The sequence below is a fragment of the Arachis stenosperma genome, chromosome 2, assembly GCF_014773155.1.
Source record: "Arachis stenosperma cultivar V10309 chromosome 2, arast.V10309.gnm1.PFL2, whole genome shotgun sequence".
Classification (NCBI taxonomy): Eukaryota; Viridiplantae; Streptophyta; class Magnoliopsida; order Fabales; family Fabaceae; genus Arachis; species Arachis stenosperma.
In genome coordinates, this window is record NC_080378.1 from 2,339,618 (window position 1) to 2,411,706 (window position 72,089).

At 32.6% G+C, this 72,089-nt stretch overlaps 4 protein-coding genes across 4 annotated transcripts; all 4 read right to left on the reverse strand.

Moving 5' to 3' along the window:
* Positions 1–4,475: 4,475 nt before the first annotated feature.
* LOC130961203 (protein MAIN-LIKE 1-like) lies at positions 4,476–5,333 on the reverse strand. The gene is made up of 3 exons (XM_057886947.1): positions 4,924–5,333; positions 4,601–4,688; positions 4,476–4,502 (listed from the first exon to the last, which is right to left on the reverse strand). The coding sequence occupies exons 1-3, from the start codon at positions 5,331–5,333 to the stop codon at positions 4,476–4,478; spliced, it is 525 nt and encodes a 174-aa protein (XP_057742930.1).
* A 29,199-nt stretch (positions 5,334–34,532) lies between these two features.
* LOC130961204 (uncharacterized) lies at positions 34,533–37,533 on the reverse strand. The gene is made up of 3 exons (XM_057886948.1): positions 36,245–37,533; positions 35,835–35,890; positions 34,533–34,660 (listed from the first exon to the last, which is right to left on the reverse strand). Exons 1-3 carry the CDS (start codon positions 37,531–37,533, stop codon positions 34,533–34,535), a joined length of 1,473 nt encoding a protein of 490 aa, XP_057742931.1.
* A 348-nt stretch (positions 37,534–37,881) lies between these two features.
* On the reverse strand, positions 37,882–39,251 carry LOC130961205 (glutathione S-transferase T2-like). The gene is made up of 2 exons (XM_057886950.1): positions 38,706–39,251; positions 37,882–38,622 (listed from the first exon to the last, which is right to left on the reverse strand). Exons 1-2 carry the CDS (start codon positions 39,249–39,251, stop codon positions 37,882–37,884), a joined length of 1,287 nt encoding a protein of 428 aa, XP_057742933.1.
* A 4,867-nt stretch (positions 39,252–44,118) lies between these two features.
* LOC130961206 (uncharacterized) lies at positions 44,119–45,489 on the reverse strand. Its single transcript, XM_057886951.1, has one exon. The coding sequence runs from the start codon at positions 45,487–45,489 to the stop codon at positions 44,119–44,121; it is 1,371 nt and encodes a 456-aa protein (XP_057742934.1).
* Positions 45,490–72,089: the final 26,600 nt, after the last annotated feature.

Below are 72,089 nucleotides of genomic sequence, written 5' to 3' on the forward strand. Positions count from 1 at the left end.
ATATAATATATTTATATTTATATATATATATATATATATATATATTATATATATATATATATATACACATATAAGATACGCATTGGTCGTATAGGACTGAGACTCAATCCGCACCCTACTCGACCCGCACGAAAACCCTACTCGCACCCTATCCTACCCCTTGCGAATCGAGTTGACAATTCTATCCGATCCAATTGGATCGAATTTGATATCTACGAATAGAATACATATTGCCACTCCTACGTATATATGACCCACATACAATTTTCTCAAGTTCTACACCTATCCAATAACCATATATATGGATTTTTTCGTAAATAAAATAAAATAATTAATTATTTCCCCGAAAAAGATTTTTCAACTTTATTTTCAAAGATGCAATTTTTCTTTTAGGGATAACAACAAGTTCGCTGCACCCCCGGCGAACTCTATAATTTATATAGAGTTCGCCTTACCCCCCGATAAACTCTATGATGAGTTCGGAAATAAAAGCAGGCCTATTGGAGAGAAGATCAAGGAGCCACAATTTTTCTGTTTACTTTCTTTCTCACTATTAACATTGTCGCTACGATGTCAGAAAATCCATTGTTATCCATTCATTACGATGGTGAAATAGTGTATGATGAAGAAGGTTCAATTGTTTTTAGATCAGGCCAACTGATAATTGCCTATATGACACCGGAAGTCAACAATTTAACAGCTTTGAAGAATGTGATATTGCATTCCGTCAGACAGTAAGAATCTAAAAGGTTGAAAAAAATTTACTACAAATATCCGACCGAAATAGATGGCAATTTGTTTTATAAAAGGTATATTATTGTCTTGTCTCTGTTACTAGTATATTTATCATACTATAGTTGTGAGCGATATTTCTATTGTTTTGAATTAGGTACTGGTTGTGCGACGACAAGGACATACGGCTTATAAGGTCGTGGCACAACCGATGGAACAATATTCATCTGTTGGAATTATACGTGTTTCTTGTTGACTTCGGTGGCCAAGGATCATCTGCAGATACTATCGATGATAGTCCGACGAGTGGAGTTGTGAAACGAACTATCAGAAGGACGATGGTGGATCTAAATATGCCACTTGAGGGTAGTTAATGAGCGGATAATTTATACGTTTTTTGGCATTATTTTTACATAGCTCTTAGTGTAATTTATTTAGTTTTTAGAATATTTTTATTAGTTTTTAAGAAAAATTCATATTTCTGGACTTTACTATAAGTTTGTGTATTTTTCTGTAATTTCAGGTATTTTCTGGCTGAAATTTAGGGACCTGAGCAAAAATCTGATTCAGAGGCTGAAAAAGGACTGCTGATGCTGTTGGATTCTGACCTCCTTGCACTCGAAATGAATTTTTTGGAGCTTTAGAAGTCCAAATGGCACGCTCTTAATTACGTTGGAAAGTAGACATCCAGGGCTTTCCAGCAATATATAATAGTCTATACTTTACCCGAATTTAGATGACATAAACTGGCGTTCAACGCCAGCTTTCTGCCCTATTCTGGCGTTAAACGCCAGAAACAAGTTGCAAGCTAGAGTCAAACGCCAGAAACAAGTCACAAACTGGTGTTTAACTCCAAGAGAAGTCTCTACACGTGAAAGCTTCAATGCTCAGCCCAAGCACACACCAAGTGGGCCCCGGAAGTGAATTTCTGTATCATTTACTTATTTCTGTAACCCTAGTAACTATTTTTAGTATAAATAGAACTTTTTACTATTGTACTCACATCTTTTGATCATTTTTTGGTCTCTTGATCACATTTTGAGGGCTGGCCATTCGGCCATGCCTGGACCTTCATCACTTATATATTTTCAACGGTGGAGTTTCTACACACCATAGATTAAGGTGTGGAGCTCCACTGTTCCTCGAGTATTAATGCAAAGTACTATTGTTCTTCTATTCAATTTATGCTTATTCTTATTCTAAGATATTCATTCGCACACAAGAACATGATGAATGTGATGATTATGTGACACTCATCACCATTCTCACTTATGAACGCGTGATTGACAACCACTTCCGTTCTATATGAAAACAAGCTTGAATGTATATCTCTTGGGTTTCTAATCAACGATTCACATCGACTCCCCTCTGACAATGGGGCATCTGAATCTGAGATTAGAATCTTTGTGGTATAGGCTAGAATTCATTGATAGCATTCCTGAGATCCGAAAAGTCTAAACCTTGTCTGTGGTATTTCGAGTAGGATCTGGGATGGGATGATTGTGACGAGCTTCAAACTCGCGACTATAGGGCGTGGTGACAGATGCAAAAGGATAGTAAATCCTATTCCTACACGATCGAGAATCAACAGCTGATTAACCATACGATATGTGTGCACGGTATTTTTCATCCGAGACGAAAAATTCGACAGTTGATTAGCCATACAGAAATCGTAGAGGACCATTTTTCTGAGAGGATGGGAAAGAGCCATTGACAACGGTGACACCCAACATACAACTTGTTATAGAAAGGAGTATGAAGGATTGGATGAAGGCAATAGGAAAGCAGAGATTCAGAAGGAACAACACATCTCCATACGCTTATCTGAAATTCCTACCAATGAATTACATAAGTATCTCTATCTTTATTTTATGCTTATTTATCTTTTAAATTATTAAAACTCCATAACCATTTGAATCCGCCTGACTGAGATTTATAAGATGACCATAGCTTGCTTCAAGCCGACAATCTCCGTGGGATCGACCATTACTCACGTAAGGTTTATTACTTTGACGACCCAGTGCACTTGCTGGTTAGTTGTGCGAAGTTATGAAAAAGAGTTGAGATTACAATTGTGCGTACCAAGTTGTTGGCGTCATTGAGATCATAATTTCGTGCACCAGTAGTAAGAAGGGGTCTGATGTTGAAGTTCGTAACTTTGACTTAATGGATGAAGGTCTTGAAAGTCATGATGGTTCTGCTATCAGAGATCCGATGATAGAGCAGTATGAAGTCAACCCCGATGATGGAGACAATGCTGATGAAGAACCACCCAATATCCCTGGTGATGGTGACGAGGAAGAGGAGATGAACTACTATGGTTACACACAGAGTACTCTGACACAGCCTGCCATTTCTCGACCATATGACCGGCCAGATCATTTCACGAGGTTGAATCTCGATGCAATGACTTTAAATTGGTCGTTTACCCACGGAGGTCTTGAAGAAAACCCAAGGAATGAGTTTGAGGTTGGACAACAATTTGGGAACAAGGAAGAAGTCATGTTGGCAGTTAAGCAGTACAGCATCAGAAGCGGAGGGCTGCGGAGTATAAAATAGTAGAGAGTGACTATTTGAGGTACAATGCACGATGTATCCAGTTCGAACCCAGTTGTAATTAGAGTATACTCATATCATATCACCGAAAGCAAGAAAGGTGGGAGGTTAGGAGATACACTGGTCCTCATACTTGCATGGAAACTTCGATGGGGCAAGATCATCGTAGGTTGGATTCGAAGGTTATTGCGCAACACACTTTCATGATGGTCAAGGCCGATCCAAGAATCAGCATCAGGGTTCTACAAGGAGGTGTGGAGAATCACTTTGGTTACAAGGCGTCCTATAGAAAGGTTTGGCTTGCAACACAGAGAGTCATCGCTAGAATATATGGCGATTGGGAGGAGTCATACAACGATCTTCCTCGTTGGTTATTCGCTATGCAGATGTACTTGCCAAGTAAGATTTATTTCAGGTTTAGTTATTCGCTATTAAATAATTCAGCCGTGTACAAGAAGCCCACTAATGTATGTCTATTTAGGTACGTGGGTGCAATTAGTTGATGGCCATAGCGCAAGACGGTAATGCAAACATTCTGCCCATTGCATTTGCAGTTGTTGAGGGTGAGACAAAGGAGGCGTGGTCGTTCTTTCTTTCGTACCTACGGCAGCACGTGACACCACAACCAGGGGTGTCAGTGATTTCAGACAGACACAAGTCCATTGATGGAACACAGAATGCTGAAGGGAGTTTATGGAAACCACCTCATGCCTTCCAAGCATTTTGTACAAGACACATTGCAGCCAACTTCATGACCCACTTTAAGAACAAAGACTTGAAGAAGATTCTTATTAATGAAGTGTACTCGAAGTCGCATCGTGAGTTCGCTCATTATTATGGCCGTCTGAGGGGTGAAAACGTAGCTATTACAAATTGGCTTGAAGAAATGCTACGGTCATAGTGGGCACAGTATGCTGATGAGGGTCGTTAATTTGGGCACATGACAACCAATATCTCAGAGTGCATTAATGCTATTATGAAGGGTTCCCGCAATTTGCCAATCATGGCTCTTTTTAAGTCAAGTTATTTTTGTTTGGGTGAACTTTTTGCAAAGAAGGGTTCCGAGGCACTGGCCCAACTTCAGGTCGGTGCTGAATTCTCATAGACATTGATGAAGGTCATAGAATTCAACTCGAAGCACGTGAACACCATGAATGTTTACCAGTTTGATCGATCGAGGAAAAATTTCACGGTTGAAGAGTTAGCGGCAGTTCCTGGATCCAGATACACGACGACATTCAAATAATCATATGCAACAGGTACAAAAGTAAACTAAACATAAATTTGTTAAAATTAAATAGTAATCACTTACATTTTGCATCCCAATCCCGTTCAGGGTACGCCTGTAATGCCTCAACCTGCTCTCGCCTGTGACATTGTTAGGCTGGTACTGAACCCACCTACACAACCAACAACAATATTATTTTATCCATTATTATTAACTAACAACTTAATAATGATATGAATAATTTTGGTAAGTGTTTATAATACCTCTCGACCAAGGAAAAGCGACGAGTATCAAAACCATCGGGCCATACTAACGGAATATGGTGTTAGGCCCAGGAAAGCATCAAGCTGACACATCCTTTCAAGTTGCGCTGACCATGCTCCGTGGCCCAGCACATCTAGCGATACAGCCATTCCAACACAGCCGAACTCCATGACAACCGGCCACATGTATCAAGGTCCTCCAGCAAAGGAAGCCACCTGATATGCACCCGAAAGTCAAATGCAACTGGGAAGATGATACCCCCTATCAACTGCATGATGTATCCTCTCGTGTACCTCATCAGGCGCTCTACAGTGGCGTCCTGCTCCAACTCTCCACAAACCATGTTGTGGAACCAAGTGAGCTTCACGGTCCACTTCGTCTGTGACTGTCTGTCCTCTGGGCCGAAAACAACACCCAGAATCTGCTCACATAACTCCTCAATGGTCCGTCCCTGATGATGCTGCTCCCACCCACCTATGCATCCACTCACAGGATAATAATCGTTAATCTTGAGTCTCAACTGATAGGCCATGTCCTGCAGGGTGATAGTCATCTCCCCGCATGGTAGATGAAAGGTATGGGACTCAAACCTCCACCTTTCTATCAATGCCGAGGCATGCGACCAATCGTACTCAAACTCGATCATATAGGCCACGTACTCAAACTGAGTCGTCTCAGATATGGCCTAATATGCTCCTGCGGCCATGTCATCAGATTGTGCCTATCAAACGAAAAAAATTAAGAAAAAAAAAGGGACGGTGAAGAAATATAATAGCAAGTTCACTGCTTATTAAATACAATAAAATAAAAAAAAAGTGAAAAAATTATACCACTCGATCAAGCCTCCCAGCAATGTGCTCAGCATGATCCAATCTATACATCTCATCCTCAGAACCCAATAATTGCGACTCCATCGAAACACAATCTATTAAAATAAAATCACACAATAAATTAAAAAATAAATTAAATGAAAAATAGCTTATAAAACTACTAATTTTAAGTTTACCCTATTTAACTGACGTCGTAATGTAACTAATTTTATAACTAACTCAACTCTAAATTTTATTGCTCACGTTTCTTTCTTATCTAAGTTAACCTAATTAATTATTCTACTAATTACCTTCTAATTCACAACGCAAGCTAATAACTCTGACTAAATTAACTAATAATATACTTTCTTATATTCATTAACATGTTTATAGACAATAAACAGTAACTATACTGAAAAACGGTAACATAAAACAATCTACCTAACATAACAACACTTAAAAGTATGTATAACTAACTAACATGTAAATAGTAAATCTGTTATTCTAACCAACAAAAAATCTATACCTAACAATTTTATCTAACATATAAACAGTAACTTTATATAAGCAAAAGAAATAATTCTAATTAAGATAAAAAATAGACTATTATTTACTAATCTAGAATTGATAATATCATCCACACCAAATTTTACGGATGTCGATAAGACAGAAAAGAGTAACAAAAAAAAATTTAGAAGAAAGAATAGAAGAAAAAAGGGACAAATAAAAATGGTCCCACAAAGTTTAAATAGTATGCCGAACTCATCATAGAGTTCGCTGGAAGTACGACGAATTCTATATAAATTATAGAGTTCGTCGAAAGTGTGGCGAACTTGCTGTTATTTCTAAAAAAAATCGTATCCTTAAAAATAAAGCTAAGATATTTTTTCTGAAAAAATAATTAATTATTTTATTTTATTTTATTTACAAAAAAAATCCCCATATATATAATACAGAAATGTGTATCCTGTAGCAATTAATACTGTTAGCCATTCAGTTTATAAAGTCTAGCACCACTGCTTTCGAATCCGTAGACAATTATTTATCATGACAAGGAGAAGCAAAAGCTGCAAATGAATGACGATGCATTCCGTGTCAAATAAACCACTCAATTTAACAAAATTAAGGTCCTATACTCTCTCTCTCTCTCTCCTATACTCTCTCTCTCTCATATTACTATACATATAATTACTATGATAATTATATTGTTAAAATTAAAATGATATTTTTTATATTTTAATAATATTTTTAATAATAAAAAATATATTATTTTAATTTTTATAATATTTTTTAAAATTTGATAACTATCAGATTTATTATAGTGTATATATATATTACACGTGTGTGTATATCCATTTTGAGAGACATAAGAGCAACTCCAATGGGCATAGTTTTAAGGCCCTGTTACTCACAAAAGCAAGTAAGAACCGTTGGAGGGAGAGAAAAACTGAGTTCCTTCACGGAATTCAATGTGAAGGGTCTCTCTTAACAGGGACTCAACTAAACCAATAATAACTTGCCACTTGGCAAGTTATTATAAAAATAAATAATTATATAAAATTTAAAATAATTAAATAATTATATTAAATAATTAAATAATAATTAAATTATTAATAATTATAATAAATAATTATATTAAATAATTAAATTATAATTAATTTATTAATAATTTTAATAATTAATTAGATTAAATAATTAAATTTTTATTTAATTAATAATTTATATTAATTATTTATATTATAATTAATATTAAATATTATTTATATTATTATATTAAATTATAATTAATTAAATTTACTTACATTAAAAAATAAATTTAATTTTTACATCTTATAAAATAATTTTTGGTTGGGTTGGTTATTTTTGTTTTTTAAATTTAAAATACTAACGACATTATTAAAATTAGCAGTTGTAAAACTAGCCGTTGCAAAATTAGTAGTTGGAAACTAACCATTATTATGTTACCGTTATTATTAATAAATTAATATTTTAATACTTTATATATATCACTTACATACATTTCTATTCTCACACTTTCCTCTACTTTTCTTCATCTTCTTCCAAGTTTACTTCTATCCCAAATTTTATATTGTGTATTGTTGTTATATATGAATTTATTTAATATTAATATCTTTTAATAATGAATTATTTTTAAATTTAAATATTTAAATTACATTATTTAAAAAAATTATTATATTAATTATAAGTATTTTAATTAATTAATTAAGTGGGACCATAATAGGGACTAAAGTTAGTTCCTCCTAATGGAGAAGAGAGAAATGCTTTGAGTTCCTATTTACTGTTTATGACGCAAAAACTGATGTGGAGTAACTTTTTATGACAGGTGGGCCATAAACAGGAACTGGAACGAGTTCCCTACTGAAGATGGTCTAAGAGCACCTCCAATGCAAAGTCCCTCTTCTACTTTTCTCTGACACACAAGCACTCCAACCATTGGAGGAAAGAATAGAGACGTCCTCGCACAAGTTCCAATGAAGAGGAGTTCCTCCTGAGAGGGACTCTAGCCCACCAATGATAACTTGCCATGTGGCAAGTTATCTTTAAAATAATAATTAATTAAATAATTAATATAATTATATTTAATTAATTATTATTTTAATAATTATATTAAATTATGATTAATATTATTAAAATAATTAAATTATAATTAATTATAATAAATAATTATATTATTATTTAATTAATAATTTATATTAATAATTTAAATTATAATTAAAATAATTATATTTAATTATAATTAATTAAATTTATTTATATAAAAAAATAAATTTAATTTTTTATACATTATAAAATAATTTTTTAGTGAGTTATTTTTTTATTTATAAAATTTAAAATGTTACCTACATTACAAAATAATAAAGTTTAACTATATTTTTTATATTAAATAATATTATAAATTAATATAATCTCGAATTATATATTATGTATTATTTTTATATAAAAATTTATTTAATATTAATATCTTTTAATAGTAACTTTTTTTTATTTATAAATTTATATTATATTATTAAAAAAATTAATTACATTAATTTTAAATATTTTAATTAATTAATTAAGTGGGACTACAACAGGAACTAAAGTTAGTTCCTCTTAATAGAGAAGAGAGAGATGTTTTGAGTTCCTATTTACTGTTTATGACGCAAAAGTTGATGTAGAGTTACTTTTTATGACAGGTGGACCATAAACAGGAATTGAGATGAGTTCCCTACTGGAAATGGTCTAAGTGCTCTTTAATAATGAACCAAGCACTCACGTCCTTTATCATTTCATTTTGTATTTTTGTTTTATTTAAATCATTAGATATTTAAAGTAGATCAGTATCATGTCGAGCATAAAAAAGTGTTTGTTATTAGTACACAAAATTTAAATATTAAATTAATTATTATATATTTGTATATATAAAAAATTTTATGTATACTAAAAATTAATAATAAATTAATCACTATATTTTTATCAATAATAATAAAAAATATTTATCAATATTTTTAAAAATGAAAAGAAGTTTAAGTTTATTTTTTTATTTTGTTAGAATATAATTAGAATCCATTAGTATTACTTAGTATTTAAATATTTATTATAAGAGATTACATCTTTATTATTATGATTGTTTTAATATTTATAAATACCTTTTTATATTATATCATTCCAAATAATTTAAATAAATAATTTGAATAGATAATTTAAATACACTCAATAATATATAAATATTCAAATATACTAAATAATATACTAATTAATTTTAATTATATTCTAATATATATTTTAATCCGAATCTGATTAGCTAGATAAAGACCCATGCGCATGCATGCCCCAAACTCTGCATCGCGTAGTAATTGCTCCCAAACTTGAGTACTCTTTATCATCATATCATCATGATCATGATAATGATCATCGATGACCTCCGTTTCTGAAGACATATAGAAAATCCGTTACGGTTTAATATATATTAACTAACTAAATTTCTATGTCGGTCTTTAAAATTAGTATTGTGCATTAAAATGGTTCTTGAATTTTGAATAGATCAAGAAAAATAAAAAAAAATCATGAAAGAATTATTTTGGTACATAATATTTAATTTTAGAAGTTAAAATAAATCCATTAATATAAATATAAAGTGAAAGATTAATTTAGTATATTATAATAATATTAGAATAGATTATTCGTAAACAAATAATATTATAATATGTGATATATACCGTCAGATTTATAAAAGTGATATAACTCTATCTCTAAATTATGTATTATTGATAGATTTGTAATCATACTATTATATGTGGTCAAATAATGTAACATATATCATTAAAAATTTATGTCATCAAATCACATTAACATATCATTAACAAAAAATAAATAAAAATTTAATATATTATATTTTTATTAATTTCAAAAATATAATTAATACAATTAAAATTTTAAAAACAATTATAATATACAACATCAATTCAGATACCATTTTAAAAATTTATTCATATTAAGTAACTTGGTTATGTAACCGTATTAAGAAAAGATAACTATTCTCATGAAGATGTCAAAAATATTTTTTTATGATAATTCTTATTTAAAAAGTATAATTTATTTATTTTGTAACACTTTAAATAAAATAACACTTTTACTTCAAATATAAGAGTAGAGAATTGAAAGAAATTGAGAATGTAAAAAAATGAATTTCTGAATTAGAGTTGCATTTAGCTAGAGTGGTGTTACTATTTATAGTAATTAGCTCAACAACTTCTAACTACTTGTTAGTTAGTTAACTAGATACAGAAATTAGTTGCTAACATTTCTTGATTCAATTCTTGATCTCTATTTTCATCACATATTCTTATTCTATCCTTCACAATTATAAATTCAATTTACTTGCAGTATTGTCATATGTTTAATGCTTCATAATATCAAAAAATTACAATGCCGATTTCAAATTCTACCCGCTCATAAACTTCATATTATAAAAACTCGACCGTTGCATGTGATCTACTCATTCTATGACTTGTATTGAGACTTATAAACACTGCTATCCAATCCATTTTGAGTGATGTCGAATTTCAAAGCGCAAAGAAGTACGAAATAGTTCCCAAATACTAAAGCGATGTTTATTTTTATATTTTTAATTTTATTTTAATTAATCATATTTTTTAACGATACACATTTTTTAAAATAAATATCAAAATTTGTTAATATATTTGTAAATAAGAAAAAAATATTTTTTATTAATCACAACATATTTTTTTATAATTATGTAATATTTATTAATAAATATAAATTAATTAATAAATTATTAAAATTTAAAAATAATAGTTAACTTAATAAAAAATAAAATTAAAAAACAGTCATTATATATAAAATAAAATTTTATTTAATTATTTAATACTCTAATTAATAAATTTAACGTAACAGGTCAATTATTGATTCAATATTGAGACATGAATATGGGTAGTATATGGGGGAGAGGGAGCCATAAATGAAGAGAGGGGAGTGGGGGAGAGGGAAAGAGACAAAACACAAATTAAACGTAGGAAGATGTATGGAGAAATGAATGAAAGAAAGAAAGAAAGGGAAGTGGGTCCCTACATGTTCCGTCTTTGAGGAGATATCCGCATATTAAATTGATTGATCTCTCTAATGCAAGCAGTCATCATCATCAATTCTTTCTCCTCTTCTCAGTTTGAGTTGTGCTGGAAATATAAGGAGCATGTACTGGTACCACTGTTTCCTTCAAGATTTTAGGTGGAGCCTTAACATTCAATTTTAATGCCATGGAATCTCTGATCCATGTGGCTAATAAGGGAGTATTATTTATGGTTTAATTATTTTATTGGTCTTATAAAATTTTAATTAGGTCTATATATATATATATATATATATATATATTTTAATTGAGTTTTTGTATTAATTTTTTTTAATTAAATCTCTATATTTTTTTTATTTGAGTTTTTGTACTAAATTTTTTTTATTTATGTCTCTGTACAATTAAATTAATTACTATCAAAAGGAACTTAATTAAAAAAGATTTGGTGTAAAAATTCAATTAAAAAAAATAAAAAAAACTTAATTAAAAATTTCGTAAAACTATAAAGATCAACCGAATAATTAAACCTTTATTTATCTATTTATTCTCTGTCTTTTAGTTTACTTGCTTTTAAGCTTTCACGCACATGTATGTATCCTATGCCTTTTCGGGCAAATGCAATGCAAGTGGACCATATTTTAGGCTAACCTAACTGCAAAGGTTTAATCCCCACCGCAGCAGAACAATATTTACAGTTATAAATATAGAAAAATATAGATAGATAATAAAAATATTAAATAATATAAATAATTATTTAAATATATATATATATATATATTTGTCTTATTAATTATCTGATTTTATTTTTAAAAAATCACTGTTTCTAATAAAAAAATTTTCGGCACTGATAATATTGATGAAAAAAATTATATAGATTTTTTATTCATTAAAATTTTGTTCTCTTTGATACTTTGAAGTAATAGTCAATTTTGAGCGCATCTCATTAATTAGATGCTATTTTTATATTAGGGGTGATAAAATAGTTTGATTCGTTCTAATTTATTCAGTTTTGTATAGGCTCGTTTTATAAATGGGGTAGACCTATTCACCAACTAAAATAGATTTAAAATATTAGCCCGCCTTATTTTATGGCAGATTAGCGAGTCGGTAGATTAGTCCGCTTGATTTTTTTTAAAAAAATTTATTAAAATTAATCAAAAAATAATAATTAAAAAATTAAATACAAATAAAAATAGTCTAATTATAATATAATTTTTTTGCTATCTGTTTTTTAATTTTTAACTTCAATAAAATTGTTCAAAATAATATTTATCAATAGAATTATCTTTATTTTAAAAAATAAGTCACATAATTTGAACAAATATACAAAATTGTAAACTAAAATAAATAAAGTTAATACCTACAAGAAGAATAAAAACAAAATAAAAAAAGTGTTTGAAAATTTTATAATTATTAATTTTATAATAGTAATCAGTCTTTTATTTAATAAAAAAATAAAAAATAAAAATTTCCGGTCCTGCAGATTGGCCCGCCCTGCTTAGCGAATTTTTTTTATTTGGGTTAAGTATGGTTTTAGTTCTAAAAGTTTTTTGCCAGAATTAAAACCGTCCCTCTTCTAAATTTTGATTTAAAATCATCCTTAACATTTTTAACCTTTTGATTTTCGAGAATCAGAAGATAAAACAAAAGAAAAATGTTAGGATTATATCCAACATTCTTTATTAATATATATTAGACAATACTTGATCAACATTTTATTTTTATACTGTTAAAATTTAGAATTTAAAAATTTAAATTTAAAATTTAATAATTAAAATTTAAAATTTTAATAACTAAATATTGATAAAAATAATAAATTTTATTAATTATATAATATTATTTAAATCAAAATGTCACAAAAAAAAATCAAAATAAAAAATATACAAAAGTAGGTGTTTGGTATCTCTGAGTTTATAAATGAAATTTTTTTCCAATAATAAGTTGCTAGATAATTATGAGAATTTTTTAACTGATCTTCTATATTTTTTTCAGTTATTAATTAATTTGGTGTTTTGCATGGCAGGGACAGACACTGTCACAAGTCTTCAATGGAAATGCTATGGTTTAGGGTTTAGGGGTGAGATTGCAGGGATATTATTGCCCGAAAGTCATATTGGTATGATTATTATTTCTAGAGAAAATTATTATAAAGGACCATTAAGGAGATTTAATTATTAAAAAAGATCTTTAATATTAAAATTAGTAAGAAGGACCAAATCTTTTTATAATATTTAAGAAGAAGAATCAAATTTTTTTATAAGGAAATAAATATATCCTTAATTATTTTTTATAATCTTTAATATATGCTGTTTGATTCTCAACGTTATATAAATATGTATGAATATTCACTTGAGATTAATTAATTAATTAATTAAAAAAATACTCTAAAAGAACGTTAGAAAGATTTAATTATTAAAATATTAATTTTTAACTATTTATTTATTTATTTTTTATAATTTTTATATTAACAATTTTTTTCTAAAATTTTAATAATTTTTATTATTTATTTATTTTTTACTTTTATGATCTTTTGTCTTTTTTTTCTCTTTAGCTAAAGATCACAAAAATAAAAAAATAAATAAGTAATTAATAAAAAATAATCAAATAATAAATGTCTACCATTCAATTATTAGCAAGAGTATAAATGAATATTCAAATATCTTAATATTTTTTGAATTAATTTTGTCCGAAATTGTTTCATGTATACGCTATTGTTGTGCAGTGCACCTATATATAAACATGTTTAATATGTGCAAGATTCACCTGAAACACAAATTGGAGCACCATCCAATTTTTTTTCTCACTAGAAAGGATCCATTCCCTAAGATTATATTGTCTAAATGGCTCTTAGATGGCTTGTTCACTCAACTTGTCATGTTTTAGGTACTACCTTATTGACAAAACTGTTGAAGAAGGATTGACCCAACAAGAGTATCCTACTACTTGTTCAAAATTTCATATGAAATCAAGGAGGAGTGGAAGGTAGATTTGCTTCTTCAGCAGTATGGGTTAAGCTTCAAGAGCACCTTTTATGATAAGAGAGTTTTTTATAAAAAAATTTATCTCTTTATTATAAAAAGATTTGGTTCGTCTTCTTAAATATTATAAAAAAATTTGATCCTTCTTACTAATTTTAGTATTAAAGGTCCTTTTTAATAATTAAATCTCTCTAACGCCTTCAAAATAATTTTCCCTTATTTCTATTTATAGGTGGTGTAGTAACGTAAGTTCATATCATACTCTCCCTTCCATTCCTATATGGGGAACAAAAAATAGTGCACTTCCTATATACAATGGGAAAATTTAGTTTGGTAACCAAACTTAAAGAACCAAAATCAGCCAAAATTTTTTATTTTTAACTTTATTTAATTAGATGAACAAAATTTAATTATTATGCTCTCACGCGCCTACTGTTTTTAATTATTACAATATTTATTGTATCAAACATTAATTGTATATATTAAATAGTATATTATAAATACATATCTTATTAATTTACATTCTTATTAAATGAATATACATAATTTATATTTATGGTTTTTAAAACACATTTTTTATTTATTATATAACATCTATAGATTTATACACATAATTTTCATAATTAATATATTTATACAATTCTAAACTATATTTTATTATATATTTTAAATTATTTTATATATGTACTAATAAATTATTATTCAAAATATTTTATTTTTTTTTAAGATATTATACATTTAAATTAACGTATAATTTTTTAAATCATTGATAATTTAAAAATTTGTTTCATATTTTTCAAAGTGAAATGATTTTATTTTGATTTACATATATTTTCAAATTTTACTATAATTAGATTTGAAAAAAGAATATCAAATACATACTTAAATTAATTTATTCAATTAGCGAATTTACTCATAATATCCATAAGTTCATACACATAACATCCATAATTTCATATTAATAACATCCATAATTTCATACTCATAACATTCATAATTTCATATATATTACTAAATTTTAAACTATGTGTCTTGTTATATATTTCAAATTATTTTATATATACACCAAAGAGTCATAATTTTAAAATTTTTTATTTACTATTTATTCGTATTCTTATTTATTAATTTTAATATGACAAGTTAATAATTATTTTTAAAATTTTATTTCTTAATTTTTATTTATATTTTATATTTTATTTTATATTTTATAATAGTCTATATGTAAAATATGAGTTGTATAATAGAAGTTGTTAAATTCTCTAATTTAATATCTATATTTTTATACGTATAATATTTATATTTTATATACATGATATTTATAATCAATAAATTGGTGCTAATTTATTATTATTTATTATTTTATTTTGCAGGTCATAAACTAACAATTTTAGATGTTTATAATTTTCAATAAATAGAAATCGGTCAAATTTAAGATGTTTTTATTTTTTTTTTAAATGTGTTGAGGTGATTTGAAATTTTTTAAAAATAAAAAATATAAGAATTTGAGATTTTTAGTTGGGAGAAAAAAATTATAGAATTATAAATGCATATATAGTAATAATGAGAGAGAAATTTTTGGAATTTGATTCACATTAAATTTAGAATTAATTTTTAATATAATTAAATGAGAAAAGATAATTAATTATAGAAAAAAATTAATTGTGTCAATTAAATTAAAAAAAGTGATTTACACTCTTTTATAAACGCAAATATTATTAATTATATATCTTTATTTATTATCTATAATATTTTAGCCACGTAGTATTACTCATATACAATATATGAAGAAGAGATTGATCAACATGGTTTTTTTTATCTCTAGAAACTCGTCACTCTTTTAAAAGATTGCATGCTTTTTTTTTCATATTGAAGAAATTTTTGTTTTCTTGAGTGTCTAGGATGTTGGAAGGCTTATTTTTTTTATCTTTAAAACGTAAGTTATTAAATTACTGATTATATATTTATTACAATTTTTCATTCGGAATCTACTAGCTATTATAGTAGATATTCCAAAGTTTCCACGACTATAGATCTGTCATTTTCTGCCCCTGCTCTCAAGTTACACTATTAAAGGTTACCCAACTTATTTATTACCAACCGTCATATAATACTACTAGCTAGGGAGAGAATTAAACATATAAGAAAATGACACTTTCTTCTCTTATAAAAAAGTAAATTACTAAAATAGTAGTATAGTATTCAAAAATTCATTTTAAAAGATATGAATAATAAATAAATCCTAAACTCTAAAGAAATTAAATGATATTACAAATTAAATATGTATATTTCATTTTTTTCAGTTATTTTAACTTTTTCTCATTTTGTTTTGTTGTGTAATATTGTCCACTTTCACTCTTTCTTGCTAATATGTGTGTTTTTGTTTTTGTTTTTGGATAATTATTTTGAAAATATAGAAACAAAATTATATTAGAAAAAATCTAGAGGGTCAGCAACTTTATTAAATTCTGCCCAACATGTAATCAGTAAAAAAAATAAGCCATAAGATAGAATTTCACACCATTAAAATCATCATTAATGACTATTTAATAGTTACAAATCACAAAAATTGCTGACCCTAGTGCTCTCCGTTATATTATATATGTGTGATGTATACTTAAATTGTTCCTTTTAAGTAGTAGTCACTTTAGTTTTATTATTTCCCTTTTTTACTTTATGGTATCTTCCACTCTTATTTTCATGCACTATTTGTATTTGTCATTGATTATGCATTATATCCTTAATCATTAATAAATCTATTTAGAATTACTTAACTACTCTCTTTCTCATTTTTAATTAAATTCTATTTAGTAATATTTTTTAGATTACTCCTTAATTATTTTAAGTTTCCTGATAAGCGTGCATTATTAGTCAAAGTAATAGATAAAAAAAGAACAAGTGGAATATATTTTTTGAAATCGAAAACATAATATATTTATATGTTCTTAATTATAAGTACATTTAATTCATGTTATTACAGCTATTTATTTTTAAATTTTTGTGCTACTTTTTTTTATATCATAAATTATAATAAGTGACTATATATAAATGTGATAAAAATAAAGATTAAAAATGCTAAAAGGGAGTAAAATTATTTTGTACTATTTTTTTCTACACTCAAATTTGTTGATTTTATTTAGTGATTTTACACTTTTTTTTCATATAATATATCCCACTCTCATTCTTCTATACATTATTTATCATTGAAGTATCAATTATATCCTTAACAATCAATAAATCTTTTTAGAAGTAGACAACTATTCTTATTTTATTTGGTAATCCTTTTAAATTACTATTAATTCAAGATTCATATGATAACTATGGATTTAGCTAGTGATTGATAAAAAGGAATGAGTTGAGTATATTTTTTTAAAAAAATATTGACAAAGATAATTTTTTTTCATATGTTTTTAACTAAAAGGACATTTAATTTATGTTATTTAAATTGTCATAAAATAATTCATATTAAAAACTTAAACTGATAAGAGAAGATAATATAATGGTTATATTTGTAATCTTTTCTCTCAAACAAGAAATTCTTGAGAGTTCTCAAAAAAATAAAATAAGATTTTTTAAGAGGAAGCTAAACTAAAATTTGTACAGAAAATACTTGATCAACACTTTATTTTTATATTATTAGAATTTAGAATTTAAAAGTTAAAATTTAAAATTCAATAATTAAGATTTAGAATGTTAACTAAATATTAATAAAAAATAATAAAATTTATTAATTATGTAATATTATTTAAATCAAAATAAAAATATATACAAAAATAGGTGTTTGTAATCTCTGAGTTTATAAATGAATTTTCTTTTAATAATTAGTTGCTAGATAATTATGAGAATTTGTTAACTGATCTTCTATATTTTTTTTTTTGTTTTTCAGTTATTAATTAATTTAGTGTTTTGAATTGCAGGGATAAAGACTGTCCCGAGTCCATACTGAAAATGCTATGATTTAGGGTTTCCGGGTGAGATTGCAGGAATATTATTGTCCGAGTTATATTGGTATGATTATTGTTCCTATTTATAGGTGGTGTATAGTAACTTAAGTTCCCATCATGATGCTCTCCCTTCCATTCCTTTGGGGAACAAAAAAATAGGGCACTTACTATATACAACATATGAAGAAGAGATTGATCACCGTTTTTTTTTTCTCATCTCTAGAAACTCGTCACTTTTTTAAAAGATTGCATGATTTTTCTTATATTGAGGAAAATTTTTGTTTATTTGACTGTTTAGGATGTTGGAAACCCTATTTTTTTTATCTTTAAAACTTAAGTTATTGAATTACTGATTATGTATGTATTTAATACATTTTCTCATTCGGAATCTACTAGCTATTATAGTAGATATTCTAAGGTTTCCATGACTATAGATCTGTCACTGTCTTCTGCCCCTGCTCTCAAGTTACATTATTAAAGATTACCTGCCTTATTTATTACCAATTAACCTTCAGATGATACTACTAGCTAGGGAGAGAATTAAACATATAAGAAAATAACACTTTCTTCTCTTATCAAAAAGTAAATTACTAAAATAGTAGTATAGTATTCAAAAATTCATTTTAAAGGATATAAATAATAAATAAATCCTAAACTCTAAAGAGATTAAATGATATTATAAATATGTATATTTTATTTTTCTTTTTATTATCAGTTATTTTATCTTTTTTTTTTTATGTTGTTTTGTTGTGTAATATTGTCCACTTTCACTCTTTCTTGCTAATATGTGTGCTTTTGTTTTTGTTTTTGGATAATTATTTTGAAAATAAAGAAATAAAATTATATTTTATATGTGTAATGTAATGTATACTTGAATTGTTCCTTTTAAGTAGTAGTCACTTAAGTTTTATCATTTCCCTTTTTATTTTATGGTATCTTCCACTCACTCTTATTTTCATGCACTATTTTTGTTTGTCAATGATTATGAATTATATTCTTAATTATTAATAAATTGAGTCAAACATTAAAGTGGTCTCTGAAATTGCACTTGAGGCTTAAAGTGGTCTCTAAAATTAATAGTTATTCAATTTCATCCTCAAAGTTACACTCCAAGACTCATAATAGTCCCTCAAATAGTTTCTATCATCAGAAAGCTGAAGTGGACTAATTCCTACCACATTAGCACGCCAACAATTGTTGACGTGGCAAACGAAACTTTTTTGTTTGCAAGGTGGTCCCTTTCCCCTTTTAAAACCCTAATCCACAATTTTTCCTAAATTCTCTTCCTCATCCTCTTCTTTTTCAACTCCATTCTCGACTCTCACTCTTTCAAATTCAATCATCAATTACCTCTATTATATAATCTGTATTCTAAGTCATCACCATCCTCATCTTCCTCATCGTCATCAAATTCATCATCACTCAGAATGTACCTCGATCCTTCAAGCCCCATCTCCCTGTCAGTCTCTTCCAACAAGTCCATCAGTGACATCATCACCGGCTACACCGCCTCGTCTTTCTCTCCCCCTCCAACAACTTTCCTTATGGCAACCACCTCAACCGCTTCCTGTGCTGCGACCGCCTCTCTTGCTAATAGTGTCCTACTGCTATCCGCACGTGACCCTTCATCGTCGTCCTGCTCCTCGTCGTCGAAGTTGTCCCGGAACGTCATTGTGGGTCCCTTCCGGAATAACTCTGACACCATGCTGGAGGAGTTCCATCGCGAAAGCTAAAGTTAGAGTAGCGCGCTAGCTATTGGCAGGGGCTAGCTCCATGGGGTCGCGGCAGTTAATGTCACCTCGGGCGGGGAGCTGTAACAGGTGAAACTCTTGTGGGAGAAGGTGGCCTTGGCTGTGAGTGAAGGGGGAGGGAAGGCTGGGGCTTCATCAACGTTATTGTTGTTGTTAGCCATGTGATGGTGGTGGTGGTGAGTTGAATTATCGTCGTTGGAGATGAATTGAAAGTGTTTTTTCTTAGAACATTGTGTGTGATAAAATGATTGGTAATTTACCAAATTATACAAAATTTATTGGATTTCTTTTTGTCTTAGTTATGAAATGATATTTTTTGTTTCGTATCTTTGGTACTGGTACTTTAGTACGCGTTGAAAAGTTTATACTATGATTTACTATGAATTTATTAATAAATAACTATTGATGTTTTACATTGTTGTTGCATTGATGATTGAATTTAGAAGAGTAAGACTAGAAAAAGGGGTTAAAGAAGAAGAGAATGAGGAAGAGAATTTATGAAACAAAAATTGGAGATTAGAAATTTAAAAGGAGAAATGGACCACATTGCAAACAAAAAAGTTTCATTTGCCACATCAGTAATCGTGGCATGCCAGCATAGCAGGAATCAATCCACCTTAATTTTTCGATGACGGAAATTGCTTGAGAGACTACTATGAGTCTCAGAGTGTAATTTTGAAGACGAAATTGAATAACTATTAATTTTAAGGACAACTTTAAGTTTCGAATACAATTTTATGAACCATTTTAAAGCTTAACTCTTAATAAATCTATTTAAAATTACTTGACTACTCTCTTTCTCATTTTTAATTAAATTCTATTTAGTAATATTTTTTAAATTACTCCTTGATTATTTTAAGTTTCCTGATAAGCGTGCATTATTAGTCAAAGTAATAGATAAAAAAAAGAACAAGTGAAATATATTTTTTGAAATTGAGAAACATAATATTTGTATATGTTCTTAATTATAAGTACATTTAATTCAAGTTATTATAGCTATTTTTTTTAATTTTTGTGCTATTTTTTATATCATAAATTATAATAAGTGACTATATATAAATGTGATAAAAATAAACATTAAAAATGTTAAAAAGGAGTAAAATTATTTTGTACTACTTTTTTCTACACTCAAATTTGTTGTTTTTATTTAATTTTACTTTTATTTTTCATATAATATATCCCGCTCCCATTCTTGTATGCATTATTTATCATTGAAGTATCAATTATATTCTTAATAATTAATAAATCTTTTTAGAAGTAGACAACTATTTTTTTTCTGTTGATTGTTAATCAAATTTTATTTGATAATCCTTTTAAATTATTATTAATTCCAATATTCATATGATAATTATGGATTCACTACAACAAATACGGAGGATGGCGGCAAAAAATTGACAGCCGTTTATAAACCCGCCGCAGATTGGTAGGATAGCGGCGGTTGTCGTAGCGATTTGACAACTGCACCAAAATTAAATAGTATAGCGGCGGTGACACGTCCCAACCGCTGGAAAGCAACACAGTGATATATATAACAAATTAACATAGCGCGTTCATGAAATCTTTTTTGCATGAAGTCAATTGTGCAGGGGTGCGAACCACTTCTCTGGGAGTCCTTGCCGCCGTGGTGCTCCCGGCCCGCAGTCAATTCCATTAGTCTCCTCCTTCCCATTATTGTGTCGTTCACTGAGCCATTTTCCCTCCCTTTAACACGAGTCCGAAACCTAGGTTTGCTAAACCCTCTTTCAATTTGGTTGAGCTTTCTTTTGGGTTTCACTTTTCAATTTGGCTTAGATTGATCTTATTCTTCTTGATTTGGATATATATTGTCAAGAATCAGATTCAGACTTTTCAATTTGGGTTAGATTGATCTTGCTTATAAAGAATTCATTTGATCTATATCTTACTTTCAAATTTTCAGATTAGGCAATAATACTTTGTTTTGATTTTCTCAGTTGTTCAAGTTTGGCAGTTTTCTCCACTTGATACACTTGGTTCCATTTATTCATTCCTTCATTACTGGAAACCAAAAGCTATTATACTGATGAAAAGTGAAATGTGGCCAAATCTTATCATGCATGCTTCCCAAAATGGTGTAAGTAGTTGTTATATTTGGTTCATGATATACTCTCGTCAACCACTTACGGTACAAAAGAATAGATTCATTCTTAATCCGCTAGAATTAGAACTAGATAACCTAGTTCGTAAATGGTAGTTTACGAATATGTGAGACCTACTTTTTTTTAAACAAAAGGAAAGGTCAAATAGCAATTAATTTCTTTGCACACATGCATGGTTCACTTATGCATTTTGCAAGTGCATCATATAACATGTTTTCACATATTATTTTACTCTCATCAGATAACACTAGCATTGTTAAATGCTCGGATGTCTGAAAAGTCCTTCGAAGTTTGGTCAAGACCAGTGCTTCTGCCCCTAATTTCACTGATGTTATCAAAATTTTCCTTGATTGCTCCATTGGTATGTAGCCCTAGATCTTTTGACACCACTATTTTTTATGTTATTGTTTCTTTGATAGCAGCATTTAAGATTTTGAATGTCATAGAGTACAGAGCAAGGCATCTGGTTCCAGCTATTGCAAGCTCCTCCTGCTATCATAAGCTTTTCTGGTGATTTAAAGTACGGTATGTCTTAAGTTTTTTATTCAATTGAAATTTGATATCAGTTTTTTGTTGTATGCTACACCATTGTGGTTACTATCATTAAAGCAGTGTTCTTCTTCTTTGTCCCCCTTTCAATTGTTGATTTATTGAATTGGTGAAGTGGCCTGTACTAAGCTTGTCTTATTTATCATTCTGTTCAGCAATAGAAGATTTTGGAGTCAATGGAAGAGGGGAAAAAAGTATAGATGATCTGAGATTACAGCTTGCTCACAAACAGGTTTGGATGGCTTCTTCCATTTATAGGAGAGAAGAAGAAAGTTAGTTTTTTTTCTATACCTTTGGCATTGTTCCATGATAACTTTTTCTGGTTTATTCAACAGGTTCAAAGAAACACTTAAACATTTTTCTTAGCATAAAAAACCAGAGAGGGGAATTATAACATAAATGTTGATTCAATTTTTCCATATGCTAGTACTAAACATATATGGTATACATATTCTCATTTTCTCCCTCATTTAACTATTCTATAATATTCTTTGCAATTGAAATATTTGAAATATTTTTATAGATTGTCCTGTTAGATTAATTCAGAATGAGCTTAATATGTTGACTGAATCTCATTCATTGCCTTCTGTATTTTGGTGATTATTCACTGTTCTTTCTTTATTGTAATGTATTAAGATTTGATTGCAGTAATATTAGGAGTTCACACTACCCTTATGCAACTGCAAAAGTAAGCTTTTGATCCCACCCTTTGACTTAAAAAATGTTTGCTATGGATGTCTTGATTCCCTCCTTGGCTTCATTCAATATTGATGCCATCATCTATGCATAAAATTCTCAGTTACTAAAAGTATGTTTCCACTGTCCTTTTCTCCTTGTTATTACTTGTTTAAACTCAAAATATGATTTCAGTTGTGTTCTTCTTAAATGATAAAAGTTCAACTCAATTATATTTGTAATCATGGTGCATGTGAACTGAATAGAAATTAACTTGTAACTCTTTTGCATAGTCATTCTCATACAACAGAAATGATGCTTATGCAAAAATTATAATGACATTTCGCCATTCTATTTCATAATTTTGTCATCTCCAAATTCATTATGCTTTTACATGATATAGTGCAAAAACTGGAGAAGGAAGGATAAAATGTAATTTTGAGGTCCCAACATAAGAAGCTTAAGCTGGAATGGGTGTGTTCATCTAGCCGTGTCTCAAATTTTGGTCTAATGAAGACAGACAATAAAGGAAGGGTGGTTTCATTCAGTGAGAAGTCTAAAGGAGAAGACCTGAAAGCAATGGTAAAAAGCACAACTCATGCTTGTTAATATCAAGTTTCAGGATATTGTTTCCCTGCTAATGTTGCTACATAATTTAGCAAGTAGATACGACACTCTTGGGACTTTCATAGTAAAAGGCTGAAAAGAAACCATACATTGCTTCCATGGGAGTGTATGTGTTCAAGAAGGACTTACTTCTTAATCTACTAAGGTACTGCTAATTTTAACTTATATCTTGTAATATGAAGTTCAATAATGACATATAACATGACAATAAGTTGCTTGTTTCAAAGATAGCAAGCTAACTAATTTCAACAAAATTTATTTCATTCAGATGGCGCTTTGCAACTGCAAATGACTTTGGATTAGAAGTCATTCCTGCTTGTGCTAGTGAGTTTTGCATTACGGTATGTCTGAAAATTCATTATTGCTTATGGTTTTACTATTAGTAATAAAGTATTATGCACATGGTTCTCCTGCTTCTCCATCTATGTACCATGAACCTAACTGATTTAATTATCTCCAAATAAAATACTCGTAATCTAATCATAGAAAATAACGAATGGATACCGAAACCAACCGTGAACCTAACTTTCTAGTAACTATGATTAGACAGCTCTTCATTGGACAGAGCCAAAATGTGCATGTCTCTATTCTAATGTTACAAATTCTTGGTAGTATTTTATAACTAAGTATCAAAAGTCATATATATCTCTGGCTTAAGTGTGTGTTCGATTGTTTAATTAGACTAAAACATTGTTATTTATCCTTATGCAGATTGTTGACTCAATAGTATCGCATGGATGAATTCCATGGAAGGACAGAGTGAAAAATAGAATCTTAGGGTTGAATTTATTTTGGTTTGAAGCAAATAATTTTTTTTAATTTGGCTATGCAATTCTTAACAAGAGATTTAATATGTTGATATTTTTATAAATATATTATTTTATTTTCCAGTTAATTTTGTTGTTTTTGACTTAAGTTTAGATTCAATAAATGAAAAATATTAAAATTTATAATATTAAAAAGTCCAAAAAAATGTATCATTAAAATTAAACAAAAAAAATCAGCGTTTTTTGAAAGGAAATTCTAATTTGTTTTAATTTGTATTGAAATTAGCGGCGGTTTTCTAACCGCCACAAACAGTCCTAAATAAAAAAACGTAATAACATTGATGCAATTCATAACCGCCGGTAAAAAAGGACTAAATCCTAATACTTGTATATTGAATTGCCGCTAAATTAGTTGCCGCAAAATATTGATTCAGCGGCGGTTATACCAGCGGTTGCTGAAAATTGCCGCAAAACCTAATCACCGTGCCCATAACCAGGGCAGTTCACTAAGCTGCCGGCCTTTGATTTTGCGGCGATTTAAAACCTCCACTAATCATGAAAAAAACCGCCGCAATGTAGCGCCTCTCTTGTTGTGATTTAGCTAGGGATTGATAAAAAGGAATGAGTTGAGTATATTTTATTTAAAAAAAATTGACAGATAATTTTTTTCATATCTTTTTAACTAACAGAACATTTAATTTATATTATTTAAATGGTCATAAAATCACTCATTAAAAAAATTTAAGCTAATAAAAGAAGATAACATAATGATTATATCTGTAATATTTTTTCTCAAATGAGAAACTCTTGAGAACTCCAATATTATGTCATAAAATCATTTATTCCAAAAATTTAAGCTGATGAAAAAAGATAACAATAATGGTTATATCTCTAACATAATCTATTTTTTTATGCGAAAGTTTTAAAAATTAAAATAAGTAGCTATAAATTACTAGCATTCACTACAAGAAAAGCACCAATTCAACGACACTTTTTTTAAGCTGCATTTGGAATAGGCTACGCTTTTCTTCGTGTTGCCTTTTTAGAGGAGAATAGGAAATACAGTTGTAGCATCACTTGAAAAGCGTCTCCCTAGATATTATAAAGAGCACTTATAAAGCGTAACCTTATCTTAATATCTATGAATACACTTTTTTTTTACAAAAGAATGCGTTTTTAAAAGAATAACCTGTTTGTTATGTTTTGGGTGCGCTTCAAAAGTGTTACCTAATATATCTAGGATCAAATATACACACCAACACTTAATAAAATTTTTCCCTTTTCACCAAATACACTTAAGCTTTTCCCCTTTGCGCCACTCATTTCACCAAATCAAAGAAAGCTACTCTTCCCCATGCCTTCACTCATCACCTTCGTTCGTCTCTCTCCTCTTCTTCTTCACCTTCGTCTATCTCTAACCATCGCTGCCACTCACCATTGCCATCTCGCTCACCATCGTCATCTAGTGAGCTCGCCATTGCTCACAATCGTCATCTCGGGTGCTCACCGTCGTAGCTCACAATCGTCGTCTCAGGTGCTCACCGTCGCTGCTCACCATCGTCGCAAGCCTCGTGCACTCATCATCGTTGCTTACCATCATGCACTCACTAGGTAATCATTTTCTGGCTCACTCTCTATTTGGATTGGGATGTTTTCTGCCTCATGTTACATTCTGCGATTTTGTATTAGGAATTATACCTTTCTTTTTGTTAAATCAATTTTCATCTTATATTTGTTGAAAATTTTATACACCTTATTCCTATATATCGTCAAATGTCTATTTATGTGCATAGCAACTGAAGGTGACTTGCTCTTAAAACTACTTTCTAGTTGTATTTTTCTTTAATCCAATACTTCTTCCTATTGCTCTATATGAAAATGCCAGATTTCATTTTATCATAAGTGGACTGTCGTGTTTCTTGAACATGTAGGCCTCGTTGCCTTTTAGTAAGCTTCTTAGAATTGGACCAACTATCAAACCGTTTTAGTCTTTGATTTATTGGTTTATTAGTCCAATCAATTCAACTAGTAATTCAACTAAAAAAAATCATTTTAAAATAAAATAATAAATAAATTATATAAAAGACCAAAGATGAGGGTATCCAAGAATTCCTATTAGATACAACAACATTCAACATTATCATATATTCTCATCACACACACAAATACAAAGCCTTAACTCAAAAAATAACCACAACAAGTAACTTGGAAAGAAAATGGAAATACCGAACAATCACAAGCATACACAATATGTGAATGTTATTATAGCAAACATAATAACAAAATAGCTCTTTTAATGCGTCTCCAAAAATATCCCAAATAAAAAAAGCTACATAATCTAATCCAGTTGATTCAGAAAATTACATATATTAGAAAAATTAAGAACCAACTAAAAGAAAAAGAAGAGGAAGGCCGGTTGATTTGATTCAATTCGCTGAGATGAAGAATCAAATAGAGCTGAAAAGATGAGAGTTGGGGTTTTGGTTTGGAGTTCTTGCCGATGATGATGACGAGAGGGATGAATCATAGTGGGTGATAACCTTGGCCTTCCTCATCGCACATGTCGACCACTCCTTCACGCTCTCACTTAAGGAACGATCCTCCGATCCCTTCGAACCCTTTGAGCTCTTTCCCTTCACCTTCAATCTTCAGAGACACACCCCTTAATGCCATTGATCTTTTCTTGCTTCTTGATTCTCTCTCTCAATGATTTTTTAATTGCTTGCTCGCTGGCAGCGTGCGGTGGAGGAGACCTTAAACCCTAATTATACATTTTGTGTTGTGTCGGTTTCATTGTGACTTGATTTTTACTACCCTTTGATTTTCATTTTTAGCATTCAGCAACAAACATTATAAAACAGCAACTACAGATTGAATGCCAGCATTCAATAACAAACATTCAATACCATATGTGAACTCAACAATCAGCATTCAGCAACAAACATTACGGAACATTAACCAATAATTACACTAAAAGGGTGACAAATTATAAAACAGCAATTACAAAACACTGCAAACAGCAAGAGTAGTACATTATAAAATATATCAAAACAGTGATGACACTAAATTAAATAGAGCATTAGCAAAGAAGAAGACGAACATTAGCAACATTATTTGAACAAAAATTTTAAAAATTAAAAAGAAGAAGAAGAACCGAGCATTCAGAAATTAAACAGAGCCATCAGGACCAAAGCAAAATTAAAAGGAAGAAGCAAAGCACGACCATTCACCTTCAACAGAGACACGGATGGCAACCGGCGAGACAACGGCGAGAGGTGAGACAACGACAAACGGCGAACCGCTCGAAGCCACGAATAGAAAAGCTAGCCAGTGGACGACGTGCCGAGCTACTGATAAACACCATTTTTTGGGTTTATCTTGTGCTTAATTTAGTGGGTTTTATCAATTATTCTCACACTTATGTATATAATTTGCATGTTTTACATTTTCCTTCCTAATTTTATACTATGAGTGAAAACATGCTCCTTTGACCCTAAATTAGCTAATTTTAATCCTCTTTTATTACCATTCGATGCCGTAATATGTTTGCTGAGTGTTTTCAGGGTTTATAGGGTAGGAATGGCTTAGAGGATGGAAAGGAAGCATGCAAAAGTGGAAGGAATACAAGAAATTGAGATTTTGGAAAGCTGGCAGCAACGCGCACGCGTGGTATGACGCGTACGCGTGACTGGTGCAGCATACAAGCGACGCGTACGCATGACCAAGTTTTTTATTCAGCGACGCGTAAGCGTGGCGAGGCGTACGTGTCACAAAGCGTCACATGCTGCAGATATCAGAAAACGCCGGGGACGATTTCTGGGCTGATTTTAGCCCAGTTTCAAGCCCGAAAACACAGATTAGAGGCTGCAGAGTGAGGGAATCAGGGATGACTTCTCACATACACTCTCATTCACATAATTTTAGGTTTTAGATGTAGTTTTCTAGAGAGAGAGAGGCTCTCTCCTCTCTCTTGTCAATTTCTTCTCAAATTCAAGTTCAATGTTCCTTTAATTTAGTTTTCCTTTACTCTTGTTTATTTTAGCATCTTACTTCTTTTTGTTTATTTGTTATTGCTTCCGTTTGTTTACTTCATTATTGATGCACACTTGCCCTCTTTGATTTAGATTAATGCAATTCATATTTTTATGTTATTGTTCTTTCTTTAATCATTGGTTATTGTTGTCTTGCAATAGGGTATCTTAGATTTTATGATCTCTTATTAATTTTCTATATTTTTATTATGTGCCTTCCAAGTGTTTGATAAAATTCTTGGGAGGATTTTAATTTAGATTTTTACGTTCTTAACTTGGATTGATTATTTAGAGACTCTTGAGTTATCAAAAATCTTTTGTTGATTGGTAATTGAGACTTGCTAATTGGCTTAGACTTCACTAAATCTAGTCTTAGATTAGGACTTGTGAACCTAAGTTGATTTTACTTACTTGACTTACCTTCATTGTTAGAGGTTAACTAAGTGAAAGCAAAAGGCAATTACCATCACAGTTGATGATGATAATGAGGATAGGAATTTCAATTCTCAATCCTTGTTAGGACATGGGGAAGAGGAAGAAGTGGAGGTGCCGAGAACCTGGGGATGACAGCAGCAAGGAACCTAGGGCTAGGGTTTTGCCGTTTTGATTTGGTACTTTCACTTTGCTTTAAAGGGGTTTGCACGAATGATTGAGGAAGGGAAGGGTTCACGAAAGGCTTCAACTTGGTTTTGGTTTTTCTTAAAAAAAAAAACATAAAATGGCATTGTTTTTTAGAACCAGCCAATTACTAGTCCAGCCCAACCAAATGATTCCCAGACGATTCAACAGTTTCTGAACGGTTCTCTAATCAGTGGTTATTGATAATGAATCGGAGCATTTTCATTGTCGGTTTCCAGTTGAATCGGTCTGATCGGCTAGTTCGGTCTGATTTTTAGAACCATACCTTTTAGTAATACTTGTGAATTTAAGTTATGCTTAATTTAACACAAAGATTGTAGGATCTTTGTCTGGTATACTTATGATGGCATTAGTTACTATTTGTCGTACTCATAAACATTACTTGTGTCAGGTGAGCTTACACACTCATCAGCTGAAACTATATGATTTTGGAAATGCTGAAGTATTGGCAAGATTTTGTGCTTAATACACAGATTGTTGATAGAGATTTTTTTTGTGTTTTACTCAAACTTCATCCATGTTTTAATTCATCAGGTGAAAGGAGAACCTAATGTTTCTTACATCTGTTCAAGATACTATATATCGTGCTCCAAAACTTATCTTTGGTGCCACTGAATATACAACCGTGATAGATATATGGTCAAGTGGTTGTGTAATAGCTGAATTACTTCTTGGACAGGTAATTTGATGCTTGAATAAATAGGTATCAATGTTTTTACTCATTTTTTCATTTCTTCCCTGAAGCTCAACTTATATTACAGCCTTTGTGTCTTGGAGAGAGTGGAGTTGATCAATTAGTTAAAATTATTAAGGTGAGGATTGCCCATGCATTTTATAAGGATAATTTGGATTTGTCTGTCATAGAATTTTGTAATCCTTGAATATTTAATGATTATGAAATATTTTGTTTATAATTTTTGTAAAGTTCAGGTCAGTTAATTCTGCTAGAAATTATATATGTTGTGGGTTTATTCCATGGATTTTGCTATATTGCAAATGGATTTTGCTATATTTGCTGTAATTCAGTTTTATGCTAATTGAATTTTTTGTAATTATATTTTCTACACTTCTGTTTTCTGCAATAATAACTGGTGGTGGAGGCGTTAGGAGATTTTGTGCACTTTTGTTTTATGTAATTATGTTTTTTGCCAATTTTTATTTTCTATTAATTCTGTCTTCTGTAATTTGATTTTTTGCTAATTCTATTTTATGTAATTATATGCTAAATTGTTATTCACTTATAGTCAATAAGTCAAAAGAACAATCAACATTAGAAACAACAGAAGTTTTCACATCACATGCGCCAATCAATTTCGTAAGAGTACGAGTGGCTCTAGTATAATTATTTAATATAGAAGAGCAAATTTATATTTATTAGGACTAATATTTGCATAAATTGAAAGAAGAAAGTGAAGTAAGACCTTGTTTTATAGCGAGCAACAAAAGAAACAAATGAAGAACCAAAAAGGTTTAAAATGTTCATTGCTACTCGAACAAGTTGGAAGAGGAAAGAAATTGATCAGAAAACACAAGATGTAATTATAAGAGTTCAATGAATCATTAATAATTATATTTTAAATTTAGGATACAGTAACTAATTCAATTTTAAATGTTTCTTTTAAGCAGGAAGACTTCCAAAATTGGCAAGCTGCTGGTGATACAGAAGAGGAAGCATTTGAGGCCTTATTTTGGAAAGAACAACCAGGTCAGATTAGGTGATATGAAAGATTTATTACACAAAGTGATTTAAAAAAATATGCTAAAATTTCTGAAATCGAAAAGTAGCACAAAGAGAAAGTGACAACTTTGAAGGATGAACTTAGAGACATGAAGGCCAAACAACAGCACCAAGAAAAATATATTCATAGATTACAAAATATGATTAAGTTAATACTGCAGTGATCTAAACATGGAATGAGGCCAGAAGAACATGAAGCTTTGTTACAAGACGTCCAACACTCTCCAATAGATGCGAATAATACTCATGGATCAATTCGATCAATTTTTGAACATAGATGTGGTATGCTCATTTTTTCTTGTTCTATCGTTTTTTGCTTGCATTTATTTTAATTGCTATGGCTGAAAATCATATGTTGCTGGCTTTATTAACACTTTAACACTTGAAGTTGTATTACTATGGCTGAAAATTGTTTGTGCAATTTTAATTGTAATTTTAATTTTGTGCACTTCTATTTGCTAGAATTCCCATTTTTGCACTTTTGAATTTGTACACTTCTACAATTTTAAATCTATGCACTTCTTTCTGTAATTTTCATTTTTGCAATTCTATATATCTTCTAATTTCAGTCATTGATAGTTTTGAAGTGTTGGTAATTATAATTTTCATTTTTGCAATTCTATATATCTTCTAATTTCAGTCATTGATAGTTTTGAAGTGTTGGTAATTATAAGTTGAAGCAGTTGAATGTGTAATAATGCATGTCCTTTGTAGCTATATATGCTTTTTTTTATCTATTAAATATTATTTTTCTGGATATCAGAAACTGAAGCAGCACCAAGAATTGTGCTAACTTTATTTTTTAAGCTAACATAGTTTTGATAATTTACCCAACTATTTTCAGTTTGATTTTTTAGTTTTTATAATTGCAAATGTCATTATAAATATTTTACTATATAATTATGCAGAGTAATATTGAGAATGAATAATGAAGATTAAGTTGTTTATTATTGTGGTTTATTGGCTAAGATGGAGTAATGTTAAAAATGAATACATATATGGTTGACTATTGACTTTTATTAGAAGATACTTATGTATATATAGGATATAATATTTTAGTTTTTCTTAGAGTATTAGTAGTAAATTGTAAGTGATCTCATGTTTATTTTGATATAACTATACTTAATTTAGTATGAGATTTCAGTACTTTAAGATCATTATAAATATATTGTTTACATATAATTTTTATTATTTAAAGAAATTATTTTGTATAATTATGTATTTATTTTTATTTTTTAATATTTAACTCATTTAATTAAAAATACAGAATAATATATGTAATCATGCTACTAAATATTATGTTGTACAAAAAATTATATATATATATATATATATATATATATATATATATATATATATATACAGAAAATAATAATAAAAAATAACGAGGGACCTAAGGCTATACTTATATAGAGTAGTTATGGTATACAATGTGGCTACGCTTTATAAGTGATACAGTAGCAAGGATAATTGTAGTCTATTCTGATAAGCAAGGAAGCTGAAAAACATAGCCTTTGATCTTGAACAACATCACTTGAAAAGCGCACCCTATTTTTAAATGCCAAAAATGTAGCTTTTGGTACAAAAAAGTATAGCTTTTGAAAATAGGCAACGGTTAAATAAGTATGATTGACTATTGACCAAGGTTGCGAGAATCGGACCGGTCATTGAACCGATCGAGTAACTGGTTCAATAGTTCAATAGTTCAACCGGAGTTGAACCGTGGTTGAACTGGTTTAATTAAATATAGAATAAAATTATAAAAAATTCAATATATAATTTTAAAAGTTTAAATTCAATAATTTCTAAACTAATAAAATTTAAATTTTAACAATTTCACAAAATAAATTAGCCATAATTTATCATTCAAAAGTCATAAACAACTTCAAATATCAAAGTTTATAACTAAAGAAAATCAAGACTCACATAAATGACAAACACAATATGTTTTGCAACCAAAAGAACATTGAACAAACAATACTTCAACAAAACAAAAAACACTACTCATCAGAAGTCATAATCATCATTAAGTGTTCCAATGTCTACGTCATAAATAGGTAATCCAAAGTCACCATCTTTAGAAATACCACCAAAAGAAGTATTTGAGGATTCAATTAAAATATCAGACATATCCACCTTAACTTCCATGTCTCCTCCATCTAATAAAATAGGAGGAAAATTCAATAAAAAATCAATATTAATGACATATATTTTACCATGTTTAGTTTGTTATTACCATGTTGGTCCTTGTGAGTTGCTACAATGACATTATATATAGATTTGGTTTTGTGCTGTCTTCACTACTTTACTGAATGGACTTGGAAATTTTGTTGGGTGCATTTTATGTCATCTATATTCTATCTATAATGCTACTAATTTAAGTTCTCTTATTTGAAAGATTTTGGAGTCTAGTTTTATTGACCTGTATAAAAGTTCTCTCAATGATAAACTACAAATAACTTTTCTACTTTTCTCAAGATTATTGATTATACAGGGGTTAAGCATCTTTTCTACCAATCATTTTGATTTTATTAGAAAACTATCAATTGCTGTGAATGTTAATCATTTTATGATTGTTCCATCTAAATTCAAAATGACAGCAATCTAAAATCTAGACGAATATATCAATTCATACGACAATCAACATCATTAAATTCAGCAATTCATCTGGTTAATTCACCAAAATTCAATATAGCCAAATTCAACAGAGCAGAATTAAATTTATTCAGCAAAATTCAAAATACCAAAATTCAAATAAAAATTCAACAGAATAGAATTTTAATTTATATAACAAAATTCTAAAACAGAACTTAGAAGAACTCAGAAGAACTCAACAGAACAAGAACTCAGAAGAACTCTGCATCTGAATTTGTGAACTCCAATCTCTCCTATATTTTTCATTGAATAAACATTTAATTGAAAAAACCAAAAACCCATGAACTCAAATCTGCCCAATTCATACAGCTTTATCACCAACACCAAATACACAAAATTAATTAAAAAACAAAAACAGTAAAGCACTCACCGCGGGAGAGGCGGAGAACACAGAAGGTCAGAGCCAGACGATGACTAACGGTTCGGTGATGATGACAAGCAGACGACAACCACGACAATGCTAAGCCGAGGACCAGACGATCCCAATGCTTCGGTGATGGTGATGCTTTGATCCTCGAGAGCTGCCTCGATTCGCGACGGTGAGCTTCGCTCCGGCGTTTGGTGGAGGTGATGGTGGCGTTTGTGGGGAAGAAGGTTGAGGAGAAATTTAGGGTTGGGGGTGACTACTTTTCGAAGAGGAAACTCAGGAGAGTGGCTCCAGCAACGTTATTTTTACCTCGGCCCCTTTTTTTCCTTTTTTTTTTACCCGGCGCCAAAACGACGCCGTTTTGTGGCTTAGGAAAAAATCGAAACTTGCTGAAACCTGGGTGGTTCGACCGGTTTGTTGGTTAACTGCCGGTTAGACCAATTTTTTCAAGGCAATTTTATAAGTGAATTGGATCGGTTTAGGGATGTCAATGGGGCGGGGCGGGGGCGGTGGATGCTTCCCTACTCCCCGTCCCCGCCCCCAGAATTAATCCCCGTCCCCGCCCCATTCCCCGTCATGGGAAATAATTGTCCCCATCCCCGTTCTCCGTATTTCCCGCGTTTCCCGCGGGGCCCCATTCCCCATCTCCCTATGTTTAACATTTATATGAAAATTATAGTAAAAAATATCAAAAAAACAAACTAAAAAATATTATTACAAACACACAAACATATCTTATCTAAGATTATAAGTCTAGAAATACAACATAGCAAATCATAGTCCATAAAATAAAATCTTAAAATGCAACTTCCATTATAAAGAAAGCAATAAAACAAAGTCTTTAACATCAAATATTCTTTCATTGTCGGCATAAAACTTCCAACAAACATCTCCATGTTCTTTGTTAAAACAATAGAGACAAATATGTTAACATACAGTGACGAGAATGGAAGCAAACACGCAGACACAGAAGTGGAGAGGAGAAGGACGCCGTGCCTGAGGAGAGAGAACGACGCGGTGAAGCTGCTAGGGTGACGGCGCAAGAGTGGCCGGTGGCTAGCTGTGAGGGTTTTGAAGTTTGAACAAAGTGGAGAGTGAGTGAGTGACTGGAGTCTGGAGAGTTGGGGTTTGGATGAGAATAGAGAGTTAGAGAGGGCGCAGCAACAAAGGTGAGAAGGGAATATAGGGTTAAGGTTTTTTAATGGGTGAAATTACTAAAATACCCCCTATGTTAGAAATAAAGTAAGAGTATTTAAGTAAGTTTAACAATTCGGGGAATTATCGGGGATGGGGCGGGGATCCCCGCTCAGGTCCCCGCGCCTGTCTCAGGGGAATTTTTCTCCCCATCCCCATCCCCACGGAAAAAATTCCCCACCATCGGGGCCCCATTTGGGACGGTCCCCGCGGGGATCCCCGCCTGCTGGGGATTTTTGACACCCCTAGATCGGTTATCTGATCGGTTTCTGATTAATCCGATTGAACCGATCGATCCGGTCCGATTTTAAAACCTTGCTATTGACTTTTATTAGAAAATACTTATGTATAGGTGACGGCTGAATAGACAATGACTGAATAGGTATTTCAATTAAAGTGTTTTCATAGTCTGAAAAGTGTAGTCTTTGTCTAAGACATTATTTTTTTATTTTTAACTACAATTTTTAAATATATCTAAATGGGTATTTTTTTGTAGTGATTTTTTATTTATTATTACAATAATACAATATTATAATTAGGGGTAGGTTAATTTCACTTCACATGTGCAGAAAGTAAGATCTCATCATCGCTATTCACAAATCACTCTACTAAATTCTTTTGCTACCAACAAGGCCTTAGACCATCTCCAGTAGGGAACTCATCCCAGTTCCTGTTTATGGCCCACCTGTCATAAAAAGTAACTCCACATCAGCTTTTGCGTCATAAACAGTAAATAGGAACTCATAGCATCTCTCTCTTCTCCATTAGGAGGAACTAACTTTAGTCCCTGTTGTGGTCCCACCTAATTAATTAATTAATTAAAATACTTGAGATTAATGTAATTCATTTTTTTTAATAATATAATTTAAATATTTAAATTTAAAAATAATTCACTATTAAAAGATATTAATATTAAATAAATTTATACATAACAACAATACACAATATATAATTCGGGATTACACAAATTTGTAAAATTACTTAATACAAAAAAAACATAATTAAATTCTACAGTTGACGACAAGCATTGTGAAATTGCCATATGTGTTCAATCAAGTCCTCTTTCAATTGTCTATGCTGCTGCCTATTTCGAAGTTGGGCATTTCTTTGGAGAAATTGATGGTATGGTGCAAAATCTTCTTCTCCCAGCTGAGGTTGTGATAATCCATTTTCAACATCATCATACTCTAAGCCTTGAGCAAAATTTCTTGCATAAGTGTCTCTTTCATCCTCAACAATCATATTATGCAATATAATACAAGCTCTCGTTATGTTGGCAAGCTTCTTCTTTTCCCAAAAACGAGCTGGACCACGTATAATTGCAAAGCGTGCTTGCAACACTCCGAATGCTCGTTCCACATCTTTTCTTTGCCCTTCTTGGTATTGTGCAAATAACTTGCATTTCTCCCCTTGTGGCTTTGAGATTGATTTGACAAATGTGGCCCATTCAGGATAAATACCATCTGCTACGTAGTATCCCATTGTATAATTATTACCATTAATAGTATAATTTACCTCCGGAGCACGATCATTTAGAATGTCATCAAATACTGGAGAACGATCTAACACGTTGATATCGTTGTTTGAACCAGAAACTCCAAAGAACGCATGCCATATCCAAAGGTCTGAAGATGCTACAACCTCAAGTACAATGGTTGCAACCCCACGATAACCACTCATGTACATACCTTTCCACGCCTTTGGACAATTTTTCCATTGCCAATGCATGCAGTCAATACTACCCAACATGCCAGGGAAGCCACGACCCTCCGCCATTTGTAGCAGGCGGTGTACGTCATTTGGATTGGGTTTTCGCAAGTATTCATCCTGGAACACAGAAATGACACCTTCAACAAATTTTTCCAAGCATTCAATTGTAGTGCTCTCGCCTATGCGCACATAATCATCAACAGCATCAGCTGCTACGCCGTATGCTAACATCCGTATCGCAGCGGTACATTTCTGAAGTGGCGACAAGCCTCTTCTTCCAGTTGCATCAACCCTCTGGTGGAAATACGGATAGACGTTTGAGAGAGCGTCTACTATCCGAAGGAACACATCTCTTCTCATTCGAAATCTCCGTCGAAAAATGTTAGCATTATACACCGGTTCATCTGCAAAGTAATCTTGAAAAAGGCGATCATGTCCTGCTTCTCGATCTCTGTTGATCCATCTACGAGTAATTGGGATAGGGCTTCTATCGATATCTTCTTCTTCTGAATCTTCGAGTAAATACTCATCGATCCAATTATCTATCAGTGTGTTATCTTGCCGTCTTCTTTTGCCATACAAAGCCTCATTAAACATATCATCAAAATTTTTAGCCATATGGAGAAATGTAATTTTTAGTTCTCTGTCGAGGTGAGAAAGAAGAGTTGAAGTGGAGTTGTGGAGTCATTGATAGTTGATATTTATAAGTGGAGAAACTAGTTTTGTAACGGCTAGTTTTGCAACGGCTACTTTTGCAACGGCTAGTTTTCCTTAACGGCTACTTTTGCAACGGCTACTTAACGGCTAGTTTTGCAACGGTCACTTTCATGAACAATAACGGCACAATAATATTGACTAATTTAAAAACTTACATCAGAAGTAAATAAAACAAACTACATCACATAGCAGTAATACGCAATAAATAAATAAGAACATACTACATAACACTACGAATACAAGGAACCATTAAGTAAACCACTTGGCCATTATTTTCTCACATGCAATCTCATGAAGAGCTCGTCGTTTCTCACTCATTGTAGACGTGTCAGCATTAAGTATTTGCATATCCATTTCCCTTTCTTTTGCTTTTATCTCCATTTCTTTTATATACCTCTGGGTTTGTAATTCTTGTTCTTTCATTGCCGCTTGAATTTGTATCTCCTTCTCTTTGATTGCCATCATCTTTGCTCTATGTTCCTTCTCCTCTTCTCTTTCTTTTTCCCTTTCCATTAGTTCCTTTTCTCTAACATTCTTAATATCTTCCATGAGAGATAATTTTTTGACAACCGATGATTTTCTTTCGCTAAAATCTTCAGACATCTGTGCTTTTCCCTTACCTCTTCGCTTGCTTTTCTTTGATCCTTGTGGGCGAACGGGAGAGTCCACATCGGGTTCGTCAGCCAACAGTGTTTCTGGGTTTGATGAGGATGAGTATGCTCCAATTGCACTAACTTTGGTTCTCTTTAAGCCGCCACTTTGTGTAGGTAGTTGGCTTCTCCATTTTTGCTCCAATCGAAGCATGTTCCAATGCCTCTCAAAAGTGAACTTTTGACCATAATTTGTGGAATAAAGTTTATAAGCCAACTCCTTTATATCATCAGCGTTCGAACCACTCCTTATGTTTCGACTAGCTTGATCGTAGCAACCAGCAAATTGTGCAACAGCCTTGTTGATCTTATACCATCGTTTCTTACATGCAACTACCCCCTTGTCATGTCGGTGCAAAATTCTACACAGTAGCTATGAATTCGACTCCAAAATATTTCTCCCTTTTGATCGGTACCAACTACAGGGTCAGTTGAAACATTTAACCACGCACTGATCAACATCTCATCCTCTTCCCAATGCCAGTGTTGAATACTATCTTGCCTCCGATCTTCAATATCATCATCATTGAGGTCGATAGCATCTAATCCACGAGGGTTGGCAAAATCGGAATATTGCGAATTTGGACTAGATTGTATAGGAGTCTGAGAAGATGGGTTAGAAGAGCCACCAACACCAGATGAGTTATGTCTTGATGCACTGAATTGAGTTGGAAACGGCAAGGAAGTTGGAGTAACATTTCCGATAGAAGGGTTAAATATGGATGAAAATGGAAAATGAGGTGTTTGTGAATTTTGATTTTGCGGTTGGAATATAGGAAATTGATTATTATAAGGAGCTTGAAAATTGAAATTAGAAAGATTTTGTGGATTTGGATTTTGAAATGTATTTGGTAGTGTGATGTTTTGATTTGGAACTTGAGTGTTTGAGGTTTGAGATTGTTGGGTATTTGGAATTTGAGGAAAGTTTTGTAAGTAATTGAAGAAAGAGTTGAGTTGGTTTGGATCCATTTTTTCGAAAAAAAAATAATAGTAGTAGAACTTTGATTTTGTAAACTTGGAAGAAGATGAGGAAGAGTAGTAGAGAGTGTGAGAATAGAAGTGTATCTAAGTGGTATATATAGAGTAACAAAATATTAATTTATTAATAATAACAGTAACATAGTAACGGCTAGTTTCCAACAGCTAATTTTACAACGGCTAATTTAATGTAATAATATAAATTATTAATTAAATAAAAATTTAATCATTTAATTAATTAATTATTATAATTATTAATAATTAAATATGATTTAATTATTATACTATATATATATATATATATATATATATATATATATATATATATATATATAAAGTTTTAAACTTTTAATTTTATTAATAAAATATCATTTTTTTTAGAGAAACCGAGTCCCTCTGAGCAGGGCTTCACCTGCTTTGAAATTTGTGAAGGTCCTCATTTGATATTTGTTCTAACGGTAAAACCTCCCTTTTTACTGACACACAGTAAATGAGGTTCATAATTTTTGAACGGTTGGAGTTGCTCTTAGGCTTTTGTGTGGTGCCAACTGCGTTCGTCCTGATTCTAATGATATCCCTAGATAATATTTGGACACTAATTTCTTTATTCACGTTCTAAATTTTAACATTCAGATTAATAAGTGAATAATAATAATAATAAAGTGATGAACTTTAAGGTATGGTTAAGCAGAAGATGTTTTTCATTATCTCTCAAGAATTCGGTCATTGTATTATTAAGAATAGAAAATTTTATATTTAAACCAGTAGCTCTACTATTAAGGTGCCAACATAGCGATAAATAATTAATAGTCATTATGTACTATAAAATAGAAACTCTAGTTGTAGAAGAAATTAAAAAGTAAAGCAACTTGTATACACATGAAATTTATATTCCCATCTAACCATTTAAAATAAGAAGCTGAAATTATGTTTTAATTTTCTCTTTTATTTCTAGTTTCTCCACAAATACATTACTGAAATTCTTCGCTAAAAGTTTTCGTACATTGAATACGTTAGATACAGAAATATTTAGTAGTAATTAAAATAAATTAATTAAAAATAGTTATAATTTATTTTAATAATTAATAAATATTAAATAAGATAAGTCCTAATAAGATAATATTAAATACTTAATATTATCTTATTAGATATATAATTTACGTTTCTTTTCTTAACAGTATAAATTTTGTAAAAAAAAAAAAATATGACAATATATAACTCTACTGTTATTTTAATTGTTTAATCCTTGGTAATAAAGTTAAACAATCACAATAATATCATGTTGATTCAATTAAGATAACCCTCTAAAAGACAAAAACTTTCACAAGTAGGTCCAAATAAGCGTCATATTTAGTCCCCCTTGATCTAAGTTTTAATGATATATATAAGTTGGTCCATATATAGACCACAGCTATCTTAGTAGTGGTGAGTGGCGTGGGGAACGGTGACATCGATACGAAAACTCGTAACGGCACGGCGGGAACATTATGCAGATAAATTAGTTTAATTAACTGACGTAGTATTTGCCTAATTTTCTTACTTTTGCCAAATTGGGATGTGCATATATATCCACTGGTAATAATATTTGGAAGAGAATAAAAAATCAATCAAATTAGTCTAAAGTTATTTTATTTAATATTTATTCATTTTTATCAGAATAATAATATAATTTTAAAATTTTATAAATATATAATTATAAATGTTATATAAAAGAGAAAGTATAGGAACCAATGACATGATACCATGTCACGATACCACTCATCCCAAAAATTTTAGTTGATGAGAAAATGTAATACTAATAGTTATATCTCTAATACTCTATAAACCTTTATTGTATATATTGTATAAATATTCCATTGGCTCCTCATACTTTTTCTTATTTTATTCATGGACCAAAGATTTATCCCATTGTACACATTGTACGCTTAGACCATTGGCTCCCTAACACTACTCTATATAAAAATATAGATGTTATATTATATAAGATAACTTTAAAAATTATCTCTCTAACATTATTGATATATATGTGATATCATTCTATAATAATCTAACGAAATTGTTTCTTTGGTTACAAAAAGCAAATTCTAACCGTGTCAACGATCAACTATTGCTATTTTAAAGAAAACATTTTTATGGTGTTTATAAATTTTAACATTTTTAAGGTGTCTATAAATTTTTTGTCTAATTTATTTAAATGTAAATGTTAAAAGATATAGTTATTATAGAACTTATTTTTTTATGGAATTAAAATATGTATAATTTAAGACACCATAAAATATACTTATTAAAAAAAATAAAAAGACAGATATTCAGAATATTTTCTGCTTATAATATAGAGGAAAGTTTCCGCATATACAACTGTAAACACTGTAACATTAATGTTCTATGTACGACTTGGTGATTGGTTTTGTTTAAAATGGCAAAATACTTGAATTGACAAAATTAAAATAACTGGTTTTGTAGGACAACATTACCCAAGCTAGAAGAAATAGACAAGCTATATTAAAGCCTTTGTATAACCATATTAATCAAAGCTATATGAAGACAAATTCTGATTTTTGTTTTATTTATCTTCCTACCATTACAATTTATTTTTTAGTCCCTCAAAAAAATATATCAATTGTTCAATAATATACATATAAATAAATAAAATCCATATTTCCCAGATTATTTAAATTGAAAACTAGTTACATATAAATGCCTTCTTTTATAATTTATATTAATCTATAGAATAATAAGGTTTACTCTATATTAAAAAAAAGGTACTACTTTAATACGATTTACTAATAAATATACACATAAATTGTGCTAAACTAATGAACTTTTAGAGTTCTATATAAAACCAATTAACCTTAACATTATTTTCTACAAAGAAACAAACATCTAATATTATGTTATAATTTATATAAAAATAACTAAATATCTAATACATTATACATCAGATGTTATTTGCAAAATCAAACGAAACATAAAAATATAAGTTATGTATAATATTCCTATAAAAAAAATAAAAAAATAGAATAGAAACCAAAAGTGCTCTAAGCATAGAGAAATGATAAGAAATGGCCGGTATGCATAACCAAAAGAAATTGCAACGATTTAGGGGAGGAAAATATATATATATATATATATATATATATATATATATATATATATATATTTGAAAACATATAAATATTTATTAGTAAAAAAGAATACTAAGAATTAATTAATGTTGACTCAAATTCAAAAAAAATATAAAAACAGAAATACTTCGTATAACAAAATTCAGTCATTAGTATAAAATATATATGTTAAAATATAAATACATATTGATAATAAATTAAACCATATATACTTATATATAAATATATTAAAGACTAATTTGTCGTGTACGAATAACATTTTTGATATAAAAAATAGGAGTTCCTCAAATAAAGACACTTAAAATGTCTTTTTTTAAGGATATTTTTTAATAATTAAAATTTGATATATATAATCGATTAAACGGTATTATTTCGGTTATAATTAGATTAGAGAAATCGATTTGGCCAAAAAATTGATAAACCAAAATTTAAACTGGTCTAAACTAATATTTTTTTTATAAAAAATAATTACAATACTCCTATGATATATATTAATTTTGAGAATTTTAAATCTTAACTTTATAAAATAGAGAGAGAAGAGAAGGGTAGGTAATAATTTAAGGTTCTCAATAAATAAATATATATATATATATATATATATATATATATATATATATAAAAGGATATCGTAATCATTTTTTATAAAAAATATTAATTTAGATTAGTTTAAGATTTGATTTATAAATTTTTTTACTGAATCAATTTATCTAATCTAATTTTAATAAAAATAATATGATTTAATCAATTATATGTATTAAATTTTAATTATAAAAAATATCTTTAAAAATAATATTTTAGATGTATTTATCATAAAAAATATTGGCCACCTGCCATTGATGGCTTGTATGCGACATATTCGAGTCTCCCAATCCGTGGACAGCATCACTCTTCTTCTCTCCAAACAAATATTATTATCAATTCAAGTATTATCTAATTTTAAAAATATTCACTATATTCTATCTAATATTAACATAGCATATTAATTCTATAATAGATTCTTTTAAATTTAAAACCGCAATGTCTAATATGTGTAGTATTATAAATCTAGAATACTAATACATAAGAAATATTAGATATTAATTTCATCCATTATCCATATATATATAGCAGGAGAGGTAGCAGAGTACAAATTAAAGTGAGTTCCCAAACTTAGCTACTACGAACAAAACAAATATAAGAAACCCTAAATAGAGATCAGATCAACGTAACTTTCTGAACAACAACCATACAACAATATATATAGCTTCCTTAATATAAGATAAATCGAAACAGAAGCAGGAGACACCACTAATTAAACTTTTAGATTTCCAGCGACCTAATACTAAAATAAAACAGACAAAGAAAAGCAAAACACAGAGAGTGCATATATAAAGAGCAATGTTAGGGGGCAGTAATTTTTGTGATTGTTAGCCATCAACTAGTCATGGATGATGATTTGATGGTGTGAGATTGGTGTGAAATTTTATCCAATGACTTACCTTCCTCTGCTGGTTACATGCTAGCCAAAATTCAATAAAACTGCTGGCCCCTAGACTTTTCCTATTATAAAAGTACGTAACCTAATCTAATTAAGAAAGGAAAAGTCTAGGAGGCCAGCAGTTTTATTGAATTTTGGCCAGCATGTAACCAGCAGAGGAAGGTGAGCCATTGGATGAAATCTCACACCAATTTCACACCATCAAATCATCATTGATGGCTAGTTGATGGCTAACAATCACAAAAATTACTGGTCCCTAGCATTGCTCATTAAGAAAATCATTAAGAAAGTCCGGGTACTGATTAAAAATGTCTTCCATGATAGGCCACTCTTCAAGATGATTACTGCTGTTGTTGTTGTCGTCTATCTTCTTCTCCTGAGTAAGAGGCATGCCAGAGGGAACTGCCGCATTGCTAGAGCCATTGAAATTAAAAACACCAAGTTGCTGCATGTGGAAACCATCTTGATACAAAGGAACATTAAAATCCTCGTCTTTCTTCATCATCTGGCCTGTGGAAACAGCGGAAAGAGGAGGAAATGACTCAGCCTTAAGGTGGGAAGAATCTTGTGATGGAGAAGTAGGAGCACCTAACAACAGACACTCACTTTTAGTGGGCTTTGGACTTTTCAAGAAACCGCTAACTATGTCTTCCAACAACTCCGATGATGAGTCTGAGTGATGAAAGAACTCTTGCGAGTATTCACTGCCACAACCGAGACTGTTTGTGTCTGTCAGGCAAGAGGAAGAAAAGGGTGCGGTGTAGTTAGGAGCATTGCTACCATGTGATGAGTTGACTAAATTGCCCTTGGGGTAGGATAACGAAGATGAAAGAGAAAGGTTATTAGCATTGCCACCATGTGATGAGTTGACTAAACTGCCCTTGGGGTATGATAAGTGGTGGCTAAAGGAAGAAGATGAAACAGAAGGGTTAGCACTGCCACCATGTGATGAGTTGACTAAATTGCCCTTGGGGTATGATAAAGGCTGTCTAAGGGAAGATGAAAGAGAAGGATTAGCATTGCCACCATGTGATGAGTTGATACTGCCTCTGGGGTAGGATGAATGGTGACTAAATGAAGATGAAGGAGAAGGGTTAACATGGCCACCATGTGATGAGTTGACCAAACTGCCCTTGGGGTTGGATAAATGCTGGCTAAAGGAAGATGAAACAGAAGGGGCTATGAAGTCACCGGGGAGGAGCATGTTTGTGGAGTTAAGCTGCTGGTTTCGCTGTTGCTGGAAGGTAGAAAATGAAGAAGGGGCGGAGTAGGAGGAGAAGGGGTCAGGCCAAAAACCACCCAAGTGGCGGTTACGGCAGTTGAAGAGTTGGTTAGGATGGATGGAGAAGCTGAACTGGCTTCCCAAGAGGTGGCTACTGCGGTTAAGGATGTCTTTATGGTTATTTTTGTTGGTGACGGAGATGGAAAAAGGTTGAGGGAAAGTATAGTACACAAAGTTGGTTCTCGCATTGGGGCCACGCAAGACTCTGGCGGCGGTGTCGTAGGCGCGGGCGGCTTCCTCCGCCGTGTCATATGTCCCCAGCCAACGCCGCTCCTTTGATTGAGGGTCCCTTATCTCAGCGGCATAACGTCCCCATGGCCTCCGCCTCACACCCCGGTACCTCATGGTTCTGGCGGGGTTGGGCCGTCCTTTTGAAGGATCCGCTTGGTGGTGAGTCTAGTGGCGGTGACGGCAAGAGCAGTGGAAATGTATTTGTCGCTGCGGTGGCGCTCGGGTTGGGGAAGCTGGTCCATGGCGTGGAGGCGCATATATGACGATGTGTGTGAATGTTTGCAGAAGTTGTGAGAGGAAGGTGGAAAAAGAGGGAAGAGAAGGGACTAAGCTTATAATGTGAGAATTGAGAAGGCATGCACCTTCAAGTGCTCTTGAAGTTTCTATGGGTGGCAAAACGGGCACGTCGTACTCCCGCACCGTGAAGGTCCGTCTAAAAACGGATTTAAAATGCTAGTTAGTCTAATTTTTTTAAAAAATAATAAAATTAATTAATATTAGATGAAAACTTAGGTGCAGTTGAAAATTATGTTAAATAATTTAATTGATTTGACTAAATTTTTATGTAATATTTTTCGGTTATTAATTTTATGTAAAGTTACTACACATAAGTTTCTACTTTAATATTAATCTAAAAAATAATAATTAAAAAATTAAATATAAATAAAAAATAATTAAATTACAATATAATTTTACATATTTTTTAATTTTAATTTTAATAAAATCTTTTATAATAATATTTGATACGTCACCACATACCTCGACCACCCGATAAACTCGGCACGTAATTAGATAAGATTGGGACCACTCCTCCAAAAAATAAAAAACATGTTTAAACAAAGCAGATCACCAAAACAGAATACGACAACCAACCCATAAACTCAGACTGATCTCTAGAAAACGGGTAAACCAACGCCTATAAAGCCGAGCTAGTATCCTCGGCTAAAGGCCGGTTCTATTCTCAGTCTTCGTATTTTACTTAATACACTCACTTGAGATTATTATTGACTTGAGCATCGGAGTATCTTTTGCAGGTATTTCCGACGCGGTGTTCGATCCTGGCCGACGCATAGCTCTTCCTCTCTGCTGACAACTTGCTCGAAAGCGCTAAAGCTCGGCCACCTCAGTACTCGGATGAATCACTGGCACCCATCGTGGGGCTCGGAATACACCTAATGCCACTATTCTCTTTGTTCAGTTTTCTTTTTTCCTCTTTTTCCTCTATTTTGCAGGATTTCTGATCCCCGAACATGGCTGACAAGGAGAATTCCCAACTCACACAAGCTGAGCTCTTAGCCCAATTCGCTGAACTTCAGGCGGAAGTGCAGAGGATAGTGATGCGGGAACTCTTGTTGATATAGAATTTTCCTCAAATAGATGAATTCTCGTTGCAAGTATAGTTCTACACCAACAAAGAGTCCTCACATGCAAAAATTTTAGTTGTCACTAGTACAACCCCCAAATAAGAATTAACCGGAGTATTTAGACTCCGTGTCGTCTCACAAGGAGTTGCAATGAAGTGCATGATTATTGGTTATGAGGTATTTTGGGATTTTTGGGATAAGAGGCATGGAATGTAAATAGGAATGAAAATAGCAACTAACAAAACTCTTAGCAAGATATGAAAATTAGAAGTCCTATCCTAGTTATCCTCCTTAATTATGATCACAAATTGTTTATTGCTACCACTTCGTTAACCTCTAACCAAGGAGAAAAGTCAAGTGGATGAATTAACTTGATTCCACAAGTCCTAGCCAATTCCCAAGGAGAAGACTAGCGTTAGTGGTATCCAAGTCAATTAGCAACTTCCAATTGTCAATCAACAAGGGAATTAGATAACTCAAGCGTCACTAATTACTCAACCAAAGCCAAGAGAAACAAAATCTATACTAAAATCCAACCAAGCATTTCATCAAACATTTGGAAGGCATAAAAGGAAAGCATAGTAAATCAACAACAAGAATTAAATCTAACAACAATCAAATGTAAAGAATTAACACAACAATTAAAGGAAACAAGATCTACATGAATTACCTCAAATTTCATTGAAGGAAAATAGAAGAAGAAAAAGTGCATCAACAAACAAGTAACAATTACAAGAATGAAATACAAAATTAGAGAGAGAAAGAGTAGATGAACAAGGAATTATAAAGGAAAAGTAAATCAAAGCATGAATTAAACCATAGATCCAAGAAGAATTAACTAAAACTACCCTAAAATCTAGAGAGAGGAGAGAGCCTCTCTCTCTAGAATTCTCCCTAAAACATGATGAAAAATAAACTATGACTACTTGGTTCATTCTCCCTTCAATCCTTGGGTTCAATAGCATCAGAAATGAGTTGGATTGGGCCCAAAATGAGCTAGAAATCGCTGGCCACGAGTTGCTCTTTGGTGAATCATGTGCTCCATCGGCGCGTCCGCACAAAGTGCGCGTGTGCGCCCCTATACGTCAGGCAACTATGATAAATTTTATATCATTTTGAAGCCCGGATGTTAGCTTTCTAACGCAACTGGAACCGTCTCATTTGGACCTCTGTAGCTCAAGATATTTTTCAACGGTGTTAACAATGAGCCCGTTCTATGCCGAGCTTTCCCACTAACCTTGATGGTGCTGCATTACTCTGGTTTTCCAAGTTGTCTGCAGGTTCTATTTCTTCCTTTGAGGACCTAGCAAGGTCGTTCATCAATTACTTTGCGGCGTCAAGAATATATGTACATGGATCAGATTACCTCGGCACCATCAAGCAAGGTCAGCATGAAAGGCTGAAGGATTACATGACTCGATTCGCGGAAGCAACCATGGAGATTCAAGAATTAGATCCCATGGTCCACCTGCACACCTTCAAAGCCGGCCTCAGACCTGGTAAATTCTGAGAAAGAATCGCAATTACAAAACCAAAAACGCTGGAGGAATTCTGAGAAAGGGCTGCAGGACAGATGGAAATCGAAGAGCTTCGTGAAGCCCAGAAAATAGACAAACAACCGCCCAGAAGGGATGAGAACAAAATATTCAGATCGCCGAACAATAAAGAGTCGAAGAAACCCTTCAAGCTCACACCACAATTCAATACTTACACCAGGTTCAACACCAAAAGAGAAAACATCATCAAAGGGATTCTAAATGCCAAAATCGTGAAACCACCAGCTCGAGCGGGGAGCTACAAAGACCAAAGGTTCGTGGATAGAAGCAAGCATTGCGCCTTCCACCAGAAGTTCGGCCACACCACGGACAACTGCATCGTCGCAAAAGACCTACTCGAAAGACTGGCACGCCAAGGGCTTTTAGACAAATATGTCGAAGGTCGGAAAGCCAGGGGAGCCAACTCGGACAGAGACGAACATAAACAAACATCAATAGATAAGAACAAAAAAGAACAGACAACTCCCGATCCGCTAAGAGGAATCATCAGCCACATATCAGGAGGCTATATAGGCGGAGGTGAAACAAACTCGGCCAGAAAACGAAGCTATAGGGCAATGCTGGCAATCGAGGGAACACTGCAGCCGAAGAAGGAGAAAGACCTAGATGTCACAATATCCTTCAATCAATCAGACTTCAAATCGGCAAGCCCTAACCTCGACGACCCAGTAGTAATCTCAATCCAAGTTGGAGAGCTGTTGGTAAGAAAAACACTGCTGGACCCAGGTAGTAGCACTGATGTTTTGTTTTATTCTACCTTTAAAAAGATGAAGTTGTCAGAAAAATAATACAGCCTTCCTCTAGAGAACTAATTGGGTTTTCCGGAGAAAGGGTCCCCATCATGGGACACATATGGCTAAAGACGACGATGGGAGAGATCCCTATGTCAAAATCCATTGACATCCAGTATTTAATAGTAGACTGTTATAGCCCTTACAATATTATCATTGGGAGGCCCGCCTTGAATATATTCAAGACGGTAGTGTCGATGTTACACCTGTGTGTTAAGTTGTCAGTACAGAAAAATAGAATAGCAACAGTATATGCCGATCACCAATAGGCTCGGCAGTGCTACAATGCCAGTCTAAAGCAAATCCAGACGAAACAGACAACTCGGCCGCAAGTCCAAGCAATACACAGTTCTGCCGAGACCCCAATGTTAGCCTACCTCGACCCGAGAGAAGACCTCGGCGAGAGACCCCAACCAATAGACAACCTTCACCAAGTAACACTAACAGCAAATGAAACGCAGTACACTCATATTGGAGAAGCACTAGAAGGGGAAGAACGAACAAGACTTATACATATACGCTGCCTGAATGCCGATCTATTCGCATGGACACCAGACGACATGCCTGGAATAAGCCCAGAAGTTATCTACCACAAATTAGCAATTGACAAAACAGTTCGACCAGTGGCACAAAAGAAAAGAAACCTTGGGGAAGAGAAAAAACAAGCAACACTTAAAGAAACCAAGAAACTCCTCAACGCAGGTTTCATCAGAGAGATCCGCTTCACCACATGGCTATCAAATGTGGTAGTGGTAAGGAAAAACTCAGGTAAATGGCGTATGTGCGTCGACTTTACAAATTTAAACAAAGCTTGCCCTAAAGACGCATATCCATTACCTTGCATTGATAAATAGTTGATAATGCTTCTGGTTTCAAAAGCTTGAGTTTTATGGATGCATACTCTGGTTACAACCAGATTTTAGTGCACCTAGAGGACCAAAGCAAAATCGCTTTTATAACAAAACATGGAAATTTTTGTTACAAAGTAATGCCTTTTGGCTTAAAGAACGCAGGGGCGACATATCAAAGACTAATGGACAAGGTATTCCGACAGCAAATAGGCCGAAATATGGAAGTCTACGTGGATTATATGGTAGCAAAAACACCTGCACAAGGATCACATTGTGACGACCTGGTAGAAGTCTTCAACGAAATCCGAGCATATAACATGAGGCTCAACCCAGACAAATGCGCCTTTGGAGTTCAAGGAGAGAAGTTCCTCGACTTTATGCTAACCTCACGAGGGATAGAAGCCAACCCAGAAAATGCCATGCTATACTCAACATGACAAGCCCAAAAATAGTAAAGGAAGTCCAACAGCTAGCAGGGAGGGTGGTGCGCGAAATTGTGAACAATACTTCTCACAACTCTCATAACCCCCGGTAATGAACCCCAAAAACTTGGTGTTCAATACCATGGCATAAACACAACTTCGCACAACTAACCAGCAAGTGCACTGGGTCGTCCAAGTAATAAACCTTACGCGAGTAAGGGTCGATCCCACGGAGATTGTTGGTATGAAGCAAGCTATGGTCATCTTGTAAATCTTAGTCAGGCAAAATCAAATGGATATGGTGATATACGAATAAAACATAAAGATAAAGATAGAGATACTTATGTAATTCATTGGTGGGAATTTCAGATAAGCTCATGAAGATGCTGTGTCCCTTCCGTCTCTCTGCTTTCCTACTGTCTTCATCCAATCCTTCTTACTCCTTTCCATGGCAAGCTTATGCAAGGGTTTCACCGTTGTTAGTGGCTACCTCCCATCCTCTCAGTGGAAATGTTCAACGCACCCTGTCACAGCACGGCTATCCATCTGTCGGTTCTCGATCAGGCCGGAATAGAATCCAGTGATTCTTTTGCGTCTGTCACTAACGCCCTGCCTTCAGGAGTTTGAAGCACGTCACAGTCATTCAATCATTGAATCCTACTCAGAATACCATAGACAAGGTTAGACCTTCCGGATTCTCTTGAATGTCGCCATCAGTTCTAGCCTATACCACGAAGACTCTGATCTCACGGAATGGCTGGCTCGGTTGTCAGGCGAGCACTCGGTTGTCAGGCGATCAACCATGCATCGTGTATCAGGAATCCAAGAGATATTCACCCAATCTAAGGTAGAACGGAGGTGGTTGTCAGGCACACGTTCATAGGTGAGAATGATGATGAGTGTCACGGATCATCACATTCATCAAGTTGAAGAACAAGTGATATCTTAGAACAAGAACAAGCGGAATTGAATAGAAGAACAATAGTAATTGCATTAATACTCGAGGTACAGCAGAGCTCCACACCTTAATCTATGGTGTGTAGAAACTCCACCGTTGAAAATACATAAGAATAAGGTCTAGGCATGGCCGTGAGGCCAGCCTCCCAATGATCTAAGATAGCATAAGAACAAAGATAGCTACCAAGATCTCTAAATACAATAGTAAAAGGTCTTACTTATAGAGAACTAGTAGCCTAAGGTTTACAGAGATGAGTAAATGACATAAAAATCCACTTCCGGGCCCACTTGGTGTGTGCTTGGGCTGAGCAATGAAGCATTTTCGTGTAGAGACTCTTCTTGGAGTTAAACGCCAGCTTTTGTGCCAGTTTGGGCGTTTAACTCCCATTTTGGTGCCAGTTCCGGCGTTTAACGCTGGAAATTCTGAAGGTGACTTTGAACGCCGGTTTGGGCCATCAAATCTTGGGCAAAGTATGGACTATCATATATTGCTGGAAAGCCCAGGATGTCTACTTTCCAACGCCGTTGCGAGCGCGCCAATTGGGCTTCTGTAGCTCCAGAAAATCCACTTCGAGTGCAGGGAGGTCAGAATCCAACAGCATCTGCAGTCCTTTTCAGTCTCTGAATCAGATTTTTGCTCAGGTCCCTCAATTTCAGCCAGAAAATACCTGAAATCACAGAAAAACACACAAACTCATAGTAAAGTCCAGAAAAGTGAACTTTAACTAAAAACTAATAAAAATATACTAAAAACTAAACCAAATATACTAAAAACATACTAAAAATAATGCCAAAAAGCGTACAAATTATCCGCTCATCAAAGGGTAGCTACCCTATCACGCTTCCTACCTGCAGTAGCAAACCGATCTTATCACTTCTTTCAAACATTCTCTAAAAGTAGAAAATTCACATGGACAGAGGAAACATGTAAACCTTTATATTTATATTTATCAGTATCTAACCACACTATAAGCTCGGTCTTAGTGATTGAAACATGAAAAAGCAAAACCCAGTGTACTTCACTAGCAGAGTGCTACAACCAGCAGAAACAATGTACCCAAAAATAGAACAGCTGGCGTTGGCACTAATCACCACAGCAAGGAGATTACGACACTACTTTCAGAGTCACACAATAATAGTGCGAACAGACCAATCCCTGAGACAGATATTAACCATACCAGAGCTCGCCAGACGACTGATAAAATGGTCAATCGAACTTTCCGAGTTTGATATTCAATATGAATCAAGAAAAACTCTGAAAGCACAAGTACTTGCCGAATTTGTATCAGAGATGACAAACGAAACACAACATACAGAGGCCAAATGAGTATACATGTAGACGGGGCATCAAACAGAGAGGGCAGCGGAGCAGGAATATTACTGAAGGAAGGAGAGAAAGTGATAGCCGAGCAATCACTACAATTCTGATTCAACGCAAGTAACAACCAGGTGAAATATGAGGCCCTGCTAGCAGGACTAAAACTCGTCCAACAACTAAGGATACCTCGGATAACTGTTTACAGTGATTCTTCACTAGTGGTACATCAAATCAAGGGAGAGTACCAGGTAAAAGATCCTTTCTTAGAGAAATAATGGCTCATAACAAAGGATTTCATCTCAAAATTCAGTAAATTCAATATTATCCATGTAAACCGAGAACAAATCACCAGAGCCGATGTGTTATCCAAACTAGCCACAACAAGGCAAATGGAAAACACATCGGCGCTGTCTCAACTAACACTCGATAAGCCGAGCTTTGAGCAGGACACAGTCTTAAGCATCATGCAGGTACAAGATTGGAGAACACCTTACATCGACTACATCAATACAGGTGCCGTACCAAACGAGGAGCCAAACCCGCACCTCTTTCGAAGAAGAGCAAGCTTCTACACAGTAGTAGAAAATACATTGTACAGACTCAGGAAACAACACCCTGACCTGAGACATAGCACGTTCAAAGCCTCGCGCAAAGGTCTCATAGACCTCGGTCTCCAACTCTTTAACTCTCGATCCTAAGGGATCGTTTTCAGCTTTAGCAGTCTTCACCTCTTCGGCAGAAGAAAGTTGAAGACGCCTTTCCTCAGCAAGCTCTGACTCCTTCAACCTCAGAGAAGAAAATAGCTCGACAATAGTCTTCTCCTTTTTTTTCCACAGCCGAGGACAGCTCGGCAACATCCAAGACAGTCTTACTTTCCTTTTCAAGAGCGAGCTCTTGAGCACGTCCAACAGCCACAATGCACACACCAATAACCTACAACAAAAATAAAGGAGTCAGAACAGTATGAAGCAAAAACAAGCAAAGCAAATTTAATTACTCACCTAAAGAAAATGGCTCACTCCAACATGCCCGACACCATCAATCATCTTCATATCCTCAGGAAAATAGAAAATCTCATCAGCCATAACAGAAAAAAGATATAATTTACCCCACAGAGACCGAGTATGCACGTCCTCCAAATAACCGTGCAATTTTTTCTGAGACTCATAAGCCATCTCCACCCTCTGTAGATCCACAGATGACTCTCCTTTCTCCAAAAAAGTTTCAGCAATCTTCCATTTCACATGACCCCTCTTCCGCTTCGGCTTGGGGGTCGGATCAGGCTGCAATACAGGACCCTTCTCAACATTGGTAGTCGAACATTCTTTCTCCACTTTCTTTCGCTGATTGAAGAATGACTTCAGCCCAGCAGTAGTAATTGTCGGTGCTTTCTCACCTGCACAGGCAATCAATAAAATAAGAACACACAAGGACAAAATAGCAACAAAACAATAACAACTAATTTACCTAGGCAATTCAGAACGGCTTGCCTATCAGTATCCCATTTTAACAACTCGAATACAGATAGTAATCCCTTCAGACCCAACATTTCAAACAAAAAATCCATCACAGTCTGATCATCAATAGACCTATCATCCACATCCAAGACTTGCATAGGATCAGGACACCACGACAAAGAAAATTTTTCCACAAGGTACTCGTTCAAGTAAAAAGGAAACTCTTCAGGCACACTCCTAACCTTAACAAACATAGTTTTGAAATCCTTAAAGGAAGACTTATAAATACCAAAGATAGCACGACGAAGATAACTACTCAGGTTAACCCAAAGACCTCAACCAACTCCTTTAGCTTGAAACAATGAAAAGAACAACCGAAGAGATGGAGACTGGTCAAGGAATTCCATCAACACCTCAAAAGCTCTAACAAACCCCCACGAATTCGGGTGAAGCTGACTAGGAGCGCAATTCAACCAGTAAAGAGCACCACACTCAAAATCGATGAAGGGTAGCCTAACACCTAACTTAGTAAATAAATAATTATACATGTAAAAAAAGGACCAATCATCACAACGATGAAAAACACGGTCACCATCCTTGCAAGGGAGTATTTCTATCCTAATACCACTCCCACCCCTACCCCAAACATTGGAACCCAGTAACTCAACCAATTCCCTATCACTAAACTGCGAAGCAAAACCTCTAACCCTAGTTAGCGTCAACCCAACCGTACAAATCACCCTCATTAGTACAAGCCTTCTCGCCTTCCATGGAGCAAAAATAGAAAAAGCAAGCAGGAAAAGAAGAGATAAAAAACACAGATTAGCACTCACCTTTTTTGCTCATTTTTTATCTGAAAACAAAGAAATGTCAAAAACAACAAAGAGCAAATGTAGGAGGCATGCTCATTACAGGAACATAATGCACAAAGGGCAGTTACATTCGAAACATCAACTCCCCATCCTAACCATTCAAAAACCCACGATCAAAACCCCCAATCACACGGTTAGGGGCTCCTTGGAAGACGCAACGCATCAATCACTCTTCAAAACACGAAGAACGAAGAAAGCATTTAATGCTATAAACGTTTCCAATACCATCCATAGAACTAAAAGGAGCTTGGGGGCTGAATGGCACAGACGCAAAAACAAAACCCTGGCCGAGGTATAAGACATTGGCAAGGAAAAAGCTCGCCTTCGTTCTGTCCAAACCATGGCAAGTTTGGGGGCTATGATACGTCACCACATACCTCGGCCACCCGATAAGCTCGGCCTGTAACCTGATAAGATTGGGACCACTCCTCCGAAAAATAAGAAACGTGCTTAAACAAAGCAGATCACCAAAACAGAATACGATAACCAACCCATAAACTCGGACTGATCTCTAGGAAACGGGTAAACCAACGCTTATAAAGCCGAGCTAGTATCCTCGGCTAAAGGCAAGTTCTATTCTCAGTCTTCGTATTTTACTTAATACACTCACTTGAGATTATTATTGACTTGAGCGTCGGAGTATTTTTTGCAGGTATTCCCGTCGTGGTGTTTGGTCCTGGCCGACGCATAGCTCTTCCTCTCTGCTGACAACTTGCTCGGAAGCACTAAAGCTCGACTACCTCAGTACTCGGACGAATCAATATTTATTAATAGAATTATTTTTATTAAACAAATCACATCATTTGAGTACATATACAAGAGTATAAAATAAAATAAATAAAATTAACAACAAAAACATCAAATACAAAAGTAAAAAGAGTATATTTAAAAATTATATAATTATTAAATTTTGTAGTACTAGTTACCTTGTTATTAAAAAAAATATTTGGTTTGATGGGTTGACTCGCTCTGTCAATATGTGAGTTTGACTATACAATTTTAACAAGATCAAAATCCTAATCTAGCCGTTTCTTTTGGTGAATTCGGCAAGTTGGCCTGACGAATACGATGAATTCAGCCCATTTTACCATTTCTATTTACTCATTATGATTCAGTGCCTATAGAATATAGATAAATACATAAAGTCGTAAATATCAAAATATTTGTGAGTATAAATTGTATTTGACAAAACTAACAGATAAGGAATGTAAATATTAAAAATAATAAAAAAATTATTATTTTTATCCACTAATATTTACAACACTAACAAAATTATTCACAAAAAATTAAAATTATATTTATAAAAAATGAGTTTTGTGTGACAAAAATACTAAAATTTAAATAAAATCATTTACAATAACATTCTTATGATTTTTGTATTTTTGTCATAAAACTCATTTTTTATGAATATAATGTTAGTTTTATCTTTTATAAATAATTTTGTCTTTATTCTTAACATTCATAACTAGAAATAATTATTTTTTTCAAACGAGAAAAAAAAAACTTTTATGATTGCTATGTTTAAGCTTGGTTCAAGCTAAGAGAAAACTAAGGCTCAACTCAAAATTTTTCTTCAATTATTAATCTCTTCTTCTTTTATTCCTCTTCGTTCTCATATAAACTTTTTTAAATTTATTGAAAAATAACATTTTTTTTCTTTATTTAAGGTTTGGCCTTATGTTTCAATGGAGGATGATCCATTTTTTTTATTCTCTTATTTAGAAAATCATATTTAAGAATCTCAAGCAGTAAAAAATTAAGCTCAAAAGACGAAGGATTTCTTTCTTTCTCCTCTCTTGGGATTCAACCATATGTGCATCATAAGAAAGATTCTTAGCTTGTTTGATTTCATCCTATTCATAAATTATGTTCTAGGTATTTCAAAGAATTCATAGCTACAAGTTTTAAGTTTTAAAGGTAAGAAAATTTCTCCTTTTTTTTTTCTCCATTAAAATTCAGCCAAGAAGGATTCATTGCCTTAAAATTTGTTTTTGATTGTAATATAGGAAAAAGTGGTGTTAGAGAATTCTCAAGCGATGTCTAAAAGTTTGAAATTAAGATAAGGGTTAGGTTAGCATAATTGGCCTTTTATATGTCAAGAAACTTAAATGATAGTTTTGATTGAAACTTAATGAAATTAAATGTTTAAATGTATATTTAATAATGTTTGAATATAATGATGTTTGATTGCTTAAAATGAATGTGAATGATTGGAATGTATATGGCTGAAAGTAAAGGTTTAGGAAAGTATTATTTTTTTTTTATAAGGTTTAGGAAAGTATTGTGCCTATATGCTTATACTATTAAGGATTAAGCTATAAATATGAAAAAATTAATGCAAGAGAGATAAATTTTAGATATTGCAAGAAAAACCTTTAAGAATATGTTAATAAAGTCAAAGATAAGAAAAAGATTAAAAGACATCAAAAGAGAAGGCATTGCAAAAGAAAGGCAAAATTATTATTATGAAAAAATATAAGAACATAAAGAATGAAGCTAAGATAAAAGGAAAACTAGGAAATAGAAGTGAGAAGAGTGTAAATGCCAAATAGAAAATATAGTGTAAAAGCAGGTAAAAATATAATTAAAGAAATTTTTGGAGTTCCTAATAAATATTGGAAGTTCAGAGATAAATATGTAATTTTATAAATAATTTGGAGTACAAATGTAATTAAAAGAAAGTACAGTAAGGTTGCGAGAATCGGACCGATCAATAAATCGGTGAGGTTACTGGTTTAATGGTTTACTGGTTCGATCAGAGTTCAACTGGGATTTAATTGGTTTAATTAAATATTAAATAAAATTATTAAAAAATCTATATATAATTTTGAATATATAAATTTAATAATTTCTAACTTAATAAAATTTAAAATTTCACAATTTTACATCATAAATTATTCATAATTTAATATTAAAAGTTCACAAACAACTTCAATCAATAAAGTTCATAACAAAAAACAACCATTTTCCCAAGCCATAACCTAAATTGCTTCCATTTACACAACAACATGCAATGATCATATCAATCAAAATTAAAATCAAAGTTTTATTACTCAACGAAAAGCATAGTTCACTTGAGCTGCAACTATTCATAATTAAATGTGCATTAACAAACATGTTGAATAATGTGAAACGCATGTGAAGAATCATCAAGAACAATAATAATAATAATAATCATAAGGAGCAGCATGTGAAGAGGATCAAGAAAGGGTTAGAGAGAACAAGGTCAACTATTATTAGAATTAGACCAATGATTAATGTTCCAATTTGCACCCAAGTCAAAGGCAGTTAGGGATGTCAATGGGGTAGGGCGGGGGCGGGGATGGCTCCCTGCTCCCCATCCCGGCCCCAGATTTACTCCTCGTCTCCGCCCCCGTTTTCCGCCGTGGGAGAATATTGCTCCCTATCCCTATTCCCCACAGGGTCCCATTCCCCGCGGGGACCCTATTCTCCATCTATCTGATAGTTCTAACTAATTATTAATTTCCATATGAATAGAGATGTAAGTATCCATTCTATACAAAAATAACAAGATTTTATACAAAAAGTCTAAACAACAAGATGGTGACTTCTTTCGAAATGACGCAATGGGGGGACGCAACGGCAAGCCAGAGGATAGAGAAGTAGACAAGGTGGGAGACACGGCAACAGAGAGGAGAATGGATACGACGACAAAGTTACGAAAAGTAACGCCGCAAATAGAGAGCACGATGTGGTGAGGATCATGGCACAATGAAGTGTGACAATGCGGTGAGAAGGGAGAGCTGCGAGAGGGTGGCTGCAGAGAGGTTGGATAGAGTATGGACAACGTTAGAGATTTCTGAATTGAAGAAGAGTTATGCAAATGAGGATTAGGAGTTTTGGGTTTCTATGTGTGTGTGTGTGTGTGTGTTTGTGAAATGACTAAAAAACATATATGAGAAATAAACTATTAAGGACAATTCAGTAAATTTATGAATTTCGGGGATTAGCGGGGATGGGACGGGGATCCCCGCTCGAGTCCCCGCATTTGCCTCGGGGAAATTTTGTCCCCCGTCCCCATCCCCACAGAGAAAATTCTCCACAGTCGGATCCACATTCAGGGCAGTCCCCGCAGGGATCCCCGCGTCTCGAAGAGTTTTGCCATCCCTAAAGGCAGTGCCTTGCCACCTCTTTTTCCACTCAAGAAAGGAAGATTAGAGAGGTAAAAAAAAAAAAAAAAGATTTTGGAGTATTCATAAGTTTGTTTAGTTTGATCCTCCTTATTAGTTCTCAGAGTTCTTCTCAAATAAATTTTCTTATTTGTTTTTATGATCAAACTAAGCTTTCATGCTTATTAGGCTAGTTGTTAATTTGGGTTGATCCGAGAGACTTAGAATGTAAATTCTAGCTTTTGTATAATCATATGGAATGTGCATTTCCTTGTGATGTCACTAGAGGTCAGAAATATTTGATGTTCTGCATGTGGGTAGCTAATTAGGAAAGAAGTGGGGTCATCTCACATGATGGATGCAAAATTTCTCAAATAAGTGAGTCCCACATGGCTGCTTGATCTATCAGCCTCAAAGATATGATCAATCGACACAATATTAATGAGTGAGTGCTGCAACAATTCAGTTTCAGGAAAAAAACATAGTTGAATAAAATTCAGCTCAGACTTACAGCAACACCCAAGTTCCATCTAGAAGCACGGGTTCCTCAACAAACAATAACCTCAGGAAAAAATCATGAACAAAAAATCAGATTCCAATATAAACAATACCAAAATAGATACCAAAATCATGAATCCAAAATAATCTCAAAAAATCATGAACAAATACCAAATTCATGAAGTCCAGTAAATCAGAAAATCATGAACAGATACCAAAATCATGAAGTCCAGCAAATCAGAAAATCAGAAGGCGACGAGGAGAAATAACAGAGTATTACTTACCGGCGGTGAGCAACGGCGTCGACAGAGGAGGCGAGGTCGGCGATGACAAAGACGCGGTGGAGGTTGCGATGGTCAAACTCGTTGCTGCTGTGGCTGCGGGACGCGGTGGTGATGAGCTACTTGATTGGTGGTGGTGGTTGCAGTGGTTCTCAGAGAAGAGAGGAGAGATGAGTGTGAATTGGTGATTAGGGTTCAGTCGTTCAGACTTCAGCACTTCAGCGTTTAGCCTTTCTTCTTTTCTTGTTTTTTTATAGGCTAAACGACGATGTTTCAGAGGGTGTATTTTCGAACTGGAAACCCTCTAAAAAATCGAACGATTCTACCAGTTTACCGATTAACTGCCGATTCAACCAATTTTTTACCGATTTTTTGCTAAATGATTTATAAACTTACCCAGACCGACTAAGTGACCGGTTTCTGGTTAACCTAGTTAAACCGGTCGGTCCAATTCGTTTTCAGAACCATGAATTACAGAGACAAAATTTTAATTTGGAATCACAGGAGTTAAACGGACATTGTATAAAAATTCAGAAGTAAAATAATAATTTAAAATCACAAGGATAAAATGATCATTTTATAAAAATGTAAGAATAAAATGATAATTATAAGCCATTAGAAATAATATAATCATTTCATCAAAAATCAAGAATAAAATGGTAATCTGAAACCATAAAAGGGTATAATGCCATATTCTTTTTTTAGAAAAAAGTAAGGTTGTGTATCTTGTTTTTATTCGAGTAATGTGGTTCTTGAATGATGAGGATGAATATTAGAGTTAATGCGATAATAAGGATTTGTTTGGTTGTCATCAAAATAATTATTTTAATTTCTTGTATTCACCTTTTGTGGCTATTTTTATACAATAACATACATATGTATATAATACTATCACATCACTTTTCACTTTTTTTTTTATAGGGTAAATACTCTTTCCGGCCCCTGAACATTTTAAAGTGGGACATATCGCACCTTTATCATCCAGAAACCTCAACCAGATCCTCAACCATCAATATAAGTGGACAAATCGACCCCTGTGACCGGTTGCCAACAGGTTGTCTGGATAACGTGTCAGGTGGAGGCTGAGTTGTCAACTCCAGATGCCACGTGTAAGTAGAAGTTGTTGCAGGGATTCAAAACCCCCTCCCTGCAATTGAAACGGCGTCGTTGCATTGAGTTAACTCAAATGCAACCTACTCCCTGACTCAATCTCTCTGTCTCTGAAAAAACAAAAATCAGCCTTCATGAGCTCCTCCGACCTCTCCTCTCTCTGGCTCCCTCCGCCACAATCCGCCGCCTCCACCTCCACCTCCGCAGCACCACCACCACAGCAACAACAACCACCTCCTCCGCCGCCGTTCAACCAGGAAACCCTTCAGCACCTCCTCCCTTCCATTTTTCCGGCTTCCTCCCTCTTCTCCGGCTCAACAGCCTCCTTCACCACAGAAGCTTCCAAATCCGAATAAATCCGAATGATCTGAATCTCCGCCTCCGCCACCACCGGACTTCACATTGGAAGCCGGCAAGATCACGTCGGAAGTAAAAGACAGTATTCCATCCTCAATGCTGCTCCGCGAAGTAGAAGGGTCGTTGAGCCACAACGAAGAAGGATCGTTCTCCCCTTGATCACAACGCAGCTTCATGCACTTGTGGTGAAGCTTGGGGTTTCTGGGTGTGTTAGAGTCTGCAATGCTTATATGGGGTTGAAGACTGTGGTGTCTTGGACTGTGGTCTTGGAAGGTGTGGTGAAAGGGGAGGGTTTGGAGAATGGGCGGAAGGTGTTCGATGAAATGCCAGAGAGGAATGAGGTTGCTTGGACTGTGATGATTGTGGGGTATGTTGAGAATGGGATGACTAGGGAGGCTTTTGAGCTTTTGAGGGAAATGATTTTTGGGTGTGGGTTTGTGTTGAATGATGTGAGCCTTTGTTCGATTCTTTCGGCTTGTTCGCAGTCTGGGGATGTGAGCTTGGGGAGGTGGGTTCATGGGTATGCTGTGAAGGAAATTGGGTGGGATGTGGGTGTCATGGTGGGGACTGGGTTGGTTGACATGTATGCAAAGTGTAGTGGCGTGGAATGCCATGATTGGTGGGTTGGCCATGCATGGGAAGGGAAAGGATGTGGTGGATATGTTTGATTCCATGATCGGAGAAGGAGTGAGCCCTGATGCAAATAGTTTGGGAAGGGAAAGGATTTGGTGGAGGAGTGCTGGGGAGGGGTGGTGAGTGGAGGGTGTTGCCGGTGGGGATGAGAACAGTTTGGGCAGGGAGGGGGTTTTTAGTCCCTGCAACAACTTCTTCTTACACGTGGCACCTGGAGTTGACAACTCAGCCTCCACCTGACACGTCATCCAAGCAACCTGTTGGCAACCGGTCACAGGGGTCGATTTGTCTACTTATGTTGATGGTTGAGGACCTGGTTGAGGTTTCTGGATGATAAAGGTGCGACATGTCCCAATTTAAAATGCTCAGGGGCCGGAAAGGGTATTTACCCTTTTTTATATTATCATTATTAATTCTCTTCTAACCTTTTACACTTTTCACTTTTTTTTTTATCAATATTAACTCTGTTATGCAAATAACTTCAATGGAGAATTAGTATAATCTATAATCTTAGTCTTAAACTCTTAAATGTGTTTACTACATACAAAAGTACCTTGAATTTGAGTTTGTGAATTTTAAAATTTCCCTCTTATGACCTAGTCAAAGAGAAGTGAGATCAATTTTATTGTATAATTGTGTATATATAAAAGATGTAGAGAAATTAAAGCATGCATGCAAGGCAGGAATATACAGAAGCTAGATTCTTTAGGACTCTATCTGAGTGTGCGAGCGAGACCCAGCCAATGCCAGTAACAAATTTTCTCTTGGTAGTGGACCTACAAGAAGAGTAAGTCATCTCTATTTAGCATTGACTTTGTATTCTATATATTATACATTATTTTTTTTATCTATCTTCTTCTAATTTGGTAGGCTAAAGATTAATCTATTGTATATTTGAATTCTATTTAAGGTTTGTCGCTTATCAATGAATTATTATATACACAAAACGATAGATCTAAAATTTTGTCTTTATTATTGTAGAAAAATTCATGTTCATTGAAAATAACGTTTCTTAAAATAAATTCTTTGCCATTTGGAGAGAGGCAAATGTATCCATTGTGATTAGGAGCACACCCAAAAAACTTTTGGGATCAGTGGTTGAATTTTGTTTGGTTGTATGATCTGAAAAATGGATAACAGATACGGCCAAAAGGTTTAAGAAAGGAATAATCTGGCTTGATTTTGGTAAGAGCTTCATGAGGTAAGATATTATTCAATTTTGGGTTTGGGAGTAGGTTGATAAGGTAGGTAGCCGAGAGGACTGCTTCATCCCAAAAGTTGAGGAAATGGTTGATTGGGCTAAGAGAGTTAGGGTAGTTTCGGTTATGTGTCTATGCTTTCTTTCTATTTTTTCATTTTGTTGGTGAGAATAGGAACATGTGAGTCTATGTTGTATGCCATTGATTTTAGGAAATTGGATGAATGCTGCTGAGAGATATTCTTTTCCATTGTCGGTTTGAAAGGCTTTTATTTTCAATCTAGTTTTGAGTTCAATTACTGCTTTGTATTTTTGAAAAGCAATAAAAGCTTTATCTTTTATTTGCAGCAAGTAGAAGCTAAAGTATCTTGTGCTCACATCAATGAGCATATATAGTACCTGCACCCAATTATACTGTACACAGGTGCAGGTCCTATAGGTCAGAGAAAATCATATCCAAAGGTGCATAGTTAGTTTGTGAATCAAAATGAGGTAATTGATGAATTTTACTAATGCAACAAATATGACACAATGAGGGTTCAAAATTATTTTTATTGATTGAATCATTGTCAATGACATTGCACTATTTCATTACAATAGAAGTAACTTTGTTAGATGAGTGACCTAATTTTCTATGCCATAGTTGTGCAATAGGATTCTTATTTTTACAAGCTATTAGCACATTTGCATTTGATATAACTGGCTTATTTACATTCTTACTAATAGATGGTAAGACACTAGTAGAACATGATTCTATTTTTTTGGTTGGCTACTGGATTGCTTGTGTATTGCTTGATGGCTTATTATGTGATTGTGTTGGTGTTGACATTAGCTGAGGTGTTGTGTTAATAGTGGAGACTTTATCTAGTTTTTCTGTAATAGGAGGTGCTACCATAGGTTGTGATGTGAGGTGTGTGGATTGGGTTTAGATTGGTGGTAGAGAGCTGTGTGAGGTTGGTGATTGTATGGTCTGGTTTAGTATTAGGGAGAGTGATTGTGCTGTAGCAGGTTGGTTTAGTTATATTATGTTTATTGAGGCTGAGAGTTCTTGGGACAATTTGAACTCCCTCAAATTTGTATAGTCTATCTTTAAGCAGTCCTTGAAGGAGGATTTTTTTGGAGATTTGGCATTTCACATTACACAAGTAAGGCCAGAAATTAAAATAGACACAGTTGTTTAATGCAAACTTAGCTACACTTACTAAGTTTTTTGAGATGGTAGGGACATGAAGCAGGTTTTGTAATTGAAAAGGTTTGTTTGATAATGATGCATGCATGAATGTACTTTCAATATACCTAATTTTCATACCTTGACCATTACCTCCAAAAACCTGCTCTATGCCTTCATAATCTGTTTCTATGGCTAGGTTCCTTGAGTCATAGGTGGTGTGATGTGAGGCTCCCGAATCGGGGTACCACGCAATGTTTGGTATTAATGAAGGCATAGTGAAGAGTGTTTGGGGATTGGGACGGTTAGATTGTAGTGTGTTTGGAGACTGTTGTTGTTGTGGAGAGGTTTTTGGACTTGAGTTATTGTGAAAAGCAAAAGACGGTGGCTGAGCTATGTTTAGAAGTTGGAGGTGGGGATTCATAAAATCTTGATCGAAGCAATGATAGCACTGAACAACTGTGTGCCCGATCTTGCCACAGAGTTGGCATTGTGGTCTGCTGCCTTGCCACCATGAGAAGCATCCACCCTCCACCTCTGAATTGTCCTCTGCCTCTGGAGCTTTTGAAGCCGCCTCTGCTATTGTAATTGTTGTAGCTTCTTCTTTGGGAACCTTCTTGAATTTCATCACTCTGAGCTATGTTCACTTGCATTGATCCCAACTATGTTTTTCAATACCTCTCAATCAACTCTTCTTGTGTCAAAAGCTGTGTTTCAAGCTCGCTTTCAATGGTGTGATCTATTTTTGCTGTTGCAACAGTGACAAAGGTGTTGTATTCTTCACCAAGACCTGCTAAGACTGCTTCAATGTATTCTTCTCTCGGGAGTGGCGCTCCCAGCGATTTCAATGGATTTTCCGCTTGATTAATCTTTGACATATACTCCATTACTATTGAACCGTTCTTAGTTGAGTCTTTGACTGTTTGATTCTTGTTTTCACTCTTGCTGCAAAATACTCTTCTAACGTGATCCAGATCTAATATGCATACTCACATTCAATTACTCAATTAATTACGAAACTTGGCTCCATAGATTCAATTAGCCAGGCAACCAGTCATTGATCTTAAACTTCCCATTCTGCATATTCTTGACTTTTAATCTTATTTCTGCGGTCCGATTCTGAGCTAAACTGTGTTGGAATCTTTGCAGGATTCAGGTGATTTTCTAACTTGTTGATCTTGATGCATGCAAGAGCTTGCTTCTTCCAAGCTTTTAAGTTGTTTTCGTTGAGTTTGTTTGCAGAAAACGTAGCAAATGCATTCTGGTTTGGTACATTGATTGATGCATTGGTGGTGAACTGAGGTGTATGCTCCATGGATCTGAATCTCTGATACCATGTAAGATATCAAGCTAAAGATGATGGTGATAAAGTGAAAGGCAGAGAGAGAACAGAGAGAAGGAGAAAAAGGATAGATCTGGATTATGAGAAAGATGAATTTTCCCTTATTAGTTTTACAAGTGTAACAAATGTATATATAATTCTAAGTGCAGTTGATTTAGCTAACAAAAAAATAACTAACTGCTTCTAGAATCTTTTTGTAGGTTCTAATTGTAACTAACTTCCTAACTGCCACTCAGTTACAGCTTGCCTTGTGTATTATTGCTAACAAAATTTAACATATGTAATCGATTAAACTGTATTATTTTTGTCATAATTAGATTAGACAAACCGATTTAGCTAAAGAATCGATGAATCAAATTTTAAATCGGTTAAAATTTGTTTTAAATGACTATAATATCCCTATTATAGAAAATGATTAAAATACTCATATATATATATATATATATATATATATATATATATATGAAATCCTAAATCTTAATCCCATGAACGGCAATAAGAGAACAGAAGGAATATGATTTAGGGTTCTCAAAATCAATATTAATATATATAAAACAAAACTATTTTAATTATTTTTTATAATAAAGATATTGTAGTTATTTTTTATAAAAAATAAATTTAGATAAATTTAATATTTAGTTCATCAATTTTTTTGTCAAATTAATTTGTATAATTTAATTTTAATAAAAATAATATAGTTTAATTAATTATATATATTAAATTTTAATTTTTAAAAAAATATTTAAAAAAAACGTATTAAATATTTTTATTTGAATAGTTCCATCAAACAATGCATAGAATCTGAGGTGTATTCATGGAAGAAGAGGGGAAAAAAAGTAAAAACAAATAAGGGACCTACATGTTTGTTTTTTTTCTCTCTCTTTAAGTATATTGCTACATTTACATTAAAATTTTGATTCATTATAAAACTAAGTAAATTCTAATAAATTAAAGCGGTATATTTAAATAAATTCCTAAAACTTATAAAGCTTACACACACAATTGTCTTTTAAAAAATAATCGTGGTTCATTTTATAAAATAAAAAATTAATTTCTTTACACAAATTTATATCGTTGTTTTTGTTACTCTCTAATCCATATATGTAATTCATATAAATAAACTACTATTTGTATTCATGAATTTTGTAAATACTGACAAAAGTATCCATCAAATAAGAAAACTAACGTTGTACTCATAAAAGATGGGTTCCGTATGAAAATAGTATCCAAACTATAATTTTTTGTTGACTTTTTAATAAAATTTTTAAATTATCCCTTTTATCTTCTTTCCCAAATTTCAAACATTCACCACCCTCACCCTACATCTTCCTCTACTGCTGCCAGCCACCAAAAAATTAAAAAGATTAAAAATTGTGGATTATTAATTATCCGAGGTTATTGTTCAAATATTATGAATTTGTAGATCTGGTGTAGAAAAAGAAAAAGAAGTTTGAAATTAAAAAAAACATATATTTTGGTTTCTTGGTGTCACTGTGGGAATAAGAGGGGCAAAACCAAGAGCCTTTGAGAACGGAAGGAAAGATAGGTCGGAGGTAGAAGATGTAATAGCCTCGGTCGCATTTGTTGCAGAGGAAAAGCTTCGCTTGGAACTCACCGGAGGAGCAGCACTTGCTGATGATGTCGTCATCGAAGGCGGGCTTGGGAGTGTGGGTCCTTCTTCACCCTGCATTCCCCTGGCCATGTCTTCGATCATACTTGGCATGTTCAGAAGCTCATCCTCATCAATGTACTCCGCCACCATCATCCCTGCTTGTTCTCCAGTTACTCAAAGTGAAACAAGATCCTTCAAGAATAACGTCACTACTACCACAACCTTCTTGAGGGTTCTGTGGTGGTCTCGAAAGCCTAGCCTGAATAGCAGCGACGGCTATGGTGCGAATATCAGTCCACCAAATGACATGAAGATACTCTAACAGTAGCCCCTTTTTTTACAGATCGACGGTGCTGAGCAGTGTTTGGAGTCACTATTGGAAAGAAACTGTGGCCACCGGCCTCTTGTTGCCTCTGGTTGTTGAATTCTGCTACTTATTACTTTGGAATAAGAAGAACAACAATATTCAGGTTGAAGAGGTTGAAGAGGTTGAAAAGGGTGTGCTTTCTGAGTGTTGTTGTTGCATTCGAAGAAGAAAGAAACAAAAAGGGTAATGATATTAAAGTTGATTTGGATTTAAATTTGGAGAACAAATTAGGATTGGAATAAAGAGAGGAGGAGGTTGAGGATAAAGGTTGGAGGAAGACATCAGGTGCTAGGGTCTTGAGGGAATGGTGACTGGCAGTGGCAAAGGAAGACGAAGGGTGAGGGTTGTGAAGTTTGGAATTTGGGGAAGAAGATAGAAGGGGTAATTTAAGAATTTTATTATAAAGTCAACGAAAAATCAAGGTTTGGGTATTATTGTCGCACGGAACCCATCTTTCATGAATACAACGTTAATTTTTTTGTTTGATGGGTACTTTTGTCAACGTTTGCAAAATTTATGGGTACAAATGATAGTTTATTCTAATTTATATATAAGCCAGTTTTTCTTTTTCAATTGAAGATAGACGTAGGATAAATATTTATGTATTAGTAATTAAGTTTAGAGGTAATTATTATTATTCATATATTAAAATTAAGAAGAGTATATTTAGATATAACTTTTAAAAGGGCATCTTTAGGTAGAAAACCTCAAAAAGTATCTTTATTTTAAATTAATGACAATGTTGTGTTTTTTTAGAAAAAGTGTTTATTACAATAATGACCATTTTATCGAGTATCATCTTCTCACAAAATACGTACATACATGTAAATACAATACTGAATTTTTATTTTATTTTTATTTTTGTTAAATATCCTGTATACAATACTAAATTTTTATTTTATTTTTATTTTTGTTAAATATCCTGTAATTGTAGTGAATAATTGTTTGAGCATGATTCAATAGATGAGTAGTTATTGATTCACCAAAACTATGTGCACTCATCTAGATAGTTACATGAGTGATGAATTGATGATTCACTTATTGATTCAAAGATTGATGATATTACAAAATTATTTTTCTAAATGGTTAGTTGTCTTTTTTATTTAAACATAAATTATTTTTTTGAATAAATGGTTGCTATAAACTACACCATATCTGGTAAATAGCAGTGATTATGCAGTTGAGTAGCAACGGTTTTTAATTGCTGCCAAATAGATAGCAGCAGTTCATAATCCACCGAAAAATAACGTGCGTCTAAACCTTTAGTAGCAGTTAATAGTAACCGCTGATATCACTGCTACTAATGATATTTTACAGCGGCATAACTTTGCAGTGGTTCTATCCACTATAAAATCATAAATAAGACTGTTTAGAGATGGCAGCAGTTAAGCAGTTGTTAACTGCTGCAAAATATCATTTGTTGATAAGTTCTGTTAAGATATAGCAGCGGATTAAAAATCACTGTTAAATGTAGAGTTATACTTTCTTTTAAAAAATCAATCCGAATTTATAATAATATTTGCCAATTCTTTTATTCCTTGTATGTTCTTCTACTAAATTACTTTAATTTATTAAAATAACCAACAACCAATCAAACTAAAACACACAAAATAGAATAAAAATATATATGCAAAAGTAAATCATTATAATAATAATTTAAATTCAGTACATCAATGTCTCTAAACTACAAATAAATAGTCAACAAAAAAAGTGTCTTAATATATATTGGCACATATAATAAATTATAATAAATAATGTTACCAATTTTTTTCACATTAGTCAAAAATAACATAGCAAAATGGAAAGAGATAAGCACTCACAAGTGACGCTACACCATACACAAGCATATATATTATATAGCACCTAACCGACGAGAAAAAGAAGGGAAAATATTATTTATATTTTTAATGTTGAAGTTGGCTTTAATTTTACACTTAAATTTTACAATTATGTTATATATACAATATATTAAAATATAAAATATATATTAAAATAAATTAAATAACATATATATTTATATATAATAAATATATAAATTAAATAATTGATTTAATGATTAATTTTTTGTATGTATATAATATTTTTGTAAATCTTATTTTATTTTAGTTTTATTTTAAATATTTTAGATAATTTTATATTTTATCTTCTCTTTTATTTTTTTTCTAATATTAACGATTAGTAATTTTTTCTTTTCATTTTTATCCTTCTATAATTTGATGCATAGACTCCCTTCATTATCCATTGAGATTTCTATATTTACAATGCAATGCTGGCAGCATCCACAATAATGATGGTGGTTGATAGTTGAAAAAACAAAACAAAAAAATAAAATAACGGAAGTTTTTAATGGTGATGGTAGTGATAGGGTTAAGTGAAAAATGATAGAGGATCGTGAAGAGGCAAAGTTAAAAATAAAACAAAAAAAATTAGCTAATTTTTTGTGTTAAAAAAGTAAAAAAAGAATAAAATTAAAACGAAGTAAAACAATAAGCATAAAACAGACGGATTTTTAAATAAATGAATAAAATTTTATATTTATTATTTTACAGAAAAATACAAATATTTATTCATTTATGTAGTATCATATAACTTTACAATTAATATATGTAAAATAGAGAAAGAAAATTATTTTGTACAAATTCATGACAGATAATATCAACGAAATTGTAACAACAGAAAATAGATTAATTTATTAAATTTTAAAATATAAATATCAATATAAAATATTTTTATTGAAATTTAAATAAAATATTAAAAAATTTTAAAAAAATTAAATTTTGTGTTTAAATTAAAATTCTAGAAAGCTATGATTTTGCAAACTTATAAATTAAAAAAATTTAAATTTTATTAAAAATTATTATTTAACTTATTAACATCTAAAAAATTATTATCAAAATATTAATATTAAAAAATTAATATAAAATATAATTTTCTAAAATCACGGCATAGGAATCCAAATTTGGATTTTTTAAATAATAAATAACGTCATCAAAATATATATTTGTTCTACACTTAATTTAAAAAATTAAATAATAATTTGATTGATATAATATTTTAATTAATTTTAAAATATATTTTGTAAAGATATAGTTGGTTTTTTTTATATATTTCTGATTTAAAAAAAATCTAAAATCATTTTTAAACGTTCAGGATGTAAAATATACATTAAATAATTAAAATAAAAAATAGAACAACAAGCCCCTCAACCTACGCTACAATGCATGGTTAATTACTTTAATTAGCTGGTCCCTTAAAGTGAATTATTTTTTTACTTATTGATACTTTGATAGAGATCCTCACACGGTACACAGCCAACACAAGATAAATTATTCTAAGAAATGGTTTATTTCATTTTAGACATATGTGCCGAAAACTTACGCTGTTTTTTTTTAATTTATATTTTGCAATTTAATAATTGATAACATTTTCTAAAAATTTAAAGACGCTACTTATCTTTTAAATTTTTAGTATTTAGTTAATTTTTTTATTTAAATAATATTATTTAATTAATTTAATTATCTATTTTTATAAAAAAATATTTATTTTTTATAAAAAGTTACTTATTTTTTAATTTTTCTCTTTTAAAAACTGAATGATAGATAATTTTTAAAAAATATCTAGTTACAGTAATATTTAAATTATTAACACAAGATATTTGCTCGTTAAAATTTTTCAAATGGAAACTTTTAGTTGAAGGTTAAAAGCTTTTAACTTTAGAATTCCTTCTTTTTTCGAATGTAATAAAAATTTTTTGAAAGAAATTACATGTAAAAACTTTTTGCTTTGTCTTTTTCTAGTGTTCTGGGTCGGATTGCTTGTAAGAGGTGGAAAACACTACCTATGGCTATTGGCTAATGTTCCGAATCTATATTGAATATGAATACTGATGAGGTGGTACAATTAGTTAAGGGTAGTGAGCCTTTGCCTATGGTCTATGGTCTATTGTTAAACATGAAACCATGTCTCATGACAAAAAAAAAAACACGCAACCATGTCCAACAAAAAAAAAACCCTATAATACAAGAAAAAAAGCTGATGGCCATGCTTTTTTTGCGACGCTTCAAAAGCGTAGTTAAAAATGGTTAATGACCACGCTTTTATGAAGGTGACGATTTAATAGAGATTTGGTCACGTTTTTTTGCTACGCTTTAAAAGCGTGGCGAGAGGGGTCAACAGCTACGCTTTTATGAGGGTGATAACTAATTCGAGATTTGGCCATTTTTTTGTCACACTTAAAAAGCGTAGTCATAAAAAGAAATAGGCACGCTTTCAAAGCGTGGCAATAGAATTTTGTTATAGGAGCATTTTAAAAATGTGGCCGTTTCCTGTAAGTCTTTTGGCACGCTTCAAAAGCGTGGCCAAAAGGTTAAAAAAAAGGTTTTGTTCTTGCTCTTTTAGGCCATGTTTGTTTACTGACATACACGCAATAC

Bases quoted from the DNA above. Each gene is read 5' to 3' on its own strand.
- LOC130961205 (XM_057886950.1), bottom strand. From the start codon at position 39,251: ATGGATCCAAACCAACTCAACTCTTTCTTCAATTACTTACAAAACTTT. The intron at 38,623-38,705 runs GTAGTTGGTACC...CGACATGACAAG, and splicing joins TAAATGTTTCAACTGACCCT to GGGGTAGTTGCATGTAAGAA.
- LOC130961206 (XM_057886951.1), bottom strand. From the start codon at position 45,489: ATGAGGTACCGGGGTGTGAGGCGGAGGCCATGGGGACGTTATGCCGCT.
- LOC130961204 (XM_057886948.1), bottom strand. From the start codon at position 37,533: ATGGCTAAAAATTTTGATGATATGTTTAATGAGGCTTTGTATGGCAAA. The intron at 35,891-36,244 runs GCAATTTCACAA...TTTTTATGACAG, and splicing joins GACTTGATTGAACACATATG to GTGGGCCATAAACAGGAACT. The intron at 34,661-35,834 runs GTTGGTAGCAAA...TGTTAAACATAG, and splicing joins TGGAGATGGTCTAAGGCCTT to GGAGATGGGGAATGGGGCCC.
- LOC130961203 (XM_057886947.1), bottom strand. From the start codon at position 5,333: ATGACTATCACCCTGCAGGACATGGCCTATCAGTTGAGACTCAAGATT. The intron at 4,689-4,923 runs GTATCGCTAGAT...TTGGTTGTGTAG, and splicing joins TCGGCTGTGTTGGAATGGCT to GTGGGTTCAGTACCAGCCTA. The intron at 4,503-4,600 runs GTAAGTGATTAC...ATCTGGATCCAG, and splicing joins ACGGGATTGGGATGCAAAAT to GAACTGCCGCTAACTCTTCA.